Source organism: Helianthus annuus, chromosome 14, assembly GCF_002127325.2.
Source record: "Helianthus annuus cultivar XRQ/B chromosome 14, HanXRQr2.0-SUNRISE, whole genome shotgun sequence".
Classification (NCBI taxonomy): domain Eukaryota; kingdom Viridiplantae; phylum Streptophyta; class Magnoliopsida; order Asterales; family Asteraceae; genus Helianthus; species Helianthus annuus.
Window position 1 is genome coordinate 18,154,921 of NC_035446.2, and position 72,089 is coordinate 18,227,009.

The 72,089-nt window shown below is 38.0% G+C and overlaps 1 long non-coding RNA gene across 4 annotated transcripts; it reads left to right on the forward strand.

Moving 5' to 3' along the window:
* The first annotated feature begins 26,870 nt into the window (after nt 1-26,870).
* LOC110908181 lies at nt 26,871-38,484 on the forward strand. 4 transcript variants are annotated; one of them, XR_002574256.2, is made up of 10 exons: nt 26,871-27,114; nt 29,116-29,300; nt 35,538-35,704; nt 35,774-36,049; nt 36,656-36,701; nt 36,794-36,960; nt 37,060-37,674; nt 37,751-37,901; nt 37,975-38,068; nt 38,229-38,484. It is a non-coding gene; the product is annotated as an uncharacterized LOC110908181 (long non-coding RNA). The 4 variants fall into 4 exon arrangements; XR_002574261.2 differs by having other exon boundaries at nt 37,076-37,674; XR_002574257.2 differs by lacking the exon at nt 35,774-36,049.
* The last annotated feature ends 33,605 nt before the right edge of the window (nt 38,485-72,089 follow it).

The window sequence follows — 72,089 nt, forward strand, 5'->3', positions numbered from 1 at the left end:
ACTCTTGAGTTCCCAAGTGAATTCGGCGCCACGTTTTTCTTCCCATCGAACCTTGACTATGGAAATTTTGTTGCGCCTTAGCCGCTTGGTACCTCGCACCATGATTTCGACCGGTTTCTCCACAAAATGAAGGGTCTTGTTTATTTGCAAGTCTTCGATGGGAACCTGAAGTTCCTCATCTGCTAAGCACTTCCTGAAATTAGAAACATGGAACGTCGGATGCACGTTGCTAAGCTCTTGAGGCAAATCGAGTCGTTAAGCCACCTTGCCAATCCTTTCGAGTATCTTGAAAGGACCCACATAGCGAGGGGCAAGCTTTCCCTTTCTACCAAAACGTATCACTACTTTCCAGGGAGAACGTTGAGCAGAACATGATCTCCAACATTGAATTCCAGAGGCTTGCGCCTTTTGTCAGCATAGCTCTTTTGTCTGCTCCTAGCCTTGATCAAGTTATCGTGAATCTAAAGAATCTTATATGTCATCTCTTGAATGATCTCAGGGCCAGTAAGTTGCTTGTCACCAATCTCATGCCAACTGAGGGGAGATCGGCACTTACGACCGTATAAAGCTTCGAAGGAGCCATCTGAATACTGGAATGGTAGCTGTTGTTGTACGAGAATTTGATCAATGGTAAATTTACATCCCAATTACCACCAAAGTCGATGACACAAGAACGGAGCATATCCTCTAGGGTTTGAATAGTACATTCAGTCCATCCATCTGTTTGAGGATGAAAGGTTGTACTAAGATTCAAGTGAGAACCCATAGCGGACTGAAAAGTTTGCCAAAGATGTGAAGTGAAGCGACCATCGCGGTCAGTGATTATGTCAATAGGTATACCATGACGACATATGATTTCATCTGTGTAGATTCGAGCAAGTTTCTCCACTTTGAAATCTTCGCGAATAGGAAGAAAGTGGGCTAATTTGGTCAAATGGTCAGTGATTACCCATATACTATCATGACCGGAGGGGGTATGGGGAAGTTTTGTTATGAAATACATGGCAATGCTATCCCATTTCCATACAGGGATTTCGGGTAGTTCTAGAAAACCTGAAGGGCGTTGATATTCGGCTTTAACCTTTGGGCAAGTGAGACACTTCGAAACGTAAGCAGCGATATCCTTTTTCATACCAGGCAACCAGTAAGACATATGCAGGTCATGGTACATTTTAACAGCACCTGGATGAATCGAGTATCGGGATTTGTGAGCCTTATTCATGATGAGCTCACGGAGATTGTCGCAATCTGGCACCCAGATGCGATTGAGATAGTATTGAAGCCCATCAGACTTCGTCGTAAGCTGGTCAATAGAAGAACCTCGTATTTCAACAATTAGACTACCTTCGTTGGCTGACGAGTATTGAGCTTCACGGATAGAAGCATGAAGATCGCTAGTGGTCTGAAAACAGCGGATGCTACTAACATGAGTCTTACGACTAAGAGCGTCGGTCACGATATTCGCCTTGCCAGGATGGTAGCGAATCTCGCAGTCATAGTCGTTAAGCAACACTACCCATCGTCGTTGACGCGTATTCAGTTCCTTTTGGTTAAAGATGTGCTGCAGGCTCTTATGGTCAGTGAAAACCACACACTTAGTACCATATGGGTAATGTCGCCAAATCTTTAACGCAAAAACAACTGCGCCAAGCTCTAAATCATGGGTAGTATAGTTTTTCTCATGTATTTTGAGTTGTCAGGAAGCATAAGCGATGGCCTTGTCCCGTTGCATGAGCAGACAGCCAAAACCGCGGTTCGAGGCATCACAATATACCACAAAATCATCATTTCCATCAGGGAGAGCAAGTACAGGAGCGTTACAAAGCAGGTTCTTAAGAGTTTGAAAAGATTCCTCTTACTCAAGACCCCAAGCAAAAGGTTTCTCTTTCTGACTTAATGAAGTGAGAGGAACAACGATCTTTGAAAAGTCCAAGATGAATTAACGGTAATAACCCGCCAATCCTAAGAAGGAACGAATCACAAATGCAGATTTAGGCGTACTCCAATTCTTCACTGCTTCGATTTTGGAAGGGTCAACATGGATTCCTTGCTTGCTAACAACGTGTCCGAGAAATTGCACTTTATTAATCCAAAATTCGCACTTAGAAAACTTTGCGTATAAGCGTTCACCACGTAAAAGTTCTAACATGAGGTGTAAATGTCGTTCATGATTGGCTCGGGTTTTTGAATAAATAAGAATATCATCAATAAAGACTATCACAAAACCATCCAAATAAGGTTTACAAACACGATTCATGAGGTCCATGAACACAGCGGGTGCGTTGGTCAAACCAAAAGGCGTAACCACGAACTCGTAGTGTCCATAACGGGTGCGAAATGCAGTCTTGGGGATATCTTCCTCGAGAACACGGAGCTAATGATAACCAGATCGAAGGTCGATTTTAGAGAAACAACTTGCGCCTTGTAACTGGTCAAAAAGATCATCGATACGAGGGAGAGGATAACGATTCTTAATGGTGAGTTTGTTAAGTTCACAGTAGTTGATGCACATGCGGAATGAACCATCTTTCTTCTTGACGAATAGCACAGGAGCACCCCACGGTGAGGTACTTGGACGTATAAAACCTTTGTCGAGTAGCTCTTGTAGTTGACTAGGTAACTCTTGCATCTCAGAGGGTGCAAGTCGATAAGGTGCCTTGGCAACAAGAGTTGAACTAGGTATAAGATCGATACGAAAATCAACAGATCGAGGTGGAGGAAGACCAGGAAGATCTTCAGGAAAGACATCAGGGAAATCACACACTACTGGAACATCACTTACATTCTTTCCCTTGCCCTTTTGTTCCACTATGTGGGCCAAGAAGGCAAAGTACTGTTTACGTAGGCATTTATTCGCTTGAGTGCCTGACATCAATTTCAGTCCTTTAGAAGGTCGGTCTCCATAGACGTGCAAAGTATCACCAGACGAGAGAGGTAAACGAACGTACTTCTCGTGACAAATGATTTCAACATGGTTCTTATGCAACCAATCCATGCCTACTATGATATCGAAACTACCCAATTGCATGGGTATGAGGTCAATAGTGAAAATGTGATCGTTAAGAGTCAGGGAACAATCACGGAGAATAGAATCAACCAGAATAGACTTACCATCGGCAATCTCGACTGAGAAAGACTTAGGTAGTTTAGAGCGTGTACAGTTTAACAAAGATTCAAATTCTATGGACACAAAGCTTCTGTCGGCACCAATATCAAATAGTATCGAAGCGTAAAGGTTAATAACGAGAAACGTACCATTTACGACATCATTGTCCTTACGGCCTGATTCGCGTTGATGTTGAATGCTCGTCCTCGATCGGCTTGTTGTTGCTCCTGATTCAGCTAGGGACATTGGGGACGGAGATGAGTGGTGTCCCCACATTTGCAGCAGGCCCGCGCGTTGTTTGCTGGTTTGAGGTTCTGCTGAGCTGGTGGTGTTTGCTGAACCTGATTGGCTTAACGGCAGTAAGGGGCTGTATGACCATAGCGGTTGCAGGTGGTACACTGGCGACAATTTGCGTTGACAGAGTGATGATAGTTGCAAGTGGCACACTTGGGATGAACTCTAGTGTACGACTTCTTGGTGTTTTCTGGAGCAGGAGGGTTTGGAGTAGTAGTAGGCACAATAGCAATGCGGGCAGGGTTTTGAGACTTTCCTTTCTTACCCTTGTTGCCACTGGGTTGCTGCGTGATCTGGTTAGCTGGTTTCGAGGGGGCAGATATGCCAAACTGTTTGTCACGGACGCGGTTGTTGTTCAGACTTGCTGCAAGACGGTTGACTTCTTCAATGGAGTCCAGTTGAGCTGCTTCAATGGCGTCACGCATAGAAGGAGGTAACCCATAAATGTACTTCGTGATCATGCATTTGGGAATAGACACCAAGTGAGGTACAATTATGCTGAGTTGCTTGAAACGGGTAGTATAAGCCAGATTGTCATCACCAACTTATTTCTGATGCCAAAATTCGTCCTCAAGTTTCTGTTGCTCATGAGGAAGGCAGAATTCGAGCATCATCAGTTCCCTAACCTCGGCCCATGGTAAAGCATAAGCTTCATCATTGGAGCGGATGTTTCTCTCATTGGTCCACCATTCCAAAGCTCTTCCTTGGAAAACACCAGTAGCACTCCTAGTCTTGACATGTTCAGGGCACTCACTATTGATGAAAGTAACTCCTATGTTGTCGAACCATTCCAGCATTGCAGTCACCCCATCACTGCCCGAGAAAGGCTTAGGGTTGCATTAGACAAAGTGTTTGTAGCTGAAGCTCACAGGCTTAGGCTGGACTGCTTTCGAGCAACAGAGGAGGGAGGAGTGTTTGTTCCCAGGATTTCAGTAACAATCTTGGGAACAATGTGTGCAATCTGGTCGGCCATAAAAGACATCATCTTTTTATGAGTGTTGGCCTTAGAACTTTTGTTGGATAGTCAGCTCGATGATATCTAAAGATTCAGAACAAGGATTGGGTGAGACTCGATAATGACGTCTTTAATTCATATCACATAATGCTTTACATATAGCATATATATGTTTCAAATAGTATCCCATAGTGCATATGTTTCACATAGCAAGCATCATAAATTTAGTTTGTTCACGAGAGATTATTATTGTTTTAGATTGCGAAGATACGTGCGATTCGTGTAACAGTTTCGAAATGAACAATCATCAAGTATAAAACCATATGTAGATCGAGATAACATAAAAGATAGGTTCATAAACCACAGGATTGTTTCGGGTGGAGAAACGTCGACTAAACCAAAGTAAATTGAGCCCCTTTTCGAATTAAGGTAACGTGCTTTGGCCTGCTAGACAAATACGTTCATCGATGTTAGGCCTACGATATTGTCCATTCGGTTACTGCACGTCCTTAATCGATTGAGAAAATTCGAGACTTTGGCGAGATTGAAAATCGAAGAGTGGGACTAGTTATCAAGATGCGAGTTTCACCTCTAACTTGGTAACATCGTACCCTAATATTGATGGTACTTATCAAAAGATAAGACCCACTAGAATATGAAATGGAAATTTCCCTTCAAGGTTTGGATGTCACTCTTAACTTGAGGGTAAATCTCGTGCAAAATATAAGCATCGCTGAGTGAAGGCCGTCATCAAAGGCGGGAATCACCCCTATTTTGATGAGTCGTTTCAGTTGTGTTACAAGAGTGTCTTCAAAACGTCCAAGTGTGTATTGTGTTAGCCTTAGGAAAGGCATGTAAGTTTAACAAGGAAGTATTGCTAGGAAGCATGTAAGGTAGAATGCATAAGTTTTAAACAACAAATAAGAGACAAGTTCCTAGAACTACAGACTAGGGTTAATCATTCCTACTTTTCCTAATTCCCTATAGTTAAGGCTCTAATACCAATCTATCACACCCCAACCGATGGTGGAAACATCGGGGCGCGACACTAAGTGAATCAGATTGCTCAAGAGAATCCATAACACTACTTGTTTCGATATAGATTAAATCAAAATTTCATGATAAAAGCTAAATTGTCATACAAAACATCAATCGTATCAAAAGGTCATCACAATTCAACATGTTTCAAAAAATTGTCTTTCTAAGATGGGTTTCTAAGTATCATCCTAGCTTGATTTCTTCACGTCCAAACTTATCAACCTGCAACATGTATTAAAATACAATCAACAAAATGTTGGCAAGTATACAAGTTTGAATACATAGCATAATAGTTTAAACGTATAAAACTCGTATCCAACATGAACAACATATCATAAGTTTCAGCATGCTAGTTAACGTGGTTCATATGGTAACCCAAGTCTCCAACGCGTTAACGTGCCTTTCCTACTTCGTAGTAACAAAGAGGAGGTAAGAGAATCAAAACTTAACAATACTCCCCAAGACTCAAAGAGCGGTGCGTTACCCCTATAGCGCTATAATTGTTAAGGCGAGCTACACATAAGAATCAAATGTTCACATACCATAAAAGACTCAAGTATCATATTTCATGCTTAATGCGGATAGAGCATGTTTATAAACAAGTTTCAAGTGTCAAGTGTTTGATATAGAATACATGTTGCATCCCAAAGTGTTAAAGCAAAAAGGGATCGAGTATACTCACAGTGGGTGCTTAGAATCCTAAACACAGTAGGATTGGATCGAAGGGAGCGCTGGATCAGCCTGCGTGCGGGGAACAGAGCATAAGTCCTCTAAGTGCTGATCCGGTCGGGAACAGAGTGTCAAATTGTGCGAAAATCGAGTTAAAGTGTCTGACAGACTATGCAAGCGAATGATCATCCGAACGGATGGCCATCCGGGCGGATGGCCATTCGAACGGATGGCCATTCGAACAGTGTGTAGGTTTATGTTGTTGGTGCATATTTGTGACAACAGCTTAGATTTGGTCTTTGGATATCTTGTAATTAGTAAAACGATAAACAGTTAGCGGGTTTAGCTTTGAAATAGTTAGTTGTAATGTTTGGGCTAACTAAACCCACCACATTGGGTGATGGGGGGCGAATTGGGCTTACACCAATTCGCAGCCCAAGAGTGTTTGACCTAGCCCAACTTGTAAACCTTGTGTTATATAAACAAGGTTAGGCTTTAGGGTTTAGGTTAATCAGCCAAAAACAGAGTTTAAGAGAGTAATTTCGTGAGAGCATACAGCTTGGACAAATTTGGTTGTTAGGGTTTAGATTGATTGTAATTCCTTGTGATTGATAATCAATAGAAACCCGGTTTAAAAGTGAATTGTTGATTTCTGTTCCTACACGTTTTCTGCTAAATTCTGATCAAGAGGATTCCGCACTCTTGATTAGATTCACAATTCTGTGAAAGATCCATACGACTCAAGGGGACCTACAATTGGTATCAGAGCATTAGGCTCTTGAAGGCTCGGTTCAGAATTGCAGACTGCAGATTCGGGTGGAAGTTGGCTGCAGAAACCGGAAGATAATTTTGAAAATTTTGAAACCTGAAATTAGGGTTTCGAAATTTTTCTTGGTTTGATATAATTTTCGAAATTTTTCTTAATCAGAATTGGCTGTTTTGATGTTACTGTGTTTCTAGGTTTGCTGATTTGCAGGTTTTCGGGACGATTTCGGTTGGATTTTGAAGAGTATTTGGCTGGAATTCGAAGATTGTTCTTGGTTTTCTTCATTAAGTTCATCAAATTTGTGTCAAAAGTTTGCTGATTTGGTGGTTCGATTTTGCAGGAACTGTTTGAAAAATCCAAAAAATCATCAAAATATTCGAGAAGATTGAATTTCCAAATATACAGACCAGCGAAATTAATACACTGATCTAAACCTGCGAAATTAACTGACCAGCATAATTGTCGGTGAAATTAAATCCAAAGGCGACTTTGGTAACCGTATAATTTTCCACAGCGAAATTATCACGGTTTCGGCGATTTTATCAGTCGTAGACCTGCGAAATTAACAGCGAATTTGACAGCGAAATTACCCTTTCAGTGAACTTCAGTAGCAAAATTAACATACTTGGACAACGAAATAGTGCAGCGAATTTGTAGTGACATAAGCAGCGAAATTAGTAGCAAATTTAAAAAGGTGGAAGATTTTTTGGCAAGCGTCTTTTCGAGTTTTCGACATTATATATCATTGGATTCGTCTTTTCGAGACGATTCTAAAGGTGTAATTTAGTAACCACTGTTTTCGGAGATATTTTGTACGGTTTTATCAGTCTGTTGCGTTAAAATGTCGAACATGACAAATTTGAATGCACCTAAGATGATGAAGGTGGAGAATTATCTTACATGGAAGAACAGCTTCAAATCCTTCATTAAATCTCAGGATGCACGCATGTGGATCTGTATTGTAGATGGGTACACAAACCCAACACACGATTTTGAGGGCAGACCACGTAGAACAGACTATGTGAACATGCAAGAGGAAGATAAAAGGATGTATGACGCTGAAAAGAGAGCCTTAGCTGCTATCAAGATGTCCTTACCTGATAGCATCAAGCATACCTTCAAAAGGTACACTAATTCAAAGGATATGTGGGATGCATTACAAAAGCGATATCAGGGAAATGAGAGTGCCACTCAGGCATTCATGGCAGAGATAGTGCCAGTTGATGAGGCTGAAACTACTGTTAGTGACGCTGAATCTGTAGTGAAAAATGCTGAAACTAAAGTGGATGCTGAAGTAGAGAAAGAGAGTGAAGCTGAACAGGTTATTGCTGAACAAACTACAAAAGTTCATGAGGAAGAGGTACAATCTAATTCTGTGTGTTTAAGATGTCGTGAATTACAGGGTGAAGTTGACAGGCTGAGAACAGAAAACCAAAGTCTGGTAAGCGAGATGTCTAGCATAAAAGAGTCAAACTTCTTTGCTAAAAGAAACGAATCTTTATACTTGAAGAAGATAAGAGGTTATGAAAGTGAAATTGAATCTTTAACCTGCACACTAAACGAAAAACTTCAAGTCATAGACTTAGCTCATGACATGATGGCTGAGAAAACAAAAGAGCTTTCTGAAAAAAGCAAAGAGTTGTCAGATGCACAACTAAAAATTGTTGAACTTGAAAAGAAATTAGGTCAATTCAGAGACTCTACTTTTGTTATGAAGCACATGATGGGTGGGTTAAAGAAGAGTAATGACAAGACCAGTGTGGGCTTCCAGGGCTTTAATGAAGTCTCACCTCCTCTTAGTTATAACTATTCTTTCCTGCCTGATGAAGATGAGCTAACAGACTTTATGTCAACTGCACCAAGTAGTTTCGCATCCACATCAAGTCAAGGTGAGGGGTCTGATAGTGATGATGCTAAGAAGAACAATAACAGGGAACCTTTGAAAAAGAAAAATTCACCTTCTAAGAGCAAAAATCAAACTTTTGTTAAAAAGATTAATTTTGTCCAAGGTGGTGATATGAAAAACGAAACAACTGTTATTGAAAGTGAATCAAATGTAGAGTTTGCTAAAAATAAAAACAAAGAAATATCTGAATCCAAGCAAACTGAACAAAATTCTTCCAAGGCATCATCATTATCTGATAAGGGATCTACCTCAGAGACTCCAGCTAAGAAGTCTTTGAAAAGGAGATCGTGCTTTAGGTGTCACATAAAAGGACATGTAGCTAGTTGCTGTCCTAACAAAAAGAGTGAAGCACAAATTAGTGAAAAACAGAAAGGGAAATCACCAGAGAAGAACGGTGATAGTGAGGAGAAAGGCTCAAATTCTCCAAAGAAATCTGCTCCTAAGCAACCAGAGAATGTTGATGTTGGTGTAGATAAGGCTGAAAAAGGAACTCCACAAGTTCCACGTTTTCAAAGAAATCAACCTATATTTCAGCCTAGATCTCCACCAGGCAGATATGAGAGACCTAGAAGCAGTTCACCTAGAATGAACAATTACAATTCAAAAAATTTCAGAAGTCAAGGTCAATATCAATATCGATACAAAAATAATGGTGGTCGACCTTTTTATAACAATGGCTTTAGAAATTATAATAATCAAGCTTCTTGGAATCAAAACTCAAGGTTTCAAAATCAAAATTTTTAAAGGTCTAATAGTCCAAACACGTATAGGAACCCTCAGGAGAGACCTTATGGAAATCAAAATCAAATTCCATCAACAGGTCTGAGATCCAAGACTCCAGTTAGGAGTAATGGATATTGGATGGATGTTCCAGTAGTTGGTGAATTTGGACGACCCAATACCATTAAGGCTTGGGTCCCCCAATCTAACTAATTTCTTAGTTGGTGCGTGCAGGAGCTGCTAAGGAGGATTATCAACTTATGTTGATAGTGGCTGCTTTAGGCACTTGGCGGGGGATGTGAGATTGTTGATATATATATATATATACATATATATATAGAGAGAGTGGGGATCCTACGGAAAGTGTGTTTTTCCTAAAAAGTGTAAAAAGTCATAAAACACAATAATTTCAGGCATAAAACACACCTAAAGCGCACAAATAATAGAATGAATATTACTAAAACATCATATTCAAACTCTAATAGTCCATAAAAACTTCAAACACACCATCGTAGAACTATGAATATAAAACACACAATGCTAAACAACATAAAACACAATAATATTTGTCATTCCACAATCAGAGCCTTAACATCTAAAACACAACACAAAACCCACATACATGATGTTTTAGTAATCTTCATCATATTATTTGTGGGTTTTTGGTGTGTTTTATGGTTGACATTATGGTGTTTTATGACTTTTTACACTTTTTAGGAAATTTGGACTTTCTGGCCAACTCCTATCCTATATATATATATATATATATATATATATAGGGAGAAGATCATGCGAGAACCACCTCTTATTGTGAGAACCGCGAGAACCAATGTGAACACACCAAAAATGCCTAAAAATAGCTAAAAATCACACAAATTTTTTTTTTGAATTTTTTAATATTTTTTATAAAAAAAATCGCTACTTTTCGAAGCCAAAAAAAAAATTAAAAATTTTTTTTTGGTTTCTAAAAGTAGCGATTTTAACATAAAAAATATTAAAAAATTCAAAAAAAAAAATTTTAGATTTTTTTTTTTAGATTTTTTTTAGATTTTATTAGGTTTTTTGGGGGTTTAGTTTTTAGCATTTTAGCTTGGGGGGGGGGGGGGTTTAGGTTTTTTTTTTGGGGGGGGGGGGGGGGTTTAGGTTTTTGGGGGGTGGGGGAGGGGGGTTTAGGTTTTGCAGGGGGGGGTTAGGTTTTTTTTAGGTTTTTTTAGCATTTAGCTTGGGGGGGGGGGTTAGGTTTTTTTTTTTTTTGGGGGGGGGGGGTTAGGTTTTTTTTAGGGGTGGGGGGGTGGGGGGTTTAGGTTTTTTTGGGGGAGGGGGGCGGGGTTAGGTTTTAAATGGACAAACATATTGGTAATCATCTTGAACTGCTTTTCACTAAAAATTAAATAAAGAATAATCTAATAGTGTGAAAACAGTTTGATTTTGCTGATATGATCTTCTTACCAGTGATTCTCACAAAAATAGAGTGTTTATTGCTTTTTGTTATTTATTTATTTTCAAAAATATAAAAATCCAAAAATAGTGTCTTTTTCTGTTTAAAATTCTTAATGTACGGAAAACTGTTATTCTTGGAGGAATTGTTACTGATAGGAGAAGACAGTGTTAGAAAGCGAGTTCAAAATTTTAAATCAGACAGGTTCTTCTGTGTTGGACAAAAAGTTTTGCGTATTGGTGATAAGTTGAAAATGCTTAATTTGTGATACAATTTAACTATCTCTTGAAAAATAATAATTTATTTAACTTTGTTGAAAAATTCTTATGGTTTCTCGAGATGTTTGTTTTATAGTATACAGATTGAAGCAACTTGTTGCTGAAAAGTTGCTGTGAAGTGAGAAGATGAGAATTTGATTGGATGCATGGTAGAACCTCCTTTCTACATTGCAGACCAGATTGAAGAGTTTGAAGATTGCTATTCAAATGTTGAACTGGAGTTTACTCAAGTGCTAACGTTTTTTGAAGATTTGGTGACTGGATGCATCACCTTAGGGGGAGTCTGTTGCTGACAAAAGCTATTGAAGCTGAAGCTATCCAAAGACCAAAGACAGTGCAAGACTACATGAAGATTGCAAGAAGACTGAAGACAAAGTTATTTTATGAAGCTATTGTCAAGGGGGAGTTTGTTGGTGCATATTTGTGACAACAACTTAGATTTGGTCTTTGGATATCTTGTAATTAGTAAAACGATAAACAGTTAGTGGGTTTAGCTTTGAAATAGTTAGTTATAATGTTTGGGCTAACTAAACCCACCACATTGGGTGATGGGGGGCGAATTGGGCTTACACCAATTCGCAGCCCAAGAGTGTTTGACCTAGCCCAACTTGTAAACCTTGTGTTATATAAACAAGGTTAGGCTTTAGGGTTTAGGTTAATCAGCCAAAAACAGAGTTTAAGAGAGTAATTTCGTGAGAGCATACAGTTTGGACGAATTTGGTTGTTAGGGTTTAGATTGATTGTAATTCCTTGTGATTGATAATCAATAGAAACCCGGTTTGAAAGTGAATTGCTGATTTTTGTTCCTACACGTTTTCTGTTATATTCTGATCAAGAGGATTCCGCACTCTTGATTAGATTGACAATTCTGTGAAAGATCCATACGACTCAAGGGGACCTACATATGTGAACAGTTTAAGTTTTTGATCATAGTGTCATGTATAAACAAACAGCAAGTGTTATCATAATCAGATCATCTGGACGGATGGTCATCCGATCGGATGACCATTCAAACAGATGGTCAGAGGGTGAAGTTTCGTAAAATTTTCTTAGCTCTGAGTTAACAGAAATGGTGTGACGACGTGTCAAACAAAGGAAACATACCAACCCAGTTTGTTCGATCGGATGGGTATCACCCCCTTTCGAACCGACGAGCTGTTTTTGATGGAATTTCATGTTTGGACCCATAAGTGGGTCCGTCTTCCGGCGGAATTCAGTTTTCAAGCCGACTCTCGACTAAGGAACGAGTCAAGAGTCTGATTTCACCAATGTTTTGTATAAATAAGAAGAAAAGTTCAGAAAATCAGTTGTAAAACACGAAGTTTATCAAATCCGAGCCGGAAACATGTGAAATTCCGTTAGATCTGTTATAATTAGTTTGATAATCCTTTAGATCTTGTATAAAAGTTGTGAAAATCCTTTAGATCTGGAGCCTATCTTGGTTAAATGGTGCTCCACAACAGTTTGCATAAGCAACCGAGTGGAAACCACCTTCAAGAGGCCCAAATCAGTTGCTTTTCGAGAAAAAGTTGAAGTGTTCATGTGATTCTGATGCAGAATATGGTGTAGAAGTGATTAAAGATGAAGATTGTACAAGATTTGAGGAGAAATACTTACGAAATGGCCTTCAATCGCGAGTAAAGTGACTGAGAGTGACTTGAGTGCGTGTGATCGGATGGCAGAGTGAAAGGTGAGAATGAAGGGTTAAGTCACCTATTTATAGGTGACAGTGACAGCCTCATTCGAATGGGTTAAGTCGATGGAGAAGTGCAGGCGATCGGATGGCTTTCCGGTCAAATGGCCATTCGGTCGGATGGTCATCCGAGCGGATGGTCGTCCGATCAGATGTCCATTCGGACAGCCAATTCTCGTTTGCTAGTTTTCCGACTTTGGTTCATTTTGCGAGCTAGGTTAAGTTGTTGCGTTGCGTATTATTGTGAGTGATCATTATTATCTCATTATTATTCCCCTAGGTATCCAATAACAAGAGTAACTTCGTGGTTCGGATTTGTGTTAAAACTAGTCTCTCGTTTATCATGTATCAAAGCATCACAAGTGTCAAGTTTCTAGAATATACACATCGTTTGCTTATAAAGCATCACAAGAGTCAAGATTCACATTGTTCATATATAAAGCATCACAAGAGTCAAGATTCACATCGTTCATATATAAAGCATCATAAGAGTCAAGATTCACATCGTTCATAATAAAGCATCGCAAGAGTCAAGATTCACATAGAGTAAAAGTTTCACATAATTTAACAAAATTTAAGATTCAACTAGTATCATTTCTCATTATGATCGATCGTCTCGAGTGTAAAAGCATCACACGATAGGAAGTATGACGAGACTTGCTGAGATAATAAAAGTATCGAAATGTTGGGCATTACATTAGTATCCCATCCACTCTAATTTCTAAACCTAATATGTTTTTGCTTAATTTAAAGTTTCTATAAGATTTGTTCTTAAATTAAATCCTTGATTATCCCTTAATACACAATAATCCTACTGCTTTCTTCTGATAAAAGTACTATAGAAGATAACTAGAGCATGATGAATAGGATAAATCGAACATGATGCCTCTAATGATAATTAAGAACTCTCTAACATAATGATGTCACTAAAGTTATTCCGGATTAAGTTTTTCCTAAGACTAATCTATTATCTCTGGAATAATTACAAGAACTCCTAAGTTGCATGCTTCATTTAAAATTCTAAGCTATAAGGTTAAGTGACATTCCTGAATACATTATAATGTACAATACCATGACCCGTAAAGTTAAGGGCTTACGCATAGAAATAAGTACATTTTTCTAGTACATTACATACTAAAATTTCACTTGTACAATTTTTTGCATTATAAATCAACTATAACACTCAAAAGTACCAAAGGAAAATGAGTGTGCTGATAAGCAACATATGTACAAAGAAATAAATGTTTGAAACTGGAAAATAAGATGTTATTCACCTTACAACCACTGAAACCTTAAAAGAGGATTGCTCTAAGGTCCATAGTCAAAATACAAGTACAAAATCCCAACTCTAAGGTTCTTCAAAGGAGAATCTCACTGCATAATTGTGCCATTAGACTAGACATAAGCAACGAGACTATCCATTATTCAGAAGAACAGTTGGATAAGTTAATTAGGTAGTCACTTACTAATGATATATAAGTCTGCTAATTTTAATATTCCAATTAACACATGATTAGTTGACTCTAGTTCTAAACGTTTCCTTACCAGAATTCAACAAATAACTAAAATGAGAGTTAGTGACAAAATTAAATGTTAAGGTTATAAGAACCATAATAAGCAGTCTTCTAACAACGCTTTTCGATACTTTATATATTCTGAAGATTAATCAGAATATAGTATCATAATTAAGCTATGTTATGAAGGTTATGAGGTTTGCATAGCCAACATAAAGTCACACTTACCTTAAACTCTCATATTATTTGTTCTCAATATCTGGATAAAACATCACTAAGATGAAACTAGATGATACCTTACACTTTCACAACTTTTGTTATCATGCAAATGAGAATTTGACAAAAGGAAAACGAGACCTATAAATTTCATCCATTATAACCGAAATTCATGAGAAATCATGACATGGTTAATGAGGATGATTTTTATCAAATCTCATTCTAAGTGATTTTAAATCATGATGTTAAAGGCCCTAAATTATTACTTGGCTTAAGGAATAAGTATGGATCCACCATAAGTCATTCATTGACATTTGTGGACCTTGTTCCAACTGGAATATTCAGACATAATTCATTTATTAATTAAAGACTATCTACTTGTATCTAAATTTTGTCGCATATGGCCCACGGTCTTGGAAGAAATCTATTCATATATATACTTAATAAGATTTCTATTAAATATGTCCCTAAGTTTCTTATGATATCTAGACATTAAAGAAATCAAATAAAGTCTAACATATATATGATAAGTTCCCACATCAAGTACCTCATTGAAACTTCTCTTGTAGCATTTCTAGAGATATCAAAGATCAGTGGGAGCATTAAGTGTCTTAATAATAACTTGCAATAGTTGCACGAGGTGGAGGAGTGAAAACTTCATATTACTTCAATTGACATCTCTTGTACAAGACACTACTCTATCTCGACACCGTTCTATCAAAACTGGTCTCCTTAAAATATAATGCTACTCTTACAAAAGTTTTATTGTTGCTTAATTGTGGGCACACTTAAATTTCTTACCTAAACTAACATAATCCTCAACAAGAGAAACTACAACGAATAATATCATTAATTTATTTCTCTATTAGAATACGTTGGTCGTTAAATATTGACCCTAAGCATGATGAGTTCCTAAAGATTTCTAAGGTTAGTGGGAGCAGTCAAAGTCCTTATCATGACTTGCAAGGAATACAAGAGGCGGGGGGAAGAGAGTCATTAAATTTTACTCTGAATTTAACTCCGATTACACCTCTTGTATACCATACTGCATCAACTCTTACACACTTAAAATACTAAAAATGATAGCAACCTAACCAAGACCTAATCCATAAAACTGAAACTTTTAATAAAACCCAATAATCAACTTAGGAGGTTATCTAGGTTTAAAAGCCTACTAACTTTGATGATTACATAACCTCCCTAACTGAAGTTGAAATGGATTTTGGAAAAGTTTATTGATCCTATCTCTTCAAATTAAGCCATTAGCGTCAATCAATCTTCTGAATGAAATAAATTGTTTTCTAGTAAAACTGATTTTATGTGTTCGAATAACGTTTGGGATTTGATTGAATTACCTAAGAGTGTTCATAACTAAACCAAATCCTAATATAAACGTTAAGACACTAAGAAGCATGATTGATTGTCAAAGGTTATACATACGAAGAGATAAATTATCAAAGATTTCTTTGAGGATTATCACTGTTCTAGTAGCTTATAATAGTTTTGAGCTGCATTAGATGAACATTAAAAACAATTTTCCCTAACAACTGGCTGACATATTTACATGTTCATAAAACAACCTGAAAGTTCTAAACTTAAGGTTAAAGAATAGTTTGTCTATAAGCCAATAAAATCCATGTATGGGTTAATGCAAACATCATAATGTGATGAAATCTTAACGCAATTATTTTCATCAAGAATCAAGTGGATTAATGTACCTACCTCAAAATGAGTGGGAGAAACTAAGATAAACTTGTATATATAGATGATATTCTTTTGACAAGTATATGTTACAAAAGTCAAAGTATTGTTAACACAAACTTTGATATAATAGATCTCAGTGATATCTCTTACGTGATAGATATCATAACATACCGAGATAGACCCAATGGGACATTAGTTTTGTTCCATAAGTTTAATCTTAAATGGGTCCTTAGATATGTAACAATCAATACTGCTCTCCTTTAGAGGATAATATGGTAAATGAGATCTTTTCTTTATGCTTCATTAATTAGAAGTCGTATGTAAGTTTAAGTCTATACTCGTTTAGATATTACTCACATTGCAACACACTAGATATGTCTAGATTAATGTGAAGCATCTAGTATTACAATATCTTTAAAAGAAACGAGAGACTATAATTTAAAGAAGAAGTGAGAACTCAAACCGGTTGATTACTTTGACTTTGTAATACTCAAAGATGACAAAATGTAATTTCGTGTATATCTTTACGTCAGCAGACAAAACCTATCTCATGGAGGAGTCACAATGGACTGATAGGAATAATAAGGGACTATGCCATATAGAATTAAAACGAGTATCCAGCTAGTGATATGTGAGTTTCCTATAATCAATGTTGTAAAAGAAGGTCTCTGAGGCCGAGTACTCTTCGAGTAATCGCTACAAGGTAGGCTACCGGGGCGATTTTCTTCAACTCCACCTAATTACTTGGAATAACTAAATGCAGTCAAACTCGACCGCAATCGGATCTAGTAGGTCAATAGGCGAACTATTTGTCCTCAAAATTCCTAAATTGAATTCAACTTTGGTTCTTTGAAGTCGACTTCATCCAGATTCCACCTATTTGAACAAGTAGTTTTTTTATTTATACTGATATTCACGTATTTTGGTATAAATATTTGTAAATATTCTTGTATTTGACATATATATAATTTCTAGAAAACTAATTTCTTTATAATTTAACATGTTCGAGTACTCCTTAAGTACTCTCTGCCTAGGTCGAGTACTATCAACTCCCCAGTCGGCCGACTAGGGAGTGTCTAGCAACTTTTACAACCATCCCTATAGTTGGTTTTGTGTTCGATTCTTTGTTTTCCCTTTATTTCAACCTTTGTTTTTTTAATTTTTTTGGCTGGCCGGTTGGCCTTTGACTTCTTTGTTTTTCTTTCCTTGTTTCGTAATTTTTTTGTGATGTAGCTTTTTAAATTCTATCTTTTACACATTAAATTTAAGTTACTTCTAAATTAATACTAGAGTTTTATGCTTATATGTTGATTCTTATATGTGAATTTAGTAAATCTTAGGGGCTGTTTGACAACATCTGAATGGTTAAGTGCTGAACCAGTAAGAGGTCTGAACCATTAAGAGCCTGTATAATGTTTAACCGTTCGGAGGCAAATGTCTGACCAATTCAGATTAGAGGTCTTAACCATTCAAACTATGTATAAATCTTAACCATTCAGAGGCAAATGTCTGAATCATTCAGACATCTGCTCGTGAAACAAACAGCCTGAACCATTAAGTGTTGAACCAGTAAGAGGTCTGAACCATTAAGAGCCTCATTAAGAGGTAAACAAACAGCCCCTTACTACTTATCCAAAAACGTTAATGAGAGTCGCATGATTCACTTAAACAAGTTCAATTATTTTGTTACACTACTTTTTTTGTTTATTTTATTACAATTTTTATGGTCTTATTATGGTTTCTTGATATATATTTGATAAGTTTATATTGTAAGTAGTGAGCCCAACTTTTTGTCTCGCCCGAGGCCCAATTTTTTTATCATTCATGGAGACGCCCTGACCAGTATAATGCTTAACCGTTCAGAGGCATATGTGTCACACCCCCAAATTACCACCTAGGGCGTGTCCCTGATGGAGGTGTAACGATTCAACAAAGAGCCACCAATCATATCAAACACAAGTTACAATATAATAAAATACCCAATTGAAATTAATGTAACGTCTGAAAAGTTAAATCAAAACCAAGTACTGAGCGGAAGCATAAAAGTATGAATGTATAAATGTATCGAAATCAAATCAAAATAACTATTTATTACGACCACGACCACTCCAGCAGCATCAGACAGCAAGCTCCCCAGTTCCTTCAATAATTACCTACAAGCATGTAAACAAGTGTGTCAGACTACGCTGGTGAGTTCAAGGTTTGTGTTCGTTTACCAAGTTGTGTTACCGATCAAGTGAGTAAAACAGTTTGCAAAATGATATGTTGTTTGTTGTTATGATGTTGTCGTGTTGATGTTGTTATTACTCGAGTACCGAATGGCCAGATGATATGTGATTGCCAACCCCAATGCCTCTATCAAAGCATTGGTCATGTTTTAAGGTAATTAGTTCACGCCCGTTCCCCTTGAACGTCGTGAGGGTGCCAAACCTAATAGCGCTATCAACTAATAACCCCCGTTGCCCTACAAGCAACGTGCCGGTAGATGTAGTGGTCTTACAGTGATAGAAAAACAGAGTACAATAACCAACATCCCGTTACCCTTGCATTCCCCATCGGAACGTTACCCGTTATCCCTACACTGGGATCCATGCTTGAGAAAAGAGCAATGAACTCACCTTCGGTTGCTCGGTAAGACTTAGTTACTTGTTTTCAGTTGTTCAATCAAATCCTATCGTGGATTACCAGAGACAGTCAGTTACACGAATTCACAACCCACATGCCTAGTTACATGTACTACTCAAGCAACAAATAAATAAACATATAATACATCTTGCACATCCTACTAAGCATCCAGATTACATTTTTCGTTACTCAACCCGTGTAATACACGGGGTTGTAAGCTAGTATCATCATTAAATAAAAATTATAATATAACCCACGTAGGATAAAAATTAAAATAAGTTGGGTTTCTCATAAGCAAAAACAACTCAAGAGTTTTACTCTATAAATGACTTTTCGTTTTATTTGCTGTTATTTAGTCCCTCAACATGACTATTGGACCAACCCTATGTCCAATACCCTTCCTTGGCCGTCCACTATAACCAATCAAAAAAATCATAAGAGCCGCCCCCAAATAACTAAGTCCTCAAACATGATAGTGGCCTAAACCCCCCCTTGGATCTATTCATACATTATCATCCTTATGACCCATCATGGCCGACAACTACTACCCTATGTAAGTTTTTATTGGACCAAATATATTGATAAAAGAACTAGCAAATTATTGGAGTCAAACAAGGTGTAATCACGTGGTTATCATCATGATGCAATCGGTTAGTGGGCACAAGGTTTGAAACACCAAAATTGTCAATCCTAACCATCATCACCAATAAGCCAAACACATGAAGGTTCTACTCATGCATGCAGACATATAAGATCTATCAAGAAACATGCTGTACGAGAATACATGTGTATCATCATATCAATGTGGCCGACAAACTGATTATATTTCATGTGAATAAAGTGCCTATAATATGTCAATGTGGTGGGTTGCATAGCACTAATTTGACAGCCTTATTATTATGTGAATCCCAACACACTCACTATCATTAATTCTATTCACGTGATCAGTCAATCATTATCACACATTCATGCATACATAAACACGCAAGAATCACATTATCAATCATCAACCGACGCTATTTTTAACTATTATACAATAACAAAATACTTGACACTAACCGAATCAAACGGGAAGATGACGAGAACTTCGAAAGGTATGAGTAGATTGCCGTTGACTTTACTTCGAAGGAGGCTGCTGCCTTTGGATGCGAGAAGGAGGGGGATGGGGTTTCCTGCTGCCGAACGTATGGGAGAGGGTGCCGCACAAAGAAGATGGAGGATGGTAGGAGTTTGTTACGTTTTAAACTGGATAGAATCCTTATTCTACTAAATTTCGTATACATGGTTATCTGTCCATAATAATCGACTTGGGCCAGTTGACTTGGGCCAGCTAAATTTCGTATACATAGAAGTTCAATAGGGGTGTTGGGCCAGTTAATTTAGTCAAAAGGAATGTTGGGTTAGTTATCTAGTTATCTTAGCGGACCGGTTAATAGTTAAAGATGTTGGGTTATGTTTAGCGGACTTCAACCTATCGGGCTTATGTTGTGGGCTTGACCAATACATATACATATAACCTGGACTATACGCAAGACCGGCCCAAGTGTGATATGGCCCACTAACACGCTCGAACATAACCCGACGCGTTTACGTTAAATAACTAGCCGTTGTGAAAGTGAGAGGAGGAATAACGAGGAATTAAAATTTGCGAAGCTAACCTTAGAAGTTCGGGTTGTCACATCATCCCCAACTTGAAGGAAATTTCGTCCCGAAATTGGCAAGTGTCAAGTGTGAGAGAAACGAAGTAAGAAATCAGAGTTGTTGCGGGTTTTGCTCAGTGTGACATCATCCCCAACTTGAAGAGGAATCTCGCCCCGAAATTTAGCAAACAGTCACTGAGGAAGCTAGTTTTGTTAAGCGTTTTCGCGGGGTGTCACATCATCCCCAACTTGAAAGAATTTTCGTCCCGAAAATTGATCTAAAACAATGGTTTAAAGTAAGTTCCGACGAACTCGATCTATAGATACCTTACAACGCCTGGGGGCTAATCTTGTGATCAGTGGAAATCATGGTATGGTGGTTAGCGTGTTGTTATATCAGTTGTCAATCAATGAAACAGGGGATTAATGAGGTTCATACAAAGAATCGAGCGAAACAGGGGTCCATTAAACATCCGAAGGATTTGGCCAGCAAATTTGTTGTCTAGAAGTAATTTCCGGTAGTGGTGCATGGCGGCATGACACAACAGGGAGGTTCGTTACATTGCGGTCGCGCGAGTGTATCATTTGTCCAAAACAGAGGTTGGGTGGGTAAAGGTTAGTGTTGCAACACGACAAACGCGTGTAACTGTGACTGCTTCCCTTCTGGTGGCGATGACAAGTGAAAGTGATAAGGTTCGTCTACAGGGATGCGTGGGTATAGTTCTCCTAATCCGTGTTCGTTCGGAAGTTCCATCTAGCGATGCCATCACATGGTTAGCTCTATTGAAACAAGGGTGCACTGGAGGCCCTTGTGTTCGATCTAATTGGTGCATTCGGTACCGTCCAAGTAATGCCTCCCACTTAAATCCAATGACCACGTCAAAACTTACGAGAGTATTGGGAAGTAGGTCAATGTCGAACACTTGACCCACGAGATCAAGTTTATAACCGAAAAGAACATGAGAAGCTTCTATCGATTTACTATCAGTCAGTTCTACTACATGCTTTATTTACAAGAAAGGTGGAAGTCAGTCCTAACTAACGACTGAACCCTAAGGTACAAAACTCCAATCGAAACAAGAGTCAAATAAAACCGAAATAGAAAAGGTCATTCAAAGAAGACGTACCGGCCTCTACATGGCCATCATTGCGAGTCTTCCCCAGCGCCAATAGTAAATACTCTTCCACGTGCTCCGTTCCCACCATTGTTCCCATTGTTGCCGTTCCCAGTATTGTTGTTGTTGCCAGCATTCTGGTTGAGCTGAGGGCAATCCCTCTTTAAATGACCCTCATCACCACACTGAAAGCACCCCTTTTGATTTCCCTGGTTCTGTTGAGACTGTTGCCCTTGCTGTCTCTGATTCGACTGTGTCTGCTGCTGCTGTTTTGGCTGAGGGGCCCTACAATCCTTTGCCTCATGGCCTATCTTGTCGCACCTACGACAAACCCGATCACACTGCCCATAGTGATGAAACCCACATTTGCTACACTGAGGTTTCTTTCCCGCATAAGACCTCTGATTTTGATTCACTGAGGGTGATTGGCCAAAGCTGCGAGTACTGCCCGTGTCTGTCTTCTTTTGGGGCTGAATCGAGTTGGACGCTTTGTCCATATCACCCCACTTACGTTTACTTTCAGTGACCGGAGTAGTGGCGGTGGTGGCGGCAGTGGTAGCTTTAGAAATACGTGGTGGCAAGGAGTCGCTCTCCACCTCCTGGTCAACGATTTTATGTGCCAATCTAACGATCTGGGTTAGGTTATTGAGGTTCGCTGCTGTAACTAAACCCTTCACCCGTGGAGGTAACCCCTTAATAAACAATTCGATTCTTCGGGACATGGGTCGGGACAAGTTCGGACACAAATCAGCTAACTCATACGACCGCTTCACATACGCCTCAATTTCAGACCCCACCATTTTCAGATTATAGTACTCATTCTCTAACTTCTGTATTTCGTCTCGAGGACAGTATTCCTCTCTCATCAGTTCTTTAAAATCGTCCCACGTAGTGGCGTTCGCCGCCTCAATACCTAGCAGTTGAACCTGGGCATTCCACCAGGTCAAGGCACCATCCTCCAGCGTGCCTGTTGCATACTTCACGCGATCCCCCACAGGACAGTTGCACATAGCAAACACTGACTCAGCTTTCTCGAACCATCTTATAAGTCCCACAGCCCCTTCCGTCCCGCTGAAGGTCTGTGGCTTGCAATCCATAAACATTTTGAACGTACAAGCAGGCTGGTTGTTTGGGTGCGCAGCTTGGTAGGCTGCCAGAGCCTCAGCCACACGTGTGTTTATCAGGTTTGTTAATTCAGCCTGAGTCATGTTGATGCTACCACGACCGTGTCCTCGTCCACTCATGGTTCTATAATAGGAGAAGGGAACGAATTTAGGAGTCGAGAACGAGAAAAGTATTCAGGTTTATCACGTTAGGGACGATTAACTACTATGTTCGTACACAAACAGGGAAGAACCCTTCTTACACTCGTTAAGCCTCATTGGGATTTGCATGCACCACGCGTTATTATTATGTGTGCACCCATGATAATAAGGCGGTTTGCACGCTCCTCTCAATGCTTCTTAACTTATGTTTGAAGTTTCTCCCACTCCAATCAACACAAAGTAAGTACTGCCAACAAGATTAAAATTTACTAGATACAAGTGTTGTGTTGCACTAACAATGTGTCATGATGCCTACCATGTCGTATCGTGCATGCTATAAATATAATTACGTTTACTAGGCATATAATGCATAAGCTAAGGAGGAACGAACCTTGCAGTCTGAAGCTGAGTGTCATGGTCATCGTTTGGATCAATTCGGTTATAGTCTGGTTTTATGAAAACATTTTTAAAACCGAGTTCTCTATAACCAGTGGCTCTGATACCAAACTGTCACACCCCCAAATTACCACCTAGGGCGTGTCCCTGATGGAGGTGTAACGATTCAACAAAGAGCCACCAATCATATCAAACACAAGTTACAATATAATAAAATACCCAATTGAAATTAATGTAACGTCTGAAAAGTTAAATCAAAACCAAGTACTGAGCGGAAGCATAAAAGTATGAATGTATAAATGTATCGAAATCAAATCAAAATAACTATTTATTACGACCACGACCACTCCAGCAGCATCAGACAGCAAGCTCCCCAGTTCCTTCAATAATTACCTACAAGCATGTAAACAAGTGTGTCAGACTACGCTGGTGAGTTCAAGGTTTGTGTTCGTTTACCAAGTTGTGTTACCGATCAAGTGAGTAAAACAGTTTGCAAAATGATATGTTGTTTGTTGTTATGATGTTGTCGTGTTGATGTTGTTATTACTCGAGTACCGAATGGCCAGATGATATGTGATTGCCAACCCCAATGCCTCTATCAAAGCATTGGTCATGTTTTAAGGTAATTAGTTCACGCCCGTTCTCCTTGAACGTCGTGAGGGTGCCAAACCTAATAGCGCTATCAACTAATAACCCCCGTTGCCCTACAAGCAACGTGCCGGTAGATGTAGTGGTCTTACAGTGATAGAAAAACAGAGTACAATAACCAACATCCCGTTACCCTTGCATTCCCCATCGGAACGTTACCCGTTATCCCTACACTGGGATCCATGCTTGAGAAAAGAGCAATGAACTCACCTTCGGTTGCTCGGTAAGACTTAGTTACTTGTTTTCAGTTGTTCAATCAAATCCTATCGTGGATTACCAGAGACAGTCAGTTACACGAATTCACAACCCACATGCCTAGTTACATGTACTACTCAAGCAACAAATAAATAAACATATAATACATCTTGCAGATCCTACTAAGCATCCAGATTACATTTTTCGTTACTCAACCCGTGTAATACACGGGGTTGTAAGCTAGTATCATCATTAAATAAAAATTATAATATAACCCACGTAGGATAAAAATTAAAATAAGTTGGGTTTCTCATAAGCAAAAACAACTCAAGAGTTTTACTCTATAAATGACTTTTCGTTTTATTTGCTGTTATTTAGTCCCTCAACATGACTATTGGACCAACCCTATGTCCAATACCCTTCCTTGGCCGTCCACTATAACCAATCAAAAAAATCATAAGAGCCGCCCCCAAATAACTAAGTCCTCAAACATGATAGTGGCCTAAACCCCCCCTTGGATCTATTCATACATTATCATCCTTATGACCCATCATGGCCGACAACTACTACCCTATGTAAGTTTTTATTGGACCAAATATATTGATAAAAGAACTAGCAAATTATTGGAGTCAAACAAGGTGTAATCACGTGGTTATCATCATGATGCAATCGGTTAGTGGGCACAAGGTTTGAAACACCAAAATTGTCAATCCTAACCATCATCACCAATAAGCCAAACACATGAAGGTTCTACTCATGCATGCAGACATATAAGATCTATCAAGAAACATGTTGTACGAGAATACATGTGTATCATCATATCAATGTGGCCGACAAACTGATTATATTTCATGTGAATAAAGTGCCTATAATATGTCAATGTGGTGGGTTGCATAGCACTAATTTGACAGCCTTATTATTATGTGAATCCCAACACACTCACTATCATTAATTCTATTCACGTGATCAGTCAATCATTATCACACATTCATGCATACATAAACACGCAAGAATCACATTATCAATCATCAACCGACGCTATTTTTAACTATTATACAATAACAAAATACTTGACACTAACCGAATCAAACGGGAAGATGACGAGAACTTCGAAAGGTATGAGTAGATTGCCGTTGACTTTACTTCGAAGGAGGCTGCTGCCTTTGGATGCGAGAAGGAGGGGGATGGGGTTTCCTGCTGCCGAACGTATGGGAGAGGGTGCCGCACAAAGAAGATGGAGGATGGTAGGAGTTTGTTACGTTTTAAACTGGATAGAATCCTTATTCTACTAAATTTCGTATACATGGTTATCTGTCCATAATAATCGACTTGGGCCAGTTGACTTGGGCCAGCTAAATTTCGTATACATAGAAGTTCAATAGGGGTGTTGGGCCAGTTAATTTAGTCAAAAGGAATGTTGGGTTAGTTATCTAGTTATCTTAGCGGACCGGTTAATAGTTAAAGATGTTGGGTTATGTTTAGCGGACTTCAACCTATCGGGCTTATGTTGTGGGCTTGACCAATACATATACATATAACCTGGACTATACGCAAGACCGGCCCAAGTGTGATATGGCCCACTAACACGCTCGAACATAACCCGACGCGTTTACGTTAAATAACTAGCCGTTGTGAAAGTGAGAGGAGGAATAACGAGGAATTAAAATTTGCGAAGCTAACCTTAGAAGTTCGGGTTGTCACATCATCCCCAACTTGAAGGAAATTTCGTCCCGAAATTGGCAAGTGTCAAGTGTGAGAGAAACGAAGTAAGAAATCAGAGTTGTTGCGGGTTTTGCTCAGTGTGACATCATCCCCAACTTGAAGAGGAATCTCGCCCCGAAATTTAGCAAACAGTCACTGAGGAAGCTAGTTTTGTTAAGCGTTTTCGCGGGGTGTCACAATATGTCTAACCAATTCAGATTAGAGGTCTTAACCATTCAGACTCAGTATAATGCTTAACCATTCAGAGACAAATGTCTGAACCATTTAGACATCTGCTCCCGAAACAAAAAGCCTGAACCATTAAGTGCTGAACCAGTAAGAGAGAGATCTGAACCATTAAGAGCTATGTTAAGAGATAAACAAACATCCCCTAAATCAATCCAACCGCAATTTAAACACCCCAGGGGTGTCATTATTACCCACACGAGGAATCAAGACCCGATACTAACCAAAGAAAAAGATGATAAAATAATGAGTTGAATGTCATTTTAGTCCATGTGGTTTGGGTCATTTTGTCAGTTTAGTCCAAATATTTCATTTTTTGCATGTGTGTCCAAAAATGTTTCAACGTTACCGTTTTAGTCCACTGGGTTAACTCCATCCATTTTTTCTGTTAATGAGAAGGGTAATTTGGTTATTTTATATAGCCGAATTGTCCTTCTAGTTAACATAATTACATATAAAAGAACCGAATTGCCCTTCTCTTTAACAGAGAAAATGGATGAAGTTAACCTAGTGGACTCAAATGACAACGATAAAACCTTTTTGTACCCACAGACAAAAATTGAAATATTTGGACTAAACTGGTAAAATAACCCAAAACACAGGGACTAATATTTATCTCTAAAATAATTCAGAATCATTTTACCCTTCTTTTTAGTATGCTAATGAAATAATATAAATTCATTTTTATGGAAAATATATATGTGGACGATATATGTATGTGTGGTTAACCTAATTAGGTTCAGCCGTCATAGTTCCATCTAACACATCGGTTTTCCATTCTTGCTTAGAGAACCCAAAATCGCCGTATCAGCTACAAATAAGTTCTTTCTTTTCGATCTTCGTATGTTTTGACCGACTAATGAATCTCTGCTATGAAGGTGTGTCTGTGTGGGAGACTTTACTGTTATAAGATACCATGGCGATTATCTTTGTCTTCTTGTTGGAATCGGTGTTCTCGGAATTTTAGACTTGCATTATACATCATGGTACGATCTCAATCTTCGCTTTTTAAGCTTTGTGTATGTTTAAGGCACTGGTTTTTTTATTTAGTTTGAGCAAATAAAAGATATCTAAAGTTCTAAACATACATGTTTCTGCAGATATTTGTTATTGTATATGGCATTTATAATATGAACACCCAATTACTTGATAAATATCCCTTTAACAATCCAATTAGGATAATGTATTAGGAGTTATCTTTAACATTATGATGTCAACAAATAGCGTAGTACACTCCCTAGGCACAGATTTGTTCTCTTTTTAGAAAGATTAGAACACCTCATTTTTGGGATTTAAATTCTCATTCTATTCTTTTATTTGTCTTTGTAATGATCATGTTATTTGGACACCCAAACTTCTTAATTCGACATCTTGAACACGAATCATATAGCTCTATACGAGTAGGGGTGCTAAACAGGTTATGTCCGTGGGTTGGCGGGTTAAATCCCATCCGAACCTGAAAATTTTTGATAAACCCGAACACGAAAATCGTGTCATACATATGAACCATAGTCACAGAATTCGCCCAAAATAGCACGAATTTCGAATTGGTACGTTTCGTATGGTACGGAATTCGTATACGACCCAATTCGCTATCAATTCCCGAATTTAGGGTTTGATTCGTTGTTTCAATTTGTCCATTTGGATCGTTCCAATTCGTGTTTCCAGAGCTTCAACTGAAGCCACTACAAGGTGATTCGACCACATTGAATTATCGACCAAATAGCAAATCTCGACAGAGAATCCTGGTGCCGGTGCTGCAATATCGGCAGGAAAGAAGAAGGAGAATAGCAGCTGTGCGTAACTTGGGTTTCAGCTTTAGGTTTAAATAAGTTTAGAAACTTTTAACATTTAACCCCTCCATCTTTTACTACTTTATATTTAGTCTGTAAAGCTTTAAATTTTTACATATAAAGTGTAAAACTAGTTGTTTTATTTTAACATTTAACCCCCTCTATCTTCACTAGTTTACATTTGGTCTTCAAATTTATAAGTTTATACACAAAAATATAAATGAACATTATAAATGGTACACCGCGTACCCGAACCGGAGCGAACCACGAATTAGGTGACTATGATATGAACCCAAACACGATCGGAATATTCGCGGGTTGACCCGAACACAACTCATTCAAGCAGAATTTTTTACTGTATTTTCCGCAATTTAATATATTAAATTTACTAACAAAACGCAAAAGTATATAATACATCTAGATTTAATCTATAAAATCTTGTGTCAATTTTTCTTTTTAAGTTAAAATTATGGCATAAAATGCACACCCAATTTAATTAATGACATAAAACGTATTGTAAAAAACTAAACTATAATATAATATAAATCGGTTAAACGGGTCTCCCCGCCAACCCGGCGGGATGACTTGAACTCAAGCTGTTTAGCTTAACGGGTTCATGGGTTCAACTTGGAACTAAGCCAAACCCGCGAATTTCGTGTTAGGTTCGTGTTGTGTTTTCACATCGTCTAAGAAATTTACACCCCTATATAGGAGTAGTATAGGGTAATTCCAATTCGTAAAGTTAGGCAGACGGCTACAATTGTCACATGTGAACTCTATACGAGTCATATTAAGCTATACGACTCGTATTCAGTACGAGGTAGTACGATGTCTTTCAACAATGACAAAAAGGTGATGGATGTGATGATACGTCTGTTCTATTTGACTCGTACAGAGCTATACGAGTCATATAGAAGTCTAGTGAATGATTGGTTTTGGCATTCTTAGTCCCTTAAACGACGAAGGAAACTTGAAGTTGTTCATTCTTCTTTCTTTCGTCAAACAATTCAAAATTTTGATATTTTGAATTTCCAACACGAGCATGTCAGCTATATCTTATATCTTGGTTCGACATAAATTATGTTTTTTGGTGAATCGTCAGGCAACACGAGCACGTTGGTTTAGAAAAACAGTCTTGTATACTATTTATTAACTTGTTTTGTTTATTAAATACTTACCACACTGTTGTTTTAGGAGGGGTCTGCGAAATGCGGAAGGCATTCCCACATGTGCTGATGATCGACGCAACCTACAAAACAAACATGTACAATCTTTAATTTGTGCAAGTTGTGGGTATGACGTCGACAAAGCATACCTTTTGTGTTGCGCATGCCTTTCTTTCAAATGAGCAGGAAACGTGTGACAAACAGCACAATCTGGTAACTTCCGTACCATTAGATAATTATTTATTTTCTGCAATTATGTGTTTTAATTTTAAATGTCAACATTACATATTTGCATGTTATACATTTTAATCATGCATGTCATACATTATATTCGTCGCATTTTGAAACAATTTGAACGATGCGTCAAAACAATTAGTAAACTCACCAGTTAGACAAGCTGTGCTGCCACAGCCTCAGTACTCAGCTAAATGGTAGATTTAGGACTTAGACGTAGGTCCGACATCAAATATATATCAAATTCCAAGCGGCAAAACAAGTATAATTGATAACACTTTCCTAAAAATCTTAATTTAACTAACTTTAAAAGTGTCCGTTTTGGACCATAAATGACAATTTCTCGCAGAATTCAACATCCGGCAAATTATACCAAGTCCAGAAATAATTTTAAACATCAAAAACAACTTAAAAAGTAACTGAGATACCTTTAAAACTACATACATTAACATTACACTAGTTTGCACATGTTTCATCATCAAGCTCATAATATTATTATTACAAGTGGGATTTCACTGTTAATTCACCAAGATAGCCAAATTCAAGCACAATTCATATTCTATGTGGTACTTCTACCTCATAATCATACTAATTTCACATGAACTTGTGGATTGATTCATGGTTTTAAAAAACGCCCGAGGCGTACGTACTGAGGCGCGCCTCAGTTCGAAACGGAAGGAAAACGTATATGAGGCGGCGCCTCAGGTGCAAATAATAAACGGACGCCTCAGTTGAGTGAGGCGGAAAAAAACGGCCGAGGCGGTACGAAAGTGGTGAGGCGTACGTTTTTTTTAGGCGGTATATATGATAGATTAGGGTTTATTTTGGGCGCCAAAAGCATATTGGCGGCAAAAAAGTAATAGCGCCATTATTTTTTTTATTTCTTTAAATAGCTTTAGGGTTTTTTATTTTAGACATCCAAAAAACACAAGCATATTGCCGATTCTTCACTGTTCTTCACCGCAATTCATTCAATCGCACTGATTCTTCACTGGAATTTTTTCTTTTAATCTTATTTAATCTTCAATACAAGTAAGTTCTCTTCACTGCTTTTCTTATTCAATCGTGATTCCTGTTATTTAATCGTGATTCCTGTTTATTTTTTCTTTACTTCCTGTTATTTTTATTCAATCATGATTATTCACTTGCTGTTAATTTACTTAATACTTGCTGTTAATTGACTTGCTGAGTTGCTGTTGGTGTACACTCAAAGGAATCCTTTTTTAATAAAGGATCAAAATCAAAATCAAATATATTGCTGAGTTGCTGTTAATTATATTGCTGATTTTAATATTGCTGCTGGTCACTTGTTAATTATATTGCTGCTGTTACTTGTATCGACATTTGAGTTTGAAATCCCCTGTTAATTGCTGCTGTTAATATTCCTGCTGTTATTTGCATGCTCTGTTTTGTATCGACATGTTAGTAATATTGTTGCTGTTAATACTTAATATTGCTGCTGTTAATTGCTGCTGTTAATTATACATGTTTTGATTATAAGTTTATAAGTGCATGTCACAAGGGTAGTCTGCTGTTAGTCTGTTAATTATTATTAATCATACATTATATTGCTGTTGTTAATATTCCTGCTGTTATTTGCATGCTCTGTTTTGTATCGACATATTATGTACTTCACTAGTAATATTGTTGATGTTAATATTGCTGCTGTTAATATTGCTGCTGTTAGTATTGCTGTTGTTAATTGCTGCTGTTAATATTGCTGCTGTTAATTGCTTCTGTTAATTATACATGTTTTGCTTATATGTTTATAAGTGCATGTCACAAGGGTAGTCTGCTGTTAGTCTGTTAATTATTATTAATCATACATTAAGTTGCCAAGGTTTCTTCTGCTGTTAATTATATTACTGCTGCTAAATACATTAATACGTGCTGGTCTGCTGTTAGTCTGTTAATACTTGCTGTTACAGTCGATATAAATATAATAATTGCTGAATAAACTTTATAAACTGTTGAATTTGTTTAGATTTTAGGGATGTCTAGTAAAAATGCAAGGAAGGATCCCGCTTGGAAGTATTGTGTAGAAATTGACGTACCGCCATCGGGTGTAAAAAAGGGTTACAAATACATGAAATGTAACTTTTGTAGTAAGGATTTTAAAGGAGGAGTGAAAAGAATGAAGGATCATCTTGCCGGTACACACAAAGATGCCGCCCCTTGTCTTACGGTGCCCGCTGAAGTGAAAGAGGAAATTAAGCAATACTTGAAGGCTTTTCAGGATTCTAAGTTTGCTGCCCAACGCAACTTTGAAGAAAACGTCGAAAGTGGGGCATATTACACCGGTAGTAGCGCTAGTGTTAGCAATCGTGGCGTTAGAGGACCAATGGATCGGCATGTGCATGTGGTGAGTGAAGGAGGATCACAACCGCCCGAAACAATGCCACCGGTGAGTGCTAAAGAGCACCGGAATCAAGTTTGTTTGGATATCGGGAGATTCTTTTACGAGAATGGAATCCCGTTTCACGCAGCAACTAGTCCTTCATTTACTAGTATGCTACGTTCGGTTGGTAACTTTGGACGAGGATTGAAGCCTCCTACGATGCACGAGTTAAGGACTTGGATCCTTAAAGAGGAAGTTAAAACAACAACCGAAATGGTGAATGAAATCAAAGCAACTTGGAAGACAACCGGGGTTTCATTGTTATCAGACGGTTGGTCAGACATGCGAAACCGAAGTCTAATCAATTTTTTGGTCAACAATCAATATGGAACGGTTTTTTTGAAAACGGTTGATGCATCGAACTGCGTGAAAGATGCTGACAAGATTTTTGAATTGCTTGATGGTGTTATTGAAGAGATTGGGGAAGATATAGTCGTTCAAGTGGTGACCGACAACGCAAGTAACTACAAAAAGGCCGGAGAGATGTTAATGGAGAAGAGGAAGAAATTGTATTGGACCCCATGTGCCGCCCATTGCATCGATTTGATGCTTGAAAAAATTGGAGAATTGCCACAACACAAAAATGCTTTGCTTAAAGCAAAAAAAGTTAGCAATTTCATTTATAATCATAATTGGGTGTTGAGTTTGGCAAGAAAAATTCTTGGGAAAGATCTTCTTCGACCGGCCGCCACAAGATTCGCCACGGCCTTTTTGACGATTCAAAGTCTTTATGATTCTAAAGATGCTTTACAACAAATGTTCGTTTCTAATGATTGGAAGAATTGTGCTTGGGCTAAGAAAGACGATGGAAAAAATGTAAAGAAAATTATTATGGATGAGAGAACTTTTTGGCCTAGTGTGGTCTATACCCTTCAAACCACAAGCCCACTAGTTGAAGTGTTGAGGATCGTTGATGGTGAGCAAACACCCGCAATGGGATTTCTATATGGAGCGATGGACGCGTGCAAGGAAAAAATTGCAAAGAACTTGAAAAATGTCGAAGCGTCTTACAAAGAGATATGGGACATCATCGATGAAAAATGGGACTTTCAAATGCACCGCGCTTTGCATGCGGCTGCCTACTATCTAAATCCTAAATTTCGATGGAGTCCTGATGTTTCACAGCATCCAGAGATTAAGAGAGGGTTGTATGATGTCATGGAACGACTCGTGAAGGACAACGGAGTCTACATGAAGATTGAAGAACAACTAATTCTTTACAGGGAAAAGAAAGGATTATTTGGTTATAGGGGTTCGTTGGCAACTTATCAAACACGTCCACCGGGTAAAATATTTGCTAGTTATGTTATTATAGACTTATAGTTTGTATAAATTAAATAATTAACTAACTAATTTCTTAACATATATAGTTTTATGGTGGGGCGAATATGGAGATGATACCCCTGAACTCAAGGCGTTTGCAATGAAGATTTTGGGTCTTACATGTTCGGCTTCAGCTTGTGAACGTAATTGGAGTACGTTCAATCAAGTACATACAAAGAGACGAAACCGGTTGACCACCGAGAGGTTGGACGATTTGGTGTTCATCATGTACAATAGAAAGTTGAAGCAAAAATTTGTAAAAAGGTCCAATTTAAAAGAAGATGAAGATCCTTTACTTGTTGAAAACGTCATGTCTGATGATGAGTGGATAGCCGACCCAAGCGATGATGATGATGAAGATGCAATTGAAGTTGATGCGGCAAATGTGGAAGAAAGTAACGAGGTCATTAGAACAACAAGAGGTGGTGGGGCAACTAAAACACGTAGAGGTGGTGGGATAATTGAGCGAGGCGGTGGAAGTTCCACATCTAAGAAAAGGAAAGCCGCCCTTCATTTGATTGACGAGGATGACGATGATGAGGATTGGGTTGAGGAAGATTGTGAGGATGATGAAGATGATGTTCATTATGCTATTTGAGTTGATTAGAAACTATTTGTGTTTTTTTTATGTTAAGTATTTGATGAAATTTGAATATTTTTTTATGTTTTTGAACTGCTAAATCTAATGAAATTTGATGAGAAAAATCATTTTTTGATGTTAAGTATTTATTATTTTATGATATATATAATTTTAATATTTATTTATTAATACCGCCTCGGCCTTACGCCTCGTTCCGCCTCAATACTTACGCCTCGTGAGGCGAAGGGAAAACGCCTCGATACTCGTTTCCGTTTTTTTAAACCTTGGATTGATTACAACTCACTTCATTCAAGATCATCAAATCATAAAAATCACCTTACCTTGTGTTAAGAATAGTTAGACGATCAAGAATCTTATTTCATGCATTTGATTTCAGCCCTAGAACACTTCAATTTGTTGAATCCTTGTTGTTTGTTGAGGGGGAAGAGTTTTCTTCTTCTCTCCCTCTCTATATCTCGACACATACACACACACAAACTTCCTGCACTTTCTTTTTTCTTTATTAATCCCTTGTCTAGGTGTTCTTGCAATTGCGCCATCAATTCTCGTATTTCAGAAGGTGCCAATCGGTAAGGAGCCTTGGCTACCGGTTTGGTATTTGGTTCCAACTCGATCCGAAATTCTACTTCCCGTTCAGGTGGAAGGCCCGACAATTCATCCGGAAACACATTCGGATATTCACTTACAATTGTTGTATCTTCTATTCTTGGGTTTTAGTATTTTGGGGTGTTACATTGTGTATTGGGTTTTAGTAAACAAAGCCCTCGATTTCTAAAACCGGAACCGGTTCCATACTTGGAACCGGGTTTTTCCCATACCCGAAACCGGGTTTTTAAAATACTCGACCTAAACCCGAAATTACCCAAAAAATACCTGAAAAATACCCCTATAAGGTGCAACCCATTAAAAAATTTAATCTATACCCGAAATATATATGGAAAAAAGCCCCAAAAAACCCAAAAATAGTGTTTTTCAATACTCGAAAATAGGGTATTCAAATACCCGGTTTTAGAATACCCGGTTCTATACCCGACCCGAACCCAATGCATAGGGTATGCTTTTAGAGACAATACCCGGACCCGAACCCGACCCGGGTATTGCTAGTACCCGATTTTCCAATACCCGGTCATACCTGAACCCGGTTCCATACCCAAAACCGGGTATTCGAAAAACCTGATTTGTGCACCTCTAACCACTAGTCAAGTAAATTGACAAGTAACGGTTCGGTTATTAGCATTAACCGAACCGAACTGATCGGTTAATCTAACCGCCCCTTTCCCACCCTCACCCTCTCAGAGCCCCCAAGCTCCGCACAATTATCAGCCGACCCCCTTCTCCTCTCTCATTGTTAAGTGAGATTCTTCGCATGGTTGGTTATATTAGGCTATATATGATTGTTTGTGGTTCCAAATCATCTTTGATAGCTTGCGAATTGTTGTGTTTGTATGCATGTATATGTATGGATGCTTATATATAATTGATTTAAATAATTTATTGCATGTGTATGGTTGTGGTCCCAGTGTTGTTTATTATTTTCAACTAATTTGCATATATGGTTGTTTGAAAATCTATTGTTGCACGTGTATGAATATGTATCTCAGGTGGGTATAATTGTTGCACGTCTATTGTTGCTCCTTAAATATACTTATTTTTTGATATATAGATCGGCACTGAGAAAAAAATGATAGTTGATGGAACTTAAGGAAAAGGGTCGGAAGATCCAATAACAAAAGTTTTTGTATGTGAGCATGGCGGTCAATCACGAAGTGTTTCAAGTGCTATTGGTAATATATATACACACACACACACACACACATATATATATATATATATATATATATATATATATATGATGTAATATATAATGATGTAATATTTGATGTTGAGTTTGTAGGGCATACAAAAGTTAAGGGTCCATATTTCAAAGGTGCTACAAAAAGGGTGGAAGTGAGCACGACGGTGAACATGAGCCAACCGAGACAACCTATTGACGCGAGCCTGGGTTTGCGTGGATCTAGTTGCGGTTCGGGTTCATCACATGTGATATATCCAGATATTCAGGTACATATACTAGTTTATTAAAACGTTATATGGATTACTAGTTTATTAAAACGTTATATGGTTTTGTAGACGGTATCCCAATGTGAATTGTTATATACATTCAGTAAGAGGAGTGGTGATACACCTATAACCGTTGGTCAAGCATTTCCTAGTTCTGATAGAGACTTGGGAAATGACATTTCCATGCACGAACATTGCGTGAAAGTACATGTCGATGAAGTCTATTCACGATATTTGGGAATTCCGGTCCTTGATGAGACTTTTGTAGAAGATAAAATAATAGAGATGGAGGATACAGTTTTACAATTTATTCAATTGCCAAGGAAGTTAATAAAGATATATTTGGTTGGTTAATTAATTAATCTATTTGTCTAGGGAAATTGGCCTGTAATAATCCCACCTGGACCTTATTGGCCATTAATAATCCCACCTCAGAATATTCCCCCCACCAGTCCCACCTTTCACCTATTTTTCCTACAATGGTCCCCCGTTAAAAAAACTTAACGGAGTTAAGCTTTTTATCCAATTACAAACAGATTTTTTAGGGCTTTTGATTAGAACGACGATACGAGTCCATTGATGTAAAACTTGCCTCGAAACGGTGCTCCAAACGATTAAAACGGCGCTTCATTTCGGGTGTTTAAATTTCCAATTAACCAAAATCAAGTCACTTGGAGCACCATTTCGAAGTAAGTTTTACATCAATGGACTCGTATCATCGTTCTGATCAAAAGCCCTAAAAAATATGTTTGTAATTTGGAAAAAAGCTTAACTCCGTTAAGTTTTTTTAACGGGGGACCATTGTAGGAAAAATAGGTGAAAGGTGGGACTGGTGGGGGGAATATTCTGAGGTGGGATTATTAATGGCCAAAAAGGTCTAGGTGGGATTATTACAGGCCAATTCCCCCTTTTATTATAATAAAATTTACTATAATATTTTTTTAATTGTAGATTTTGGACGCCCGGTGTGATTTTAACCCAAGTGTTGAAGCTTAAGGTAGTTTTAGTGTATTTGTTTTATATTAAAAAAAGGGTTTATTAGTATTAGCTTATTGGTTTTATATTATATCAAATTGTTTATTATTTTAGATGCAGCATTCGCCTGAAGTCCATGTTCAGTTTGGAAGTAATGATGTTTATTTTGGAAGTAATGAACTATATGATGATAATGTTTTTTAGCCAATAATGATGCACTTATCAACACAAGAATGAGTGCGTTTGAAGAGGATCAAACTCATCATGTTGAACCACAAAGGGTAATTAAATCAGTTCATTATAGATAAATGTGTGTGTGTGAGTTTGTATACATATATATATATATATATATATACACATTAAATTGTTTGATATTTTAGGCTACGGTGGCTGCAGTTCAAAAGCCCAAAAGGAAACAATCCAACCCGAAAAAACCTAAAGGAAAACAAAGGAACGTCAAAGGCAATGAAAAACATGCCTAACCTAAAGTGACAGATCAGGACAAGTAGACCGAAAAAGTTGAGCTAGGCTTGCAATTATTCCAAGTAAGACCCAGATGGTTCAGGGATATGGTAAAGAACACATCAATGACGATTGGAAGGCTCAGCTGACCTTTAATGTAGATGAAACTATGTTTTCTATGGAGTTGGGTCCAATACATGTCGAACCTGATCATTGTTAGCACTAAATATCAACGGGTAGGTTGATATCACTACTATATTTTGGTTTACATCGTAAGTTCTTTAACACTGTAATCTTTTTTAAATATAACTGAATTTATTAAGTTTTTCATAGTTTTTTTGTTTTGTTTTTTTTTTAAGCTACTTGCATAGAGTGTTAAAGGCTAAAAAAGACAACCGATGTGCCTTCTTAAACGTGAATACAATCAGTGGTCAAATGTGTAGAGAAATGAGAGCAGAAGTTGAAGAACACATTAGGACTATGGTGCGTTATCATCACGATAAAGAATTCATCCTTGCACCTTATTGTGTAGAGTAAGTATAATCTAATTAACTTTCTTTATTTTATTAGTACAATTCATTAACTATGCTTTAACTTTACTTTTTGTAGTGGACATTGGACTTTGTTCATTATTGTCGTAAAAGAATACATTTTAGATTCACTATTCAAAGAGGGCAACAAGAATCCTAGCCACTATCGTCTTACAAGCGTGTTTGAAAGGGCCTTGCTGCCAATAAAACCCACATTTGATATGGTTAATGTAAGTTTGTTTTCTATTTCTTAGTTTGATTTTCAAAAATTTTGAATAAGTAATAATTGTTAATTTATTGTAGTGCAATCAACAAGCTGAGACATTGGAATGCGGCTATATACTTCTTCAATCTATGTTCGACTTTCTCAATGTGTATCAAATAGCAATTTCCTAAAGTAAGTCTATTTTTTAATTATTTTTTAGATGTGCATAAGTATATACAAGATAACATGCGCAAAAATGCTCACACACACATACGAGTAGTTACGTGTTTGTAGCAATTTTTTCGTTGATGTTAACTAATTTCTAATAATTATAATATTTTCTATTTTTTAGATGTGGAACGACACGAAAGAGGCTACAGATGAAGATATAGAAAAGACGTTGAAGGAATTGATGCCAATTTTATTTGACGGGTTGGGTATTCGTTAGTTTAAATATAGTTTGTTTATGGTTTTGAATAGATTAAGTAGTGAATTGTTATTTTACCAATTAATATTGCTTTCGGGTTGAATGTGTATTGGGTCACTTTTTACTTGTCCGGATTTGACTACGTTGAATATATAAAAGGATTGATTGGATTTGACGTCTATGTTGGAGTGCAGATTATTTTTTACTGCATATTATATCATTTTTACATATCTCTTTTTTACTAGAGATTTTTGTTTGAAAGCATAATTTGTCGTTCTTACAGCATTGGTCATAAGTCGCGATTCATTCAACACCGACTAAAACCTTTCCTAAAATTGTAAAACGACTTTAAGTCGCAGTTCATCCAACACTGACTAAAACTTTTCCTAAAACTGTAAAACGATTTTAAGTCACGATTCATAATGCTAACAAAAAACATTTCCATAAAAGTATCAACATCTTTTTAGTCGCGGTGGTTTATTTTAAGACAGGGTTTAGCAAACCGCGTCTTATAAACAACACATTTTTAGCCACGACATTTTAAGTCGCGGTTTGAAACTGCGACTAAAGACTATTTTAGCCGCGTCTAATGCTCACTTCTGTATTAGTGACTCAAAGGTTAGGGGTGGTTTGCGATTATAGAGGGGTGGGCTCGAGCCCTAGTATCCATGGCGCGAGTGAGGTTGGTGGATCCCATATTCATTATCCACCGATAGAGGTACTTATATTTATACGTTGTAAAAGTAAAGGACTATGTCTTTCATAAAGAAAATATTGTTTAGAGTTACTAACCGAGTATGGCATGAGTGCATAAAAACCAGTTAGTAATCCGACATGTTTTAACAACGTTGTGTAAAACAAATTGTGATGTGATCAATAATATCACTGGATATCAGAAGCTGGTGGGAAAGTTAATATATCTTTCTCCCACTAGACCTGGCATATCATACACTATTCACTATTTGAGTCAATACATGCATTCACCAACTCAGAGTCATTTAAAAGTTGCATTCAGGTTATTGAGATATTTAAAACAAGCATAAGGAAAAGGTGTCCTGTTTAGTGGTGGGTCTGGTTTAGACTTGGTTGCATATGCTGATTCTGATTGGGCCAAGTGCCTTGAATCAAGGAAATCTATTACAGGGTTTTGTGTTTTTCTAGGAAACAGTTTGGTTTCCTGGAAGAGCAAAAAGCAGGCCACAGTGTCTAGGTCTTCAGCTGAGCTTGAGTATCGGTCAATGTGTGATGCTGCATGTGAAGTGGTTTAGTTAAAAAAACATGCTGTTAGAGTTGGGTATTAAGGTTAAAGTGCCAATTCGTTTACATTGTGACAATACAGCTGCGTTGTCAATTGCAGCGAATCCTGTCTTTCGTGACAGAACCAAACACTTCGAGATTGACTTATTCTTCTTGAGGGATCTCATTTCTAAAGGAGTAATAAGACCTTTAGGAATAGATTCCGAAGATCAACTACTAACGGGTTGTTGATTCAAGCTCACAATGACTTGTGTACAGGTATTCGTATGTTTGATCCTTTTGCATATTAAACTAGGGGTGTTAAAATTACTCTAATAATATTTAGTTTAATATGCTAATAATGTTTGTTTTATATTTGAACATGTAAAACTAATTGGGCTGAGGATAAACTGGAGTTGGGCTTGGGCTGCTGATTATAAGAAAATAAGAGGCCAGGCTGCTGGGCTGCTGATTATAAGGAAGGCTGTTGGGCTAGGGATGGGCAAATCGGGTTTTTTGTATACCCAGAATTGGTTCCTACCCGTACCCGGTTCTTGACTGAGTTTGACTGGACCCGATTCTCCTAGGACCCAGTTCCGGTTAGTACCCGGTTTCAAACCACAATTACCGGAACTGTTCCTAACCGGTTCAGGTATTTTGTAACCGCTTCCTCGGAGGAACCGGTTCCTCCGGGTATCTTCTAGAAAAAGCTGCAATAAAGCTGCCGGAATCGATTCTTAACGGCTTTATATCCGTTGGAATCGATTAATTGTCATTAAAATTTTGAAATCAGTTTCTAGTATTTCTAAGAACATCACCTTCAACCAAAACTTAGTCCCACTCAAATCGGTTTCACCCTACAAGTTACAACTAAAATCGGTTATGGCATGCAACGACGAAGTGGTAATGGTTTTGGAAACCAAAAGAAACCCCCAAGTTTGGAAGCACTTTGATATGTGCCTGATGTCTGATAGCTATGAAATGACACGTTGCAAAGGTTGTGGAAAGTTCATGAAGGCTACGGCGAACTCGACCCTCAAAAAACACACCGACCGTCATTGCTGGTGACAAAGGCTGCGGCGAAGAAAAGTGAAGGCGGCGAATCATTCGGAACCGGTTCTTCGAAGGTTTAGTGTGTTTATGTGATGTTAGTTTGATTGTGTTTATGTGTTTTGTGTTTAGGTATAATGTTTTGTTTTAATGTATGGTAGGTAGGTAATGGTTTATGGTTGGTTGTAAAGTTTGGTTGTGATGTTTGGGTTTAACTTTTAATGTATTTGGTTTCATTTAAATCTTGCTGGTTCTTTGTGTTTATAGTAGAACCGCTTCCGGGTAGGAACCGGGTATGACCCTGTTTTTTTCTACAAATTATGGAACCGGGTACGAACCTACGGGTTTTTTGAACCCGGAATCGGTTCTTCTATACATCGGGTAGGAACTGGAACCGGTTTCAGGTAGGTTCTACCGGGTCGGGTTTGGAACCGGGTATTATGCCTATCTCTATGCTGGGCTGCTGTTTATAAGGAAAGAAGAGGCCAACCGATTGGTTATTATTAGACTTCTGATCCGAGTACCTTATATAAGAATCCAGATTGTTCCCATTTACAGTAGCAGAATCGAGTTCAGATTTTTTGTTCACTTGTTTTCTCTCTCTTAAAAGTTCATTAGGGTTTCTTGATTTGTTCGTTGATTCGTCTTGAATCAGTGATTCTAGCCGTAAGTTCTAGTGATTGATCAGAGATTATCATGGTGGTAATCTTCTGTTGTTGAGAGATTGAGAGATTTAGCATTTGTATAGTCTGAATTAGTTGAGTTTGTAATCTTCAGTTCTTATGGGTTAATAATAGTGTCAGATCTTGTGTTCTTGTTGATTACCAACTTTATATCATGTTTTTCACAGGGATCGCGTGCGCCCTCAAATATCTCACGTCTCTTCAATTTAGGAACAGCTTTTGGTCTATTCATCTTCTTGAATACTACAATCTTGTTTAATCAGGTTCTTAAGTGTTCCTACACATATCCCAAATGTTGGTTAAACTTAACAAAAAAATGTTCTAATCTGGTAATATTTTGACACTAAATGCTATATAAGTCTTTACTCGTTTGAGTGTGTTTATCCATACCCCATTTTTTTTTGGGTAGGCTAAATATACCCCCTCTTATTACTTTTTATACCCCCTTTCTATAAAATCATATTAAAACTTTAAATATTTACCCCCTATACAAATCATCATATTAAAAATTATTCTTTTTGTTACAAAACAAATTAAAAAGTGTAAAAAAAAGATTACTGACGTTTTATTAAATATTTATTTTTTAATTTTTATTTAAATCATATTTTTTAATAGTTTTCATATATTGTTTCTAAAGACACTTTTTCAAATAATATTTTGATTATGTTTCTTATTGAACATCTTTACAAATAAATAATAACATTTTTTCTTATAAAAATAATAAAAAAGGTTTTGAACTTTCTTTTTGAAAAAAAGTCTATATTATGTTTTTTCCTCGTCTAGTTTGTATTTTAAAGGTCTTACTTTTATATTTTTTAATACTTTAGACGTGTTTTATCAAAAAAAGTAAAAAAAAAAATCTTTTAAAATAGCGTTTACAGCCCATCTATGTAATTGAATAAATAAACAATAGATACTAAAACTATTTTATCAAACTATAAATTAACAATCTATATAAATTCAAATTTAATTAGTGTAAGGAATATGTTATAAACAAGTTAAACCCAGTTTAAGACTTGAATCGAAGTGAACACTTTTCTAAATCAAAACAAATGGATAGGGTTGATTCACAAATATTTTTCTCTTATTCATTTAAAAAATATATCAAATTGGTTGATTTAAAAAATATATGTGGATTTTTTTTGTAATCAAAAGTAGGTATTCGAAACCAAAAGTCACGTAAAAGCATAAACTTAATATTAAAAAAACTTTTTAAAATATTAAAAACAATAAATATAAGAAATTTAAAATACAAACTAGACGAGGAAAAAAATATAATGTAGACTTTTTTCAAAAATAAAATTCTAAACTTGTTTATTATTGTTTTTATATGAAAAAATGTTATTAGTAATTTGTAAAGATATTCAATAAAAGAAAACATAATCAAAATACTATTCGAGAAAGTGTAAAAAATATCTGAAAACCTTTTAAAAAAATATGGTTTTTTAAATAAACATAAAAATAAACATTTAAAAAAACGTCCATAATATATTTTTACACTTTTGAATTTGTTTTGTAACAAAAAAGAATACTTTAAAAAATATGACTTGTTTAGGGGGTAAATATGACAAATTTAAATGTGATTTTATGGAAATGGGGGGTATAAAAAGTAACAAGTGGGGGTACGTTTAGTAGCCCCCTTTTTTTTTTTAAATCGTGAATTTCTTTTAATCCATGTTGTTTGTAGGACTTTAACCCAAGACCTCCCCTTTCAAAACTTAGGTGTTTAAAAGTTTTGTCTTTGTCAATGGACTACCGGCCCACTAATATCTTAAAATGTGTTAGGGAAATACATTTTATATATAGCATAGATATAGATATTACGAGAGCACAATGGTCTTTTACTCAAATGTCTTAATTACAACTCCTAATGCACAAGATACAAGTCATTGAAGCCAAAGTAAAGAGTTTTAGATCTACAAAACTGAGAAGCCTTCCTTCCAAATATATGAAACAAAACCCTTTAATGTATTGTATTTTGTGTCTTCTTTACATCATTATGGTGTAAAGATCGTGTAACTTTGGTTTAGATATCTAGTTTTTGGATTTACCAATGTTGACAATAAGCATTAAGCAATGACATCCAAAATTATTTTTTAATACTTCACAAATCATCATATTTAGTAAATCCTACCAATAGCAAAGGTAGGGTCTAAGGAGGGTAAGATGTGGATAACCTTACATCTACCCTGTAGGAATACAGAGGCTACTTCCAAATATAAATATAAATTATACTATAACGAGTGTTGTAAGAATCGATGGGTGCTAGTCGGACGGTGGGGTACCAACTAGCGATTAATCGGGATTAATAGGGATTACTCGAAATTAATCGGATTGAGTTTTTTATATGTAATTTTTAGCCGTATATATACACACACATTTTTATATGTAGTTTTTAAAGTAGACATGTTTTAATCTCTTATTGACCCATTTTTTTAAGTAATTGGAAGAAATTTATATGGTTTGGTCGAAATTTGGCCGACGTCTGGCCAAAATTTGCCTAGAATAGGACCGCCATTGACTGCCTAGCGATTAATCGACCATTAATCGGTGAACCTCCAATTTGTGATTAATCAGCGATTAATCAAAGACTAGTCGGAATTTTTACAACCATGCTATTAACTAATTAACACCTATAAAACTATTGCGAACAAATTACTTAACTAGAGTATTGGACCATCATGAGTCATGACATCAAACATTAATCGTTTTAAATCCATTAAACTAACCCATGAACCATTTAAGTCATTTTAAACAATTAAGCCCAATAACCATTTAACCCAGTAGCATAGACTATTTACCCATTCAAATTTCCAATCAATATCAAACAGACCACCCATCCATTGTCGACTTGTTCACTGTCGTTTGCCACTTGCCGTCAGGCACCCATTCAAAACGGTACGGAATTTCAGTGACGATTTTAGGTATTATTTTAATTTTTTTCCTCTAAATTTTACTTTATTATTTATTTAATTGCTATTTGCTTTATGTCAAGTCTTTAGATTGCGAGAATTAATTATTACTTGCTACAAAATGCTTCATTAAATCATGTTTAGGTATACATTTAGGGGGAGAATATTACACACTTGGTGTGTAGATAGTCAGTCCAAAAAGGTTTTTTTTTGTCCTATATACATACCATGCAGTGTTAAGTTGTGGTCAAAGCGCGGCGTTTTGGTACGGTCAACCAGACAAAGACTGACGGGTGTCTGACGGGTCTGTTAACCGGACCAAAACGCCGAGCTTTGGCCGCGTTTTGGTCCTGTCAACCAGACACCCGGTCAGTCTTTTGTCTGGTTGACGGGACCAAAACGCGGCCAAAGCCCGGCGTTTTGATCCGGTCAACAGACCCGTCAGTCTTTTGTCTGGTTGAAATCGCCATTTCTCCCATTTTAAATCACTATACGCCGAACGGTTCTTGAGCCAGAAAAAGGTGTCCCCCTTAATCTTTTCCACCACCCGCATAACGGAAAACGTCTTATCTTCAAACACTCGGTTGTTACGGGCCTTCCAAATCCTCCATATTGTGCCATATGCGATAGTTATTAATACATCCTTCCACTTCGACAAACCAATAAATGTGTCGATACGGGTCATAATTTCACGGAACAACCCTGCCCCTCCCATGACTGGAGTCTTCATCCAGACACTAACATGCCACCAGACTTTTGTTTAGTCCTTTCGTGTAATGAAACTTGAACTGTGGGATGAATATTTAGATTAATTTTTTTTAATGGCAATGGTAACCTCTTTTATATCGCAACTGAAAAAAAGTAGCAACATGCTACAAGATTAGAAAACGAGAAAAAATAAACAAAAATCATAGAAGTAAATATACAAGTACGGTAACAAAAATACTCTACAAACCCACATACAAAAGGCTTCGGTCTATATCACCAAATTTCCTCTCGTTATTCCAACCTGTATTAAATATTTGGATAAAACTGGGACGTGCCCCATAATTCATGTTGATCTGGCTTTTTTAGTCTACACCATATTTACTGGTAATAATAGCAAATGTTCATTGAAAGTTTTAGATTTTATCAACTCTAGAATACGAGATAAGCACGGCGACTTAATCTAATTAGGTTAAATTAGTGGCAATAGTGTTAATCAACTCCCCCCTTTCCCTTTTTAACCTTTTAATTAGTGTAGAGCATGCTTTGAAGACTACCCTTCTCTACACTCTATAGTCTAAGAATTAGCTTCCTGTACAAATGAGTCTTATTATACAAATTAGGCTTAATGTGAGAAGTGAATAAGTGATTTTTTTTTTTGAATTTTTTTTCTATTTTGTTAAGCACATATTTTAGTTTTAGAATCTAAAAAAATCGTGTTTTTACAGTAATTATGTAATTATTGTAGAGTAAATACATGATTTTTTTTTATATATTTTGCAATTAAACATCATTATTTAAATAGATGGAAAAAAATGTTTCTTCACTTCTTATGTTAAGGCTATTTTGTATGTTAAGACTCATTTGTATTGGATCCTTAAACTAATTATTAATATTGGTTTAATTTAAAAATAAAGTTAACAGGATCGTTGGTTTACTTATTCGAGTTTTTTATCTTCTCAACATGGTTCGAACTCAATTTATATTTCAGAAAACCAATTATGATTTGAAAATTTGGTTTAGGTTTTTTTTTTTTTTTTTTTTTTTTTTTTTTTTTTTTGTGGGGGGTTAGGTTTTTTTGGTGAGTTATAGTTTTTTGGTGAGGTTTTTGGGTTGTGCTGGGTGGAGCCGTGGAGGTGAGGGTTTAGATTTTGGGTGGTGGTGAGTGGGTTTATTTTATTGTGTTTATATTGATTCTCGCAGTAAAAGTGGTTCTCAAATGAACTCTACCATATATATATATATATATAGGGGGCTGCTAGAATGAGAACCACCTCGAGTTGTAAGAACCGTGAGAACTACTTGATCCGGGGCGAGGTGGACCATTTTTTTTTCAAAAACGTAGATGCATGTATTATAAACACATTCGTAAAAAAATTTTTTAAAAAAAATGCCGTGCGTGTAGTTTTTTACACCACAAGTTTGTGGTTTACGAGTTCCGTAAATTACGGAACTCGTAAACCACAAACTTGTGGTGTAAAAAACTACACGCACGCCATTTTTTTTAAAATTTTTTTTACGAATGTGTTTATAATACATGCATCTACGTTTTTGAAAAAAAATTTGGTCCACCTCGCGCCCGTACGGTGTGGTTCTCGCGGTTCTTACAACTCGAGGTGGTTCTCATTCTAGCGGTCCCCTATATATATATATATATATATATATATATATATATATATATATATATATATATATATATATATTGTAACACCCCGTGTTTTCCAAAAAGTCAAAGTCAAAGTCAAGAGTTGACTGTTATTGGAATTAAAGATCAATAAAGATTAATTTCATTTTAGTTTCATTTTGATTTTCGTATTATTTGGAGTAAGTGTTGTATAATCAAACTAATCGGACGATAATCGAACTGTGAATCAACGACCGACTGTGAATGATAGGAAGTAACAATGCAATAAAGCTAGTCAATCAATAATCAAGCTAATCAAATCAATCATCGAGCTCAAGTGTGGATAATTTTAATGCTTTTATACGTGTGTGTGTGCCTTACGTGTTACTTGTGCATGCTTACTTTATGTTAAAGTGTGTGGTGAATCAATCAAATCAATCAAGACTCAAAGGTGAATCAAACTCAATGGAAATCAAACCCGAAATGGTTGTAAGGATGCTCGTATGTTAGATATAGTAGTTGAGACTAAAAGTAATTTGATTAGGAATTCTATCATTCTCAAATCATCGTTCATCGAAGTCGAAATATCAAAAATCGTCGCGAAACACTCAAAACCAGGCAAGCCGATCGAACAGGGCAACCTGATCGAACAGGCTAGCCGATCGAACAGGGCAACCTGATCGAACAGGCTAGCCGATCGAACAGGGCAACCTGATCGAACAGGCTAGCCGATCGAACAGGCTGTTCGATCGGACAGCCGCTCGATCAGGGATGCTGTTCGATCAGCTGACCCTTTCCTCTTTTGGAAGCCTATAAATAGGGCTCTCCTTGTCAAACTTTCCACTTTTGGAAAAGCTCTGACCGACCAGCCTCTTCTTCTCACTAAATCTCAGATTTCTCTCAAACCGGTAAGTATTTCGCTCTAATCCTTGTACGTTTTTGTTCATTGATCGATTCTACATCTTTCTATCTTTCAAAACTTGGATTTCATCCATGAAATCACCAAGATCTAGGTGTTCTTGGGTGATGTCATCATGTGTTCTTCAAGAACACTAAGTTTTGGCATCATTCCACCATGAATAACTTAGATCTAACCGATTTCCACATAAATAACCTAAAATCCTCCAAAGATCTTAACATTTCACGGTGGAAAAGGATTGGAAGATGGGTTTTCATCTATCTTTCAACTCTTTTACACTCAAAAAGGTGAAAACGAGACTTGAACCGATTTACAAATCAACCTAGACAAACACATGGTTCAAGATTCGGGTTCTACCGAGAGATATACCGATTTCGGGTTAAACGTTTAACTTGGGTTCCAAACCGTCTCTGACCGAGTTTGGGTGATTCCTGCTCGAGTCAGTAGACTAAGTAGGGACTTCAGCCTCGTGGTTCAACTCGTAGTCAAAATATCTCTAAAACATCAACAATTAACGGGAATAACCAAGTGTTAAGTGATAGGTTAACCGAATCGAGAAGCTGGCCGAACGGCTAGGCTGTTCGATCGAACAGCCCAACCGAACGACTATGCCAGCCGATCGGCTAGGCTAACCGATCGACTAGCACTTAGTCCCACAAACTCATGAAGTGTAATATTGACAGAGTTCTATTCGATCGATCGAGCCACTCGGTTGTAATCATTACTACTCGAATCATGAGATACTACACTTCAAAACACTTAGACTTTTCGAAACATTGGAATGTCACCCGATCGAGCATGCCAACCGATCGAGTGACATATTTGAAAACAATGCAATGCTAACCGATCGGTTGGGCTAACCGATCGAACAGCTGTTCGATCGGCCAACCTGAAAGGTAGTACAAACCATCATACACAAACACATCCTTCACATCAAAGGAAGAAACAATCCACTTGAAGGAACCAGCCGATCGAGCCAGCCGGCCGATCGAATGGATGTTCGAACGGATTTTCAAACCAATCGAACAGCCCACTCGATCGAACTGCTGTCCGATCGAATGGCCTACTCGATCCAAGTACATTGTTTACTTTTCCGCGTTACTCATCGTTGTGTTATCGAACTATTCAGGCTAACCTATTCTCAGTGCTCCTCTCAATCCACGATCAACCACTGTGAGTATACTCGATCCCTTTTTGCTTTCAGCACTTTTGGGTGTTACATACGTAATCTATCAAATTCACAAACAACACAAACTATTTGAACGCTAACCTACTTGCATGTATTACTTGTCTAAATGATTGCTGTTTATTATGTTTACACGTGGAGTGCTATCTGCCTGCTTTAGCAACGTAGTACTATAGTTTGGACTCAGCACCCGTTTACACGGGGGTTGCTAAGGACAATTACTTGCATGGATTACAGTGGTAATCATGTATTGCGAACTGTCTCGGACAGTCAACTTGAAGTCATTGGTATCGATGGTCCCATGTTGATAATTTACATGCATCGTTTGCCCTTGTGTACGCGCTTGGTTATGCGTAAACTTTCGAACTTTATATGCTATATCAAACTTGTGTACTCACCTTTACATTATATGTATTGACTTTTATTTTAACGTATGTGACAGGTGTTTAAGCTACTAGCGTGCTAGGGAAGCGAGGCAATAATAAGCTTCTAGGAGCCTGTGACCTTAGGACAGTGTCCACATACCTGCTCCAGGGTCATAATTATCTGTAGATCTTGTACTGGCACCTGTAGTCAGTAAGATCCCCAGTTAGCCGTCTAGAAGTCTTAGAACAATATTTAAATTCGGTCTGTAATAATTAAGAATTTGAGTTGTCGGAACAGTTCCCATATTGTTTAGTTGATTTCTATGATAACTTGTTATTATTTGGGACACGGTATGGGACGTGTTATATAACTGAATTGTATGATAGTTGTTGTGGAAACTTCTGAACAATCTGTTTCGCTCAGTGCCGCGCCCCGATGATTCCGCCATCGGTTGGGGTGTGACAGATTGGTATCAGAGCCATAACTATAGGGAATTAGGTTAGACACGATCTAGTCCGGATCGCTGTCTTAGAGACCTAGACTATAGTTAGGAACCAAGAGACCAAGTTTATGTGCTTATTTTATGTTGTTTCCTTCTATTCTATCATTACATCCGAACTCCGAGCCAAATTTTGTAATTTGGACGGGATTAGGAGTGAAACCCGCGAATTCCTGCCTAAATTACAAATTTTTGCCAATTATTTTGTGCGATTTTCTAACAACAAACGGGGGGAGAATTATACCAAATCAGGGCTGAAACCCGCAATTTGATGGAAACTTTCCTCCAAATTTTCTTAAAACAAGGAAGAAATTGCTGAGCTAGGGGTGAAACCCTAACCTTGGCAGTTATTCCAACATTATTTTATCTCGCCAAGGCAATTGACGGACTCCAATGACCTGAACTCACGAGTATGGCCTAGAATGCGCATGCATAATGCCCGAGAATCGAGGCAGAAACATGTCCCCTAGAGTCGAAAGTGACGACAAGTCAACTGTGAATAGTTAAATTGCCATGGTTAGTCAAAGTCTAGTAGCCGCAGACAATCCATTTTCCGATTTTGAGTGTTGCTTTGTTGATTTTATATGACTTACCTGTTTACGTGTTTTAAGATTTGTTGATTGCTCCATTTGTTATCAATCTGCGTGACCTTTGTTGCTATCCTATCTCGATTCAAATCCCTGTTGACGTGATCTAAACAAAACCAGTGTGCTATGCTACGCTATACGACTAAGTTAGACGATACAATGTGATGTTATCCGATAAGCAAAACGAACGGCACTCGACTTGTGGTTATAGGGTTCTGTTTTCTGACCGCCTCTGTGATAAAAAAAAGCGTACGTGTTTAGGAAATTAAGTGCTCTACTTGCTTAATTGCTTATGTGCTCTAATTGCTTCTGTGCTTATGTGCCTCTATGATTATGTGCTTATGTGATTATATGTGTTACGAGACGTGAGATGCGACGTGATTCTAAGCTTTAGTAAACTAAGACGTGCGAGATTCGAATTCGTTGTGTTGAGCCCTATGGCGATGTCTATTGCAGACCATGTCGTCATCATCAAGAATTCGCCAAAACCTTTCCCGTCAGGAAAAGAGAGACCGACGTCTCGCCAAGCTCATCTCGAGGTCTGTAGCGAAAGCTGTCAGTGAGGTGTACGAAAACACCAGCAAGTCGTCGGAAGAATCCCGAACCCTCACTGAACCCAGCAAAGCTTCGTTCAGTTTCAAGCAATTTAAGGCGTGTGGACCGAAGGAGTTCACCGGTGAAGAAGGCCCTACAGGCTTATTTCACTGGTTTGACTCTGTGGAAGTTACCCTTCGTCAAAGCGGATGCCCGGATCATCTTCGAACTCTCAATGCTACCGGTGTCTTCCAGTCGCGGGCATTGGACTGGTGGACAGCCGAAAGGAATAAGCGCGGGAACGACGCTGCCTACGAGCTGACGTGGGAGGAACTGAAGGCTATCATGCTGGACGAGTTCTGTCCTCCCCACGAACGCCAAAAGTTGGAGGATGAGTTCTGGACCATCAAGCAGAAGGAGGGCGACAACGCTGGTCTCACCGCCCGTTTCAAACAACTGAGCATTATCTGTCCAGACCAGGTCAAGACTCCCGAGATGACCATCAAGAAATACATCCGTGCTCTTCCGGACTGTGTTGCAGATTATGTGTTCGCCGCCAAACCCGCATCAATCGAGGAAACCTACCTACTCGCTGCCGAGATCAACGACAAGCGAGTTAAGGCTGGAGTCTGGGATAAGCCATCCAAGTCGTTGCATCAAGTTACTACCGCATCAACCGACAACCCTACTGCTCAAGCCTCCAAGTCCTCGAGAAGAAGGAAGAAGAACAAGAGTTGCGCCGCCGCAACCAATGCTGCTCCTCTTCAGTCAGTACCGCCACAACAGCAACAACCACAGCGCACTGCGCCAGTGATCAATGCGCCGCCGGCTAAGCGTGCGTACACCGGCCCCCACCCACTCTGTGCTACATGTTCTTATCATCACCCGGTGGGTGTGGCCTGCCGTTACTGTACCCACTGCAACGTTTACGGGCATTTCACTGCAAATTGCCGCTATGGTCCTCGTCAAACACAAGCTCAAGCCGCTGTTAACCAAGCCCTGCTACCAGCTCCTCAAGCTCCTCAAGCTGCACAGGCCCCGGCAAACAATGTTCGGACCTGCTTTGCATGTGGTGACCCTAACCACTTCGCAAACCGGTGCCCGAACAGGGTGGTGAAACAAGAAGCTCAACAACCCCAGCAACAACAACAGCAGCCTCAACAACAAGCCGCTCACGCCAGAACTTTCAACATCAATGCACGCCAGGCTCAAGCTGATAACAACGTGGTCAATGGTACGTTCCTTGTGAATGGTATATATGCATCGTGTTTGTTTGATACTGGAGCCGATAACTGCTTTGTGTCATTTGAGTTTGAGAAACTTCTTAGACGTAAGCGCTCTTATCTTTCGTCACCCTTCGAAGTAGAAGTCGCTACCGGAAGAACCATTGCTGTCAATTCTGTGCTCCGTGATTGTACTCTCGAGCTCAACAATCATATATTTCCGATTGATCTCATTCCAATGCAGCTCGGAAGTTTCGATGTCATAGTAGGCATGGACTTTCTTCGTGAAAACCATGCTGAAGTTGTGTGTTCCGATAAGATGATTCGTTTTGTGCTAGCTAGTGGTGATATTCTATGTGTTTATGGTGAAACTACTGCAAAAGATCTCAAGCTCATGTCATGTCTTCAAGCTCGCAAATATCTCCGCAAGGAATATCGAGCCTTCTTGGCCAACATTGTTGTAGCAGAGACGGACAAGAAAAAGAAAGTTGAAGTCAAGGATGTCCCCGTTGTCCGAGAATTTCCTCAGGTGTTCCCTGATGATCTTCCTGGATTACCTCCTAGTCGTGATATCGACTTTCGAATCGACCTTATTCCAGGAGCCAACCCAGTGGCCAAAGCTCCGTATCGACTCGCTCCATCTGAGATGCGAGAACTCTCAAACCAACTCCAAGAGTTACTTGAAAAAGGCTTCATTCGCCCGAGCACTTCTCCATGGGGCGCACCAGTCCTTTTCGTCAAAAAGAAGGACGGGTCGTTCCGAATGTGCATCGATTACCGGGAATTGAACAAGCTGACCATCAAGAACCGATACCCCTTACCAAGAATCGATGATCTGTTTGACCAACTACAAGGTGCTCAGTGTTTCTCCAAGATTGATCTACGTTCAGGCTACCATCAGTTGCGGATTCAAGAGGAAGACATACCCAAAACCGCTTTTCGAACCCGATATGGCCACTACGAATTTGTTGTCATGCCTTTTGGGTTGACCAACGCACCCGCGGTCTTCATGGATCTGATGAATCGCGTGTGTAAACCGTTCTTAGACCGTTTCGTCATTGTATTCATCGACGATGTCCTGATCTATTCCAGATCGAGGGCCGAACATGCGCAGCATTTGCGATTGGTTCTCGAGTTGCTTCCGGGAAACCAACTCTACGCCAAATTCTCCAAGTGTGAGTTCTGGTTGGAGGAGGTTCAATTTCTGGGTCACATTGTGAATAGTCGGGGTATACACGTTGATCCTGCAAAGATTGAGGCAGTCAAGGGATGGGTTACGCCAAAGAATCCGTCAGAAGTTCGCTCTTTTCTCGGATTAGCCGGTTACTACCGGCGATTCATCGAGGGATTCTCAAAGATTGCTGTACCGCTTACCTCCCTTACTCATAAAGACAAGCCTTTTGTGTGGGGAACCGCGCAGGAGACTGCTTTCCAAACCCTCAAACACATGCTGTGCCATGCACCAGTTCTTACACTGCCGGACGGAAGCGATGACTTCGTTGTCTATTGTGATGCTTCAAACCTTGGACTTGGCTGTGTTCTCATGCAACGAGACAAGGTTATAGCTTACGCATCTCGACAGCTCAAAATCCACGAGAAGAACTATACAACCCATGACCTTGAGCTAGGCGCAGTTGTCTTTGCCTTAAAGATTTGGCGACACTACCTGTATGGTACAAAGTGTACGATCTTCACCGATCACAAGAGCCTACAACATATCTTTAACCAGAGGGAACTCAATATGCGTCAACGCCGATGGGTAGAACTTCTCAACGATTACGACTGTGAGATCCGTTATCACCCAGGCAAGGCGAATGTAGTTGCAGACGCCCTCAGCAGAAAGAATTACGTGATAGGTGTTCGAAACATCCAGGCTCAGTATAACCTCGAAGCTCTCATCCGCGAAGCACAACACGCTTGCTTTAACGAGCGTACGTTGAAGAAAGAACGAATCTATCACGATGGAACTCAGCTCGTGAGCAAAGCCAACGGGATATTCTATTATCTGGACCGAATCTGGGTTCCGAGGAGGACAGATTTGCGAAAGATCATCATGAACGAAGCCCACAAATCCCGATACTCCATTCATCCCGGTGCGGACAAAATGTACCAGGACCTTCGCTACAAGTACTGGTGGCCTGGGATGAAAAGGGATATTGCTCTATATGTTGGTAGCTGTTTAACTTGTGCAAGAGTCAAGGCTGAACACCAAAGACCTTCAGGCTTACTCGAACAACCGCCGATACCCGTATGGAAGTGGGAAAGCATAGCTATGGATTTCATAACTAAGCTTCCGACCACGCCATCAGGTCACGACAGTATTTGGGTTATAGTCGACCGTCTAACCAAATCAGCCCACTTTCTGCCAATACGAGAAGACTATAAGGTGGCCAAGCTAGCCCAAATCTACACCGACGAGATCATCAAGAATCATGGTACGCCTCGAGACATCATTTCTGATCGCGATGCTCGGTTTACATCGAGATTGTGGGAAACTTTTCAAGCAGCTCTTGGTACGACGCTGAATTTGAGTACCGCATTCCATCCGCAAACCGACGGGCAGACTGAAAGAACGATTCGTACTATTGAAGACATGCTCCGTGCGTGTGTTATCGATTTTGGTGGTAGTTGGAGCAAACACCTACCGTTGGTCGAATTTTCGTACAATAATAGCTATCACTCCAGCATCGAAATGGCACCTTTCGAAGCCTTGTATGGTAGGAGATGTCGCTCGCCTATTGTATGGCACGAGGTCGGTCATTCACAATTGACTGGGCCCGAGATTCTGCAAGAAACGACTGACAAGATCCACCAGATAAGGGAAAACTTGGTAAAGGCCCGGGACAGACAAAAGATGTACGCCGATAAACGACGCAAGCCCCGCGAATTTGCAGTTGGCGACTACGTACTCCTAAAGGTATCGCCTTGGAAGGGAGTAGTCCGATTCGGCAAAAGAGGGAAACTTGCGCCTCGATTTGTTGGACCTTTTAAGATTCTGGAAAGGATCGGTAAAGTTGCCTACAAACTTGAATTACCGGAGGAACTCAGCAATGTCCACCCGACTTTCCATATTTCAAACCTTCGAAAATGCGTAGCCGACCACGACGCAATAATACCACTCGACGATCTTCAGGTCAATGAGACGCTACACTTCGTGGAAAAGCCTGTCGAAATCATGGACCGACAGACCAAGCAACTCAGACGCTCTCGCATTCCTATTGTAAAGGTACGATGGGAAGGCAAACGAGGCGCGGAGTTCACTTGGGAACTCGAAAGTGACATGAAGGCCAAGTACCCGCAGTTGTTCAGATAGATCTGAAGCATCAAATTGGTAAAAAATCACACGGCGATGTACGGTTCTCGGCCTAATTTCGGGACGAAATTCCCTAAAGGAGGGGAGACTGTAACACCCCGTGTTTTCCAAAAAGTCAAAGTCAAGAGTTGACTGTTATTGGAATTAAAGATCAATAAAGATTAATTTCATTTTAGTTTCATTTTGATTTTCGTATTATTTGGAGTAAGTGTTGTATAATCAAACTAATCGGACGATAATCGAACTGTGAATCAACGACCGACTGTGAATGATAGGAAGTAACAATGCAATAAAGCTAGTCAATCAATAATCAAGCTAATCAAATCAATCATCGAGCTCAAGTGTGGATAATTTTAATGCTTTTATACGTGTGTGTGTGCCTTACGTGTTACTTGTGCATGCTTACTTTATGTTAAAGTGTGTGGTGAATCAATCAAATCAATCAAGACTCAAAGGTGAATCAAACTCAATGGAAATCAAACCCGAAATGGTTGTAAGGATGCTCGTATGTTAGATATAGTAGTTGAGACTAAAAGTAATTTGATTAGGAATTCTATCATTCTCAAATCATCGTTCATCGAAGTCGAAATATCAAAAATCGTCGCGAAACACTCAAAACCAGGCAAGCCGATCGAACAGGGCAACCTGATCGAACAGGCTAGCCGATCGAACAGGGCAACCTGATCGAACAGGCTAGCCGATCGAACAGGGCAACCTGATCGAACAGGCTAGCCGATCGAACAGGCTGTTCGATCGGACAGCCGCTCGATCAGGGATGCTGTTCGATCAGCTGACCCTTTCCTCTTTTGGAAGCCTATAAATAGGGCTCTCCTTGTCAAACTTTCCACTTTTGGAAAAGCTCTGACCGACCAGCCTCTTCTTCTCACTAAATCTCAGATTTCTCTCAAACCGGTAAGTATTTCGCTCTAATCCTTGTACGTTTTTGTTCATTGATCGATTCTACATCTTTCTATCTTTCAAAACTTGGATTTCATCCATGAAATCACCAAGATCTAGGTGTTCTTGGGTGATGTCATCATGTGTTCTTCAAGAACACTAAGTTTTGGCATCATTCCACCATGAATAACTTAGATCTAACCGATTTCCACATAAATAACCTAAAATCCTCCAAAGATCTTAACATTTCACGGTGGAAAAGGATTGGAAGATGGGTTTTCATCTATCTTTCAACTCTTTTACACTCAAAAAGGTGAAAACGAGACTTGAACCGATTTACAAATCAACCTAGACAAACACATGGTTCAAGATTCGGGTTCTACCGAGAGATATACCGATTTCGGGTTAAACGTTTAACTTGGGTTCCAAACCGTCTCTGACCGAGTTTGGGTGATTCCTGCTCGAGTCAGTAGACTAAGTAGGGACTTCAGCCTCGTGGTTCAACTCGTAGTCAAAATATCTCTAAAACATCAACAATTAACGGGAATAACCAAGTGTTAAGTGATAGGTTAACCGAATCGAGAAGCTGGCCGAACGGCTAGGCTGTTCGATCGAACAGCCCAACCGAACGACTATGCCAGCCGATCGGCTAGGCTAACCGATCGACTAGCACTTAGTCCCACAAACTCATGAAGTGTAATATTGACAGAGTTCTATTCGATCGATCGAGCCACTCGGTTGTAATCATTACTACTCGAATCATGAGATACTACACTTCAAAACACTTAGACTTTTCGAAACATTGGAATGTCACCCGATCGAGCATGCCAACCGATCGAGTGACATATTTGAAAACAATGCAATGCTAACCGATCGGTTGGGCTAACCGATCGAACAGCTGTTCGATCGGCCAACCTGAAAGGTAGTACAAACCATCATACACAAACACATCCTTCACATCAAAGGAAGAAACAATCCACTTGAAGGAACCAGCCGATCGAGCCAGCCGGCCGATCGAATGGATGTTCGAACGGATTTTCAAACCAATCGAACAGCCCACTCGATCGAACTGCTGTCCGATCGAATGGCCTACTCGATCCAAGTACATTGTTTACTTTTCCGCGTTACTCATCGTTGTGTTATCGAACTATTCAGGCTAACCTATTCTCAGTGCTCCTCTCAATCCACGATCAACCACTGTGAGTATACTCGATCCCTTTTTGCTTTCAGCACTTTTGGGTGTTACATACGTAATCTATCAAATTCACAAACAACACAAACTATTTGAACGCTAACCTACTTGCATGTATTACTTGTCTAAATGATTGCTGTTTATTATGTTTACACGTGGAGTGCTATCTGCCTGCTTTAGCAACGTAGTACTATAGTTTGGACTCAGCACCCGTTCACACGGGGGTTGCTAAGGACAATTACTTGCATGGATTACAGTGGTAATCATGTATTGCGAACTGTCTCGGACAGTCAACTTGAAGTCATTGGTATCGATGGTCCCATGTTGATAATTTACATGCATCGTTTGCCCTTGTGTACGTGCTTGGTTATGCGTAAACTTTCGAACTTTATATGCTATATCAAACTTGTGTACTCACCTTTACATTATATGTATTGACTTTTATTTTAACGTATGTGACAGGTGTTTAAGCTACTAGCGTGCTAGGGAAGCGAGGCAATAATAAGCTTCTAGGAGCCTGTGACCTTAGGACAGTGTCCACATACCTGCTCCAGGGTCATAATTATCTGTAGATCTTGTACTGGCACCTGTAGTCAGTAAGATCCCCAGTTAGCCGTCTAGAAGTCTTAGAACAATATTTAAATTCGGTCTGTAATAATTAAGAATTTGAGTTGTCGGAACAGTTCCCATATTGTTTAGTTGATTTCTATGATAACTTGTTATTATTTGGGACACGGTATGGGACGTGTTATATAACTGAATTGTATGATAGTTGTTGTGGAAACTTCTGAACAATCTGTTTCGCTCAGTGCCGCGCCCCGATGATTCCGCCATCGGTTGGGGTGTGACATATATATATATATATATATATATATATATATATATATATATATATATATATATATATATATATATAGGACAAAGATCCGTTAGGAACCACCCTTTATTGCAAGAACCGCGAGAACCAATGTGAACACAACCAAAAGTGCCTAAAAATAGCTAAAAAACACACAAAAAAAACTATTTTTTAATATTTTTTTGCCTACTAAAAGTAGCGATTTTAATATAAAAAATATTAAAAAAAAATTTAGATTTTTTTTATTCTTTTAGATTATTTTTTATTTTTTTAGATTTTTTGGGGGTTTAGTTTTTAGCATTTTAGCTTGGGGGGTGGGAGGTTAGATTTTTTTTTAGAGGGGGGGGGGGTGGGGGGATTTAGGTTTTTTTTTTTTTTTGGGGGGGGGGGGGGTGTGGGGTTAGGTTTTTTTAGCTATTTTAGGTTGTATTCACATTGGTTCTCGCGGTTCTCGCAATAAAGGTGGTTCTCGCGTGAACCCTACCCTATATATATATATATATATATATATATATATATATATATATATATATATATATATATATATATATATATATATATAGGGGATCGCTAGAATGAAAACCACCCCGAGTTGTAAGAACCGCGAGAACTACACCCCACGGAGGGGCGTTCGCCGCGATTTTTTTTTACAAGTAGATGTGTGCATTATAAACACGGCCGTAAAAAATCACGGCGAACGCCCCTCCGTGGGGTGTAGTTTTTTACACCTCAAGTTTGGTGTTTTTTAATTTTTTTTCTTTTTTCTTTTTTTTTCACCAAACTTGAGGTGTAAAAAACTACACCCCACGGAGGGGCGTTCGCCGTGATTTTTTACGGCCGTGTTTATAATGCACACATCTACTTGTAAAAAAAAAATCGCGGCGAACGCCCCTCTGTGGGGTGTAGTTCTCGCGGTTCTTACAACTCGAGGTGGTTTTCATTCTAGCGGCTCCCTATATATATATATATATATATATATATATATATATATGGTAGGGATCCTAAGAGAAGTCCACCCTATTTGAGAAACTTGAGAAGCATTCTGGACCACACATTTCCCTAAGCTTTTCGTAATATACACATATGTATAGTTTAAAATTGACACTATACATATGTGTATATTATCAAATCTTGTATTATACACATATGTATATAGTCAATTTTAAACTATACATACGTGTATATTACGAAAAGCTTGAGGAAAATGTGTGGTCCAGAATACTTCTCAAGTTTCTCAATTATCCTAGTGCTTCTCACATGATCCTTATCCTATATATATATATATATATATATATATATATAGGGGAATGTTCATTTGAGAAGAAAATTTTATTAAGAATAAAAAGAACAAAAGGGTACAATTGTAAAACATTAAATAGTTTTTTTCTCATCTCATTTATTATTATGTTTGACTAATTAATTAGTCATTAAGACTATCATCCTCCACACTAAAAAAATTTGTCTACACACATCAAAAGTTATCCTACACATTTCGAAATTTATTCTACACATATTGAAATTTATTCTACACAACTCGTAATTTATCCTAACGCCTCGTATTTATCCTATACTATAAATGAATTTTTATTTTTATTTTTTTAGAAAAATATATATCTTAAAAAAAGTTACAAATTTAATATAGTTAGTTATCAAATATGAAACTACCAATTAATGATGTATGTAAGTTTACCAATATACCCTTATAGTTACATTATGTACAAATATTAAATGAAGTCTAATGAAGCATTCCTATTGGTTGAAATTTCTTCTTTTTTCTTCTTACAAAAAATTTCTTCTCATTTGAACTCTCCACTATATATATATATATATATATATAAGGGACCGCTAAAATGAAAACCACCTCCAGTTGTAAGAACCATCAGAACTTTTTGATCCGGGGCGAGTTGGACCAAATTTTTTTCATAAACGTAGATGCGTGTATTATATACACATTTGTAAAAAAAAAAATTAAAAAAAAATGTCGTGTGTGTAGTTTTGAGCATCACAAGTTTGTGTTTACGGGTACCGTAAATTTTAATTTTAAAAAATTTACGTTACCCGTAAACACAAACTTGTGGTGCTCAAAACTACACACACGACATCTTTTTTTTGAATTTGTTTTTACAAATGTGTTTATAATACACGCATCTACGTTTATGAAAAAAAAAATTTGGTCCAACTCGCCCCGTACGGTGTAGTTCTCATGGTTCTTACAACTGGAGTTGGTTTTCATTTTAGCGGGCCCATATATATATATATATATATACACACATACATATATAGGGTAGGGTTCACGCAAGAACCACCTTTATTGCGAGAACCGCGAGAACCAATGTGAATACAACAAAATAAACCTACTACATCACCCAAAACCTAAAAAAAACCTACCCCCCCCACCCACCTCCAAACAATCTAGAAAAACCTACCCCCCCCCCCCCACCACCCAAGTTAAATGCTAAAAACTAAACCATAAAGCTAAACCCCCAAAAACCTAAAAAAACCTAACCCCCCCCCCCTCAAGCTAAATATTAAAAACTAAACCATGAAGCTAAAAAAAAAAACTCCTTCCATGGAATAATTGAGCGTCAAAAATGTAAATTTGTTTTCTTTACAGATTATTTGGTGATTTTGAAGAGACAATAGTTCATTTGTTCATATAATGTGCAGTTGCGGGTCAAGTATGGTGCCATTTAAGCATCAGGTGTCACACCCCCAAAATACCACCTAGGGAGTGTCACTGTTAGGCGTGTGACGTACCAACAATGAGCCACTAATCACATTGAACCCATACAAGTTTTTAAATCACGTTCTCAATCATTAACAAGTTTAAATGAAAACCAGTATGTTCAGCGGAAGCAAATGTTAAACCAAGTTAAACTGTTTCAAAACCAAAGTATAGTATCAAGATATCAATCACATAAATCCTACCAGTCGGCCCATTGTAACGTCCTAAGTCCATTTTAATCAATTATCCAATAATTTTCGATTATAATAGTGTATTAAGATTTAATATACACTTAAAAATACGAACTTGTTTAAACATTTTATTAAATAAAACATTCCAACATTTTGTAATTTGATTTGCCGTTTTAAAATGTGACGGCGAAACTATTCGCGAAAGCTTTGATCTTGATCGTGTTCGGTTCTTCATCTGGCTCGGTCGTTATCCGGTACTACTAGGCAACCTACATTCCATAAACATGAAATGATTTTAGTCATACGTGGTTTAAAACGTGTTTAAACGGATTCTCAAAACAAAACTTAACAAAAATAACTAGGTGCCACCGTAACTTACGGTAGCCACCGTAAGTTACGGTAGCCACTGGGCTTTCAGGGGCTGCCGTAAGGCAGTATAATACCACCGTAACAACTTTTGTTGCTACCGTAAGTTACGGTAGCTACCGTAACTTACGGTAGCTACTACATGTTCTTCACAATTTGCTGTTTTGACCCGTTCATGTATAAATCAAACAAAAACAGGTTTGTATGCTCCCCAAACTCATGAAATTCATAATTTCAATATCTTCTATCATATTAGGTTCAAGTCACGAGTTTCTTACGTAATTAGAACTCGTTTACGCTCAAGTGCTTATTTTGACCCGTTAAGGGCATTTAAGCACTTTCTAGTTTAAAATCGTTTTCGATTGCTTCTAGCATGACATTACCATAATTCTTATCATAAAAATTTTCACGAGGACCGTATTTATGGCGGAATTAATGTGGTGATCTATATAACCCGAGTTTAACCCCTTGAATCATTAGTTTAAGGCAAGGACTCAAACTTGACTAGAGATTTATATCTTTCAATTTCTATACTCATTCTAAATATTTATCCAACCATCAAACTCGTTTCCAAACAACCTTTAAGGGTTGTTTGTTCAATTTAGCCTACAAGGGCGTTTTGGTCAATTTTGGTCCTTCTTTTACGACGGATGACTTTTAGATACTTGTTTGACCCAAAATCCGATCTTTTAACTATAATTCCGATTAGAAACCATTATTTTTCTAAAACACCATGATTATAACTTAAATCATTCGGTTTACCTTTAAGATAACCGAATATCCAATTTTGACCTTGTTTAACTCTTAGAGAACCTCAAGTTCTAAGTGATTAGTTGAACCATTTTACATACCTGACTCGGATCAATGCATTAACCCATTTTAATACCTTGCCTTAGTGGCCGCTAAGTAATAGCAATGTAAACATCCGTGTGCTATTTATTCCTAAAATCATACAACTCGACAAACCATTAGTCAATATTGTCAAAGGGTGATATTTCCACCTTTTGACCCGTTTGGTCTAAATGACCGTGAATCTTTATGAGATGATATTATTTACCATCTTAACCATATGACTCATTCCGGTTTACATCATATAGTCGTTTTTCTTATAAATCATTTATTAATTCTTTTGACCCATTATAGCTTACGCTATAAAGTGTCTTTCACAAACTAACGGTTATTGTCAACAAGTGACCAAAACACCGTTTTACCTTTATTATTTGCATTGGTTTACCTTATAAGGTAAACATTAAAAAATCGTTATCTTTTAACCATTTCATGATTAAATAACTGTATTGGCTCTCTTTTAACCATTAAACATGGTTTATGGGCATTGTCTTTTGTTCCGAACCGCACATGTCGTGTCGGAACATCATAATTCAAACAAGACTTTATTTTCACCATGATCTATAAAACAAATAGGTATTACATAAAAAGGTGTAAGCTTTACTTACCTCGCATCCGAATACGCATTTCCGTCATTCTTGACCTGTTTGACCCGCTTCCTTCCCAAGCTTCCACCTTGCTTGTCAAACGTCAAACTAACATCATAATTCATAAGACGGTTACATTAATCATTTTCACATACGACTATTCCATCTTACGAATCCTATGTCGAAACTACTATTCGACTTCATCATTGGTTAGTTTAACTTTCCAAAAGTTAACTACCTTTGATCACATGATATGCATATTAAGTTCAATCACTCATTTAGGCATTTTAACAAACACCTAGTGGGCATAAATTTTATACTATTAACAATCAAGTTCATGACTAACTATTTAGCCAAGATTAAAGGTCATTTTCAAGTGTGTTACATCTAGCATGCATAACAACACCTAGATTCATTTCATAAGGATTAATAACACTCGTTGTATGATCAAGATTCCAATGTTTTTCATCATCCTACAAAACCCACTTAACACCTAAATGGGTGATTCTCAATTTCACATGCATGAACATCAATGCATCAAATTATTGATTAGGGTTCATTCCTAAGCCTGAATTTATCATAATTTCATTCAAACATCAATCAATCAAGTTCAGATTTCGATTTCACAAGTTTATCAAGAATTTGAGATGAAACCAAATTGTGAATTTTAACATACCTTGTGATCCCTTCACTGAGGTGATCACTAATTTGTGCTTGAATTTCGATTTGGGTTTGATTTGCCCTTCCAATTTCTTGATTTTGTGCTTGTTAGGGTTTTTGAGCTCAAGAGTTCTTGGCTCCTGTGGATATCTCGATCAGAACACACACTTTAAGTGTGTGTTTTGGTGTTTAACTTTTGTTTTAATAAAACAAGTTTTCCACTTGGCAATATTAGTCCTTGTGTTTTATTTTGATCAAATGAAGCTATAACTCACCATTAGTCACTTAATCACATGCTACTAACTAGGTTAATTATTCCTAGTTACTTTAACGGGTTCGGGAAGTTATAACCCGTTATGTTTTAAGTCCCGTTAATTTGGGCTTTTTATATACTTTGTTTTCTCAAAGTATTTATTTCCCTTTTTAATTAATATTAGGTTTATTTATTTAAGTCCTAATATTTACCGGGTTAAATTTTACCACTAACGGTATTTTACCCGTTCATCACTATTAACGAGGTTTGATTACTAAACCCGTTTTTGGGGTGTTACAAGTCTACCCCCCCCCCCCCTTAAAGAGGTTTCGTCCCCGAAACCTTATTTATGTTATTTATTAATTTAAACGAATTTTAGTTTCGTTTTCAAGGCATTCATTCATTCCTTTCGATTAAATGTTTTCCTTTAAATTGATGCGTACGTCTTTCACGTGTAAGGCCTCGCAGGCCGTTACTTTCAGCTTATCACCCCTTTATCTTTATTGACTGAATTGTCACTTGACTACTTAGTCTCGCTTGTCTTTTAACAGGTTTATCTAGCGCTTGTGTTATATTAACAAGCGCTTGTATTTGTCATGACGCTTTCTTAACTTGAATAGTTTTACCGGCTAGACTAATTAGTCGCCGTCGTTTTACTCCCCGTCATTAGGGTATATCTTATCGCCAACCCGGCCTTTTACGTATTCTTATAATTTTCATATCTCGTAACTCACGTTACGACTTGATTGTATTCTATATCACTTTTTTTGACGTATCACAATTTTAAATAATTGTGAATTCTTTTGTCATTTTTGCCAGTTTGAATATTTTAGTGAAATTCTTCACTTTTGTCAACTAGACCTTTCACAATCTTTTCGCTTTTAACCCATTTAATTAATTTAGCGAAACCCATCGCTTTTATACGAACTTTATCTCCCGGTATTGTTTTACGCGGGAAGTTACAATCAGTTTCCTTGTTTTATTCAATTGCCTCGTAGGTTCTTTCACCTTCGGGTCACAAATAGAAAGAAACGAATTGTTGGGGTCTCACCTTAATAAGGTCAAAAAGGTGAATACATTTATACTATCATAGGTTATGATAATCATTTATAATATCATTGGTCCCGTAGACCTTAGCATCATTTATAATATCATAGGTTATGATAATCCCGTAGATCATCTTTTATTCAAGTCTTTATTCAAAGGTATATACATTTATATATGCATATGGCATTAAGGCACCTTTTTTTATGTTCAAAGTCATTTATTTTCGCCTTTGAATTTCCTTTGACCTTGACCGTAGTCTAAGGCTATATTTGTTTTCTTTCGAACAAATTTTCCGACTTTATGACTTCTCACGTCATTTATGCGTCGTTTCATCTTATGCTCACTATTACCCAGTTTACATATATTCATATTTGATTGTGTCCCATTACCGGGCGCATTATTCTTTTGCTTTTAACGCTACAGTTATCCCGCTTGCGATTACTCATACCATCCGACATTATATTATATTCAACTCGTTTGACTTATTCATGTGAAATTTTATCATTTATGGATGTCAAACTTTATTGTTTGTTCGACCCGTTCAACTTTAAATTAGTTGAACATAATTTATCAAAATTTCTATTTACATCATCTTGTCGTTTTTTAGTCATGACTCAAAACCCGAGTCTTTTAACTTTCCATCCGACTTCCCGTTTCTTGGTCTACTCATATGCTTAACTCCTTACCCATCAACCTGGTGTTTTACCGAAGTCGTTCTTATTGCAACCCTTCCGGTATGCATCAAGAATTCGTTTTACTTTTATATTTCTACTTTGTCCTCAAGTTTGGCATTTTACAAAAATGGCCCGTTAAGAGTTATATTTGCATTTTCCGGGTTCGAGTGTAGTACACCCCTCCCAATGCATATCTTAATCATTTTACATTAATCTTTGTCCCTTCACTCGGGCTCATTATCTTAATGTAATACGCTTCCGTCACCCGGCTGTGCGTTTACATTTTATCAAATATTCCACTCATTTGATTCATTTGGGTACTTTTAATTTGTCCCATTTACCATGTCCCTACTACATCGGATGTAAATGCGTCCGCTATAAGAAGCTCATGGTTTCATATGCCACTACTTACTTGGCCAGAGTAAGCGATTAACACATGACACACACGACCTTTTTATAGTTTTCACATCACGCCCTACGTAAGTAACGCCTCTATTTAGTTTTCTTGGAAATAATATCCTGGATAGGTATTCTATTCAGGTTTTTCCAAGTTTCTAATTTACATATGCAACAATCATTCTCTACATGTTTGTTGCATATTGCTATTTGTGCGATTATATTTAAAAGCGCGCACCTGGTAATGCTTGCCCCCTTTCGCTTTTTAACCTTTTTCTTATTAGTGGCAGAGCATGCTTTGAAGACTACACTCCTCCACACCCTATAGTCTAAGAATTAGCTTCCTGTACAAATGAGTCTTATTATACAAATTAGGCTTAATGTGAGAAGTGAATAAGTGAAATTTTTTTTAATTTTTTTTTCTATTTTGTTAAGCACATATTTTAGTTTTAGAATCTAAAAAAATCGTGTTTTTACAGTAATTATGTAATTATTGTAGAGTAAATACATGATTTTTTTATATATTTTGCAATTAAACATCATTATTTAAATAGATGGAAAAAAATAAAAAAAATGTTTCTTCACTTCTTATGTTAAGGCTATTTTGTATGTTAAGACTCATTTGTATCGGATCCTTAAACTACTTATTAATATTGGTTTAATTTAAAAATGAAGTTAACAGGATCGTTGGTTTACTTATTCGAGGTTTTTATCTTCTCAACATGGTTCGAACTCAATTTATATTTCAGAAAACCTATTATGATTTGAAAATTTGGATTAGGTATTTTTTTTTTTTTGGGTGGGGGTTAGGTTTTTTTGGTGAGTTATAGTTTTTTGGTGAGGTTTTTGGGTTGGGGTGGGGTGGGGTGGAGGTGAGTGTTTAGATTTTGGGTGGTGGTAGGTGGGTTTATTTTGTTGTGTTCACATTGATTCTCGCAATAAGAGTGGTTCTTAAATTAACCCTATCATATATATATATATATATATATATATATATATATATATATATATATATATATATATATATATATATATATATATATATATAGGGTAGGATTCACGCGAGAACCACCTTTATTGCGAGAACCAATGTGAATACAATAAAATAAGCGTACTACACCACCCAAAACCTAAAAAAGACCTACCCCCCTTCCACCCAAGTTAAATGCTAAAAACTAAATCATAAAGCTAAACCCCCCAAAAACCTTAAAAAAAAAACCTAACCCCCCCCCCCAAAGCAAAATATTAAAAACTAAACCATGAAGCTAAAAAAAACCTAACCCCCCCCCCACCCGCCTCTACCCAAGCTAAATGCTAAAAACTAAATCAGGATTTGTTCACCCTGTTCACACATACAATAGTTTTCAGTCTAGAACCCCACCCTAGTGTGATCTAGTTAACTTTCAATAACTTTACTTTAACATGTTTAACAGGTGAAAGATGATATTTGCAAAGACTTTATTAGAGTCATTGGATGTATGTGCAAATGAAATCAAGTTTTGGCTGGACCGCTCACTTGAAGACTCTCCCTTCTGCTTCGACTTCCTTAATCTATTCATTCTTTAACGAGTTAAATCTGTCGTCGTTGCAAATTGTTTTAGTTCATTGGTGCAATGCAGCTCTCGGATATGGATGATTCATGGGCTTGGGGGAGGCAACTAGTAACTCGTTCTCTGTGAAATAGGTAAAGGAATTATGTTTGTGCTTCCTGATACAAATGGGATTTTTACAATTTTCCATTGAATAACTGGGCGCCAAAAAAGTAAATTTGTTTTCTTTACAGATTATGTGGTGATTTTGAAAAGACAATAGTTCATTTGTTCATATAATGTGGAGTTGTGGGTCAAGTATGGTGCCATTTAAGCATCAGGTGCAAGATATCCCATATCTTTGCCTCCATTTTCATGGATCTGATGGAACTGCATAAATCTATTTTGTGCGCTAGCTTAAAGAGAAAGATTGTTCACGCCATCATTCTCATTGCAGTTTGATGTATATGTATGCTAAGGAACGATGCCATTCTGTAATATCCCAAACTTCTGGGTTATATTGTTATGTTAGTTTCGTGATTAAAGTGACAATGAAAGGCCACTTCACGTGTAGCTTTGGGAAAAACTCATGAAATATGAAATCTGGGGGTCTAAGATGATAATTGTGGAAGATTGGGGATTAGAGGGAACTCTAATTAGGTATATTAGGCCGAAACCTTCCCTTAGGGGTCATTCACAGCCACAAAGAAGGAAACGGGTGAGAGGAGGACATGAAGGTATGGTGGTTTCGTTGATTTTTGGTTTTGAAGCCATGGGAGGAGGATTGGGGTGTTATGGTGAATGATGTCACACCCAGTCTAAAGTGAAAACACCGGGACACGACAAACCGCATAAGACTTCAAGTAAAGAAATATATGTTTTTATTAAAGCCCAAATAGTTCAACATTAAATAAAATCACATAAATTCCAAAATGTGTAATTGTCTAGGTCTCTTGTATACATTCTACGTATGAGCAATCAACAGTCTCTTTTCTCTAGTTTTCATCACCTAAAGACCCTACTAAAAACATGGTGAAAACATAAGTTTTTGTATAAAAGAAAAGATATTACTTAACTATCAGATTTGGTCAAAATCGACACATCGGTCCACCTAATCAAAACCAAACTTCATCACCGACTCATCCACAACAATGGCAGCAAAAACCCTACTATCGCTACTAACAATCATCTCTATTCTCCCCAACCTCTGCACTCTCCGATAATCCACTCGCAATCCACCATGATGAAACACTGGTACCCAGCTAAGTCGTCTCATGTATAAGGGTTCAATCTCTTCCTCTACTTGCTAATCACTGGATTCCTGCAAAACAGAACACCAGTGACTCTCCACAAGGAGGAGAATAGGGGGTTCTCCTTGTGACCACCCTCCGGCGTGAGAATAAGTATTGTTCTGAGGAGAATAGTGTGTGTTGTTGGTGAAATAGAGAGAGAATGGAATTGTTAAACCTGAAGGAGGAAGTCCTCTATTTATAGCCGAAAGATAAAGGAGGGAAGGAATGCCTTGCCAGCTGTCCGACCAAGAGGAATATCCTCTTGGTCTCCTCTGTCATTCCCAGAGTAGTGGATGACGTGGCGCATCCTTATTCGTCCAGCTAGGAGAATTCTAGCAGTGGCTGTAGGCCTGTCCTAGGAATATCTTGCAGGTTCAGCTGGTGTCCATCTATTAGTGACACGTGTTTGTCCTTTTTGTCTGGGAGGGCATCTTTGGTGTCAGCTGCGATTCCTTCCAGAAGCTTCTGGATGAACTCTGCTGATGTACGCGCCATGCTGGAGATAAAGTGGTGTGGTCCTTACCACGTGTGCATGGATTTGGGACCATACCTCTTCAAGTCCCCCTAGTCCAGTGCGCCTTCTTGTTGAGTTTATCATCTGGGAGGGATTTTGGACTCATAAGGGTAGAGGTATTGTTGGTTGTTTTAGTTTGGGCACTTGGGCGTATGGCGCATGGCCCATGTAGCTGGCGTGCAAAGTTAAGCCAAAACAGCGCGTAGCGCATGGTGATGGTGTACAACATTGAGTCAAAAGAGCGCATGGTGCTTGGGTATATCTTGCAAACTTGAGCCAAAACAGCGCATGGCGCATGGTGATGGCTTGCCAAAGTTGAGCCAAAATAGCGCATAGCACATGGTGACGACATGCAAACTTGAGCCAAAACGGCGCATGGCGCATGGTGATGGCTTGCCAAAGTTGAGCCAAAATAGCGCATGGCATATGGTGATGGCGTGCAAACTTGATCCAAAACAGCGCATCGCGCATAGAGATGACCTGCAGATTTTTGAGCCAAAACGGCGCACCGCGCATGGTGCGTGAGATTTTTTCTTGGAGATTTCTTCAAAGGGAAGTCTTGATTTTTTCAACTTTGTAGAAATGATAACGTCTGATGTGTGACTGATGTTCCATCTGAGGTGGCTGTCTTGTCGGAGGTATGCACAGTTGCTTTTTCAGTTGTCAGGCACGTTTTTCGTCGTGTGGCGGCCACGCGCCCTAAATAGGCGGTGTCTCGTTTCCTCTCTCCTGACGTGTCATCCCCCGATTGGTTGAACCTTTGTCTTCTGACAGTCCACTAACCCATCGCATTAAATGCGATGGGTATAAATAGATGGCGGTTTCCACCAAACGTCCACTTTTCTCTCTAAATTCTTCAAGATTTCAAATTTCAAATTCTTCTTTCTTTCTTTCTTTCTTTCAAATCTCCTTTCATCTTCAACGCTTTCTTGAGAAAATATCTACTGGTGCCAAACCTGCTACTGTAAAGATGAGGAAATCCAAACCGAAGAATCATCCTGGCCCAAATCAAGCGGTTATCAACTTAAGGGAGGATGAACTGAACAACTTGATCCAAAACTTTGCTTTCTCCTCCAACTGGGATGTTCAGTTTCCGACGGCTAACTGCACCGCTTTGGACGCTCCCCCCGGCTATATAACTCTTTATGCTGACTTTTTTCAGGAATGGAACTTCCGACTTCCGATGTCAAAGTTTTTGGCGAATTACTGAACGGTTATGGGTTGCATATCTCCCAGATAAATGCGTTTAAGAAGTTTATTTGTCGGGTTTACCTAGGGTTACACATTTTGAATTTATTTGTCGGGCTCAGAGGATAGAGCCGACGTTTGAGAAGTTTAACGTATTCTACTACGTGACTTACACCGGGGGTTTTTACTCTTTTAACTCTCGTACCAGTGGTGTACTTCCTTGTAGTCAGAACCCCCTAAAAGTCTTCATGATTGGAAGCAGAAGTTCTTTTATGTTCGCCGTGGGGTGATTCCTATCGACATGCACTACCGATCGAAAAGTGAGGGTTGCACTACCGATCGAAAAGTGAGGGTGTCCCCAGGGTTAATGTCTCTATAGCTTTCACTGACGAAGAGTGGTATAAAACCTTGACCCAAAAGTCTACTCCCATGATCCAACTGGAGGAGAGGGTCTTAGTCGCTGCTGGAATGAGTCTGCTGTGGGTGCCTGTAGTAATAATTTGGGGTGAAATTTTCATCCAAAAATATACAGTTGGAGATCGTGGCGTGAGGTAACTAGCCTAGCCTGATGGTATTAAGTAGTTTGTTTGGGGGCTCCTTTGAAGGCGAATTACTTAGCTGGAGAGTGGAAAATGGTAACTTAGCTTCAAAGGAGGATTTGATTGACTAAGGTATCTGTATTCGGAATATTCGGTGTGAGGTGTGACCTGTCCATTGAAACGAGTGACCGTATCTTTTTGAATTGTATGGTGGCCTGGGTGTTTGGTGGAACATGGCGATGTGGCTGACGATGGTGGTCCTTAGCCAGGTTAACTCTGTTTCAGGTATGATGTTATTCATTAAAGTATAACTAGGTAACAATATATGGGAAAATGAAGTGTTAGTTTATCTGTAACCAAGGTGATTACCTCCAGTAATACCATTGTTATATGTATTATCTTCTTCTTTAGATTACATTTTTGTTTCCTTTATTCATGTATAATAAAATTATTCAATATTAACTATCAAATCTTGGTGTATAATAGAAGTTTGACCAATTACATTGAATTTCAAAATCACAAACATAAGTATTTGGGAAGTTGTTACAGATTATATTTGAATTTCAAAATCACAAATGTAATTATTTGGTAAGTTGTTATTGATTGTTTCATTTATTGGTTCTCTTCCACCCATAATTTACAATTTTATAGTACATACTTTCCTTTCTTTATATATAATCAAATCAAATTAGGACTAAATCTATATCTATATCTATATATATTAATAAATGAGATGATTTGGGCCATGTGGTATGTGATGGTGGAGCTATTTTGCTGATGTGGCATGTTATGGTGGAGTAGAGGTTGATTTTGGGAGGGAATCATTCTAAATACTCTACTTTCTTTTGGACACGGGATCCGTTTGTTATTCGGGTCGAAATCCTGAATTCGGGTCGAAATCCTGAATTCGGGTCAAGCATGATGGATAGTTTATATGTCTTATTTTCTCATTCCTCTTTCAGACACTTAACAAACCCTAAAAAAACAAAGTTGCAGCCTCTCTCCTATCGCCACCACCAAGATCCTCAGTTCCACAAGATCACGACATCGTTGATGCTCCTCCTAAAATTCTCAACAATCAAAAATCCCTCTCAATTTTGCACAATCTTCTCCCGATTTCATCTATCCAGCATATGTTTTGGCTTGGCCGTCCTTCAGATCTAAGGTAAGTTTACTAAAATTAAGGTTAAATCGTAG